The 72,089-nt window shown below is 36.9% G+C and overlaps 4 protein-coding genes across 4 annotated transcripts; 2 read left to right on the top strand and 2 right to left on the bottom strand.

Moving 5' to 3' along the window:
- Positions 1 to 16,744: 16,744 nt before the first annotated feature.
- On the bottom strand, positions 16,745 to 19,442 carry LOC104102319 (peroxisomal membrane protein 11A). The gene is made up of 2 exons (XM_009610002.4): positions 18,544 to 19,442; positions 16,745 to 17,002 (listed from the first exon to the last, which is right to left on the bottom strand). The coding sequence occupies exon 1, from the start codon at positions 19,282 to 19,284 to the stop codon at positions 18,565 to 18,567; it is 720 nt and encodes a 239-aa protein (XP_009608297.1). The 5' UTR covers positions 19,285 to 19,442; the 3' UTR covers positions 16,745 to 17,002; positions 18,544 to 18,564.
- A 6,600-nt stretch (positions 19,443 to 26,042) lies between these two features.
- Positions 26,043 to 26,702, top strand: LOC138910502 (uncharacterized). The gene is made up of 2 exons (XM_070201744.1): positions 26,043 to 26,147; positions 26,208 to 26,702. Exons 1-2 carry the CDS (start codon positions 26,043 to 26,045, stop codon positions 26,700 to 26,702), a joined length of 600 nt encoding a protein of 199 aa, XP_070057845.1.
- Positions 26,703 to 40,931: 14,229 nt separating this feature from the next.
- On the top strand, positions 40,932 to 47,196 carry LOC104102318 (uncharacterized). Its single transcript, XM_009610001.4, has 4 exons — positions 40,932 to 41,423; positions 45,841 to 45,982; positions 46,063 to 46,204; positions 46,591 to 47,196. The coding sequence occupies exons 1-4, from the start codon at positions 41,051 to 41,053 to the stop codon at positions 46,924 to 46,926; spliced, it is 993 nt and encodes a 330-aa protein (XP_009608296.1). The 5' UTR covers positions 40,932 to 41,050; the 3' UTR covers positions 46,927 to 47,196.
- Positions 47,197 to 67,688: 20,492 nt separating this feature from the next.
- On the bottom strand, positions 67,689 to 70,479 carry LOC104091065 (protein BRASSINAZOLE-RESISTANT 1). The gene is made up of 2 exons (XM_009596319.4): positions 69,858 to 70,479; positions 67,689 to 68,810 (listed from the first exon to the last, which is right to left on the bottom strand). The coding sequence occupies exons 1-2, from the start codon at positions 70,146 to 70,148 to the stop codon at positions 68,118 to 68,120; spliced, it is 984 nt and encodes a 327-aa protein (XP_009594614.1). The 5' UTR covers positions 70,149 to 70,479; the 3' UTR covers positions 67,689 to 68,117.
- Positions 70,480 to 72,089: the final 1,610 nt, after the last annotated feature.

Genomic DNA, 72,089 nt, shown 5'->3' with positions numbered 1-72,089 from the left:
GAGCGAGTCCACATAATCATTAAAGGACTCAATTATGATCGTAAAATTTTGTATGAATCAGGAGCTACAGGCTGATACTTCATTTCCACTAGTGGTAGAAATTGCCAAGATATTAGAACGTGTTCGGGGTGAGGAGAAAGGAAACTAAGGAGACCAAGACGTCTCGAGGTTCTGGGGGATTCAGTGGATTCTACTATGCGAGTATAAATCATTATGGCGGGGGCTCGGGCAGTCAGCTAGCCCAGTTCGCACATCGGATTAATCGAGGTGCTCCAGTAAGTTCTTTTAATGCACCACTGACATAAGTGTCCTACAATGGTTATTCTAGTTATCTGACACAGACTCAGTATTAGCAGCCAAACTCGCAAATGGGTTGTTATGAATGCGGTGATACTAGGCACATCATGAGAAAATTATCCCAGACTTGGGAGAGACATATTTCATCAAAGTACTCAGGCTACGTGCCCCATTGTAGTTACTACACCACCCACACGACCAGTTAGGGGTGGAGGACAGGCGGGTGGAAGGCATCCTAGAGGTGGAGGCCCAGCCGTTGATACAATTATTTTATGGTATGGCGGAGGTTGATACATCAGATGGTGTAGTTACAGGCGCGACCTCGATTTAATATAAAGGAATAATTTCCTTAACTTGATTTGGTTCTGAGTATCGAGACGAGTCCTCCTATTGTGCTCTATTTATGAGTGAGCTTCGTAATTCTATAATCTACTTATGTGTTTACTCATGTTAGGAGATTTTATGGAGATAACTACACCTATCATTCCATGTTGGTCACTAATAAGAGTTGTGAGGCTAAAGGTGGCTTTCTATTACTCATATCAATAAGTTTTGATGTAATTTCTGGATAATTAATTATAAATTGTGAATTATATGCCCTACCGGTGTGGGGTTCATTATGTGTTGTGATTTTGTGTAACCGAAATTATTTAAAAGGAGAAAATGAAAATTTTCGATTGGCACGATGTGCATATTACTTGTGATTCAAAACTGAGAACGAGATCCTCGCATTTTAATATAAAATGATATGTTTAAACCGGGCTATGAACGGCGGTGGAAGTTATATAAGGACGATATCCTTGTGATAAAAATCCTTGTGTTTAAATCCTCCCTTGTGAAATTAAATTTGTACTATAGTACTAATAGGGAGTCATGTCTGCTAGGCTTATTTTAAAATATTTTTATGAAATTCTCTGTGCATACTTGCCAAATTCGTGTTGTAATATTGAGTTGTAACCTACGAGGTAGGTGCCCGCCCAGGTGGAATTAAATATGACTCGTTAATTCGGGTAAACAATTATGAGGTCTTCATGCCTCGCATCTCATTATTAGTATTGTAAAAATTTGAAATGAGATTTTTGTTAACATGAAGTTAATTGACGATTCTGTAATTGATTATGCACAACTATTAAGACCAGATTGACGCAGAAGGGTGTTCCGTTCAGATGGTCAGACGAGTGTGAGTTGAGCTTTCAGAAGCTCAAAACCGCTTTGACTACGGCGCCAGTATTGGTATTACCCACAGGTTCAGGATCGTATACGGTATATTGTGACGCATCTCATATTGGGCTTGGTGCAGTATTAATGCAAAATGGCAAGGTAATTGCATATGCGTCGCGGCAGTTGAAAGTTCACGAGAATAATTATCATGTTCATGACTTAAAATTGGCAACCATTGTTCATGCGCTAAAGATTTGGAGGCATTACCTCTACGGTGTCTCGTGTGAGGTATTTACCGATCATCGTAGCCTTCAGTATCTGTTCAAACAAAAAGATCTTAATTTGAGGCAGTTTGAGTGGAAAGGCTGTGAGTATGGGCAGTCTTGCGTATATTCCGGTTAGTGAGAGGCCATTAGCTGCAGATGTTCAGACTTTGGCTAATCAGTTCGTGAGGTTAGATATTTCAAACCCCAGTCGGGTTCTATCTTGCACAGCCGCTCGATCTTCTTTATATGAGTGCATCAGAGAGAGGCAGTATGATGATCCACATTTACTTGTCCTTAAGGACATGGTGCGGCACGGTGATGCCAAACAGGTTGTTGTGGGGGAAGATAGAGTTCTGCGAATGTAGGGCCATATTTGTGTGCCTAATGTGGATGGGTTTCATGAGTTAATTCTTGAAGAGGCACATATTTCCAAGTATTCTATTCATCCAGGTACCGCTAAAATGTATCAAGATTTGCGGCAACATTATTGGTGGAGGAGAATGAAAAAGGATATAGTTGCACATGTAGCTCGGTGTCTGAATTGTCGGCAAGTTAAGTACGAGCATCAGAGACCTGGTGGTTTGCTTCAGAAGTTAGAAATTCCTGAGTGGGAGTGGGAGCGTATCACTATGGATTTTATTGTTGAGCTCCCACGGACTCAGAGAAAATTTGACGCAGTTTGGGTCATTGTGGACAGGTTGACCAAGTCAACACATTTCATTCCAGTGGCAGTTACCTATTCTTTAGAGAGGTTAGCTGAAATTTACATTCGTGAGATTGTCTGCCTTCATGGTGTGCCCGTGTCTATTATTTCAGATCGAGGTACGCAGTTTACCTCACATTTCTGGAGGGCTATACAGTGTGAGTTAGGCACGCGGGTGGAGTTGAGTACAGCATTTCATCCACAGACAGACGGACAGTCAGAGCGCACTATTCAGATACTGGAAGATATGTTTCGCGCTTGTGTTATAGACTTTGGAGGTTCTTGGGATCATTTCTTACCATTTGCGGAGTTTACTTATAATAATAGCAACCAGTCGAGCATTCAGATGGCTCCATATGAGGCATTATATGGAAGGTGATGTCGATCGCCAGTTGGTTAGTTTGAACCGGGAGAGGCTCGGTTGTTGGGTACCGATTTGGTACAAGATGCCTTGGATAAGGTCAAGATTATTCAGGATCGACTTCGCACTGCTCAGAATAGGCAAAAGAGTTATGCCGACCGTAAAGTTTGTGATATTGCATTCATGGTTGGAGAACGAATATTGCTCCGGGTTTCACCTATGAAAGGTGTAATCAGGTACTTCTTTCTAACTCCGTTCGAGGACGAATATTTGTTTTAGAGGTGGAGAATGTGATGACCCAAAATATCATCTTTAAATTTAATAAGTAATTTTGTATTCTAAGACCTCGAAAAGTACCATTTATCATTCCTCGACTTGCGTGCGCAGTCCGTAAAATTTTCCAAAAATGTTTTTATGTGAAAAATGGATTAAAATGTGAAATAGAGCTTTAAAACTCAACTAAGTTGACTTTAGTCAACATTTTGAGTAAACGGACCCGGATCAGTGTTTTGACAATTCCGGTAGGTCCGTATCATGATTTGGGACTTGGGCGTATGCCCGAAATCGAATTTCGAGGCCCCTAGCTCGAGATATGGAATTTTGATGAAAAATTAAAAGCTTGAAAGCTTAATGAGTTTTAAGAAATTTCTGATGTTGGATTTATTGACCTCGGGTCCGTATTTTAGTTCTGGAGCCCGGTATAGGTCCACTATAATATTTATGATGCGTCTGCCGAATTTGGTGAGAATCGGAGTTGATTTGACATGATTCGGACGTCCGGTTGAAAAAATATAAGTTTTAAAGTTTTCTTGAAAACTTCCATTGATTTGGTGTCTGATTCGTAGTTTTAGGTGTTATTTTGGCGATTTGATCGCGCGAGCAAGTTCGTATGATGTTTTAGGACTTGGGTGCATGTTTGGTTTGGAGCCCCGGGGGCTCGGGTTGATTTTGGGTGGTTAACGGACCATTTTTGGACTTTGGAAAAACTACAGAAATCTGCTTCTGGTATCCTTCTTCGCGTTCGCGAGAGGTGGCTCGCATTCACGAAGAATAAACTGGAGGAGGTAAAATTTACTCTTCGTGTTCATGAAGAGGGGGACGCGTTCACGAAGGGAAGAGGGCAGTGTTCATCGCGAACGCATGGAAGCGTTCGCATTCGCGTAGAAGGCGAGGCATGGCCGGGCACCAAGCGTTAAAGCTTCACGTTCGCGTAGGGTGTATCGCGTTCGCGAAGGCCAAATTTGGCAAGGCTTCGCGTTCGCGAAGAGTAAAGTTTTGGCAGCACAAAAATGTGCTTCGCGAACGCGAGGCACTGACCGCGTTCGCGGAGGATAAAAATCCCAGAAACAGAACTTAAGTTCTCGAAATGGGGTTTCGACCCATTTTCAATTCTTTCCCATTTTTGAGCTCGGGTAAGGCGATTTTTGGGCGAATTTCACGGGAAAACATTGGGGTAAGTGTTCCTTATCCTATATTGATTATATTTCATGATTTCATACTCATTTATATCATGAATCCGTGAATTTATGGAAGAAAAATCAGATTTTTATAAAATCTTCCAAAAATGAAGATTTAAGATTTGAAGGTCCATTTGATATCGGAATTGGACAAATTTGATATGTCTGAACTCGTATCAGAACGGGTGTTCGGATTTTGTAAGTTTTTTCGGGATTTGAGATGTGGGTCCCACTGTCGAATATTTTAATAAATTTTGGTTTTTTATCCGGAAAATTTATAAATTCATATGGAATTAATTCCTATGATTCGTATTGAATATATCGAATTGTTTTTGAATAGATTTGAAGCTTTGGGAGGTAAATTTAAAAGGAAAAGTTGTGGTTGAATAATTGATTGGAATTTGCAAAGCGAGGTAAGTGTCGGGTTTAACCTTGACTTGAGAGAATAGAACCCTTAAATTGTTTGTTATGTGAATTGCATGTAAACGACGTATAGGCGAGGTGACGAGTGTCTATACGTCGTCAAATTAATTGTTTGCCTGCTTACTTGAAAATTCATAAATTGTTTTTAATCATAAATTAATTATTATAGTAATTGTTTCTCTCTTATTCTTTGCAAATATAAATTCTTGAATTCCTGCATTAATTGTTACATGCTATTTGAATTATGTGCCTTAATTGTTATTTGACATTTAGCATAATATATATTAAACTGCCTATTTGCTCCCTGATTTTCATAATAATTTGCTATTTGTCATTGGTTGCTTCATAATTAAACTATAATTATTGTATGCTTGTTGTCTTGTAATTTTATATTAATTGTTACATTTATTGGAAAAATTTCTTCTATAAGAATTGATAAAAAGTTAATATTGGAGGATCGGGTTGCACGCCGCAACAGACTTATTAAAAGTCAATATTGGAGGATCGGGTTGCACGCCGCAACAAACTTATTAAAAGTCAATATTGGAGGATCGGGTTGCACGCTGCAACAGACTTATTAAAAGTCAATATTGGAGGATCGGGTTGCACGCCGCAATAGACTTGTTAAAAAGTTAATATTAGAGGATCGGATTGCACACCGCAACAGACTTGATTAAAATGAATATATTAGAGGAGCGGGTTGCACGCCGCAACAAAACTGAATGTGGATATATTATGAGAGCGGGTTTCACGTTGCAACAGAAATAATAGAAATGATAATTGGTTATGACTGCTAAGTTGCCTTCAATTATTATAAATGAATTACCTGATTTATTCCTATTATTGTTGTTGTTACTAATATTGCGTACAGGTTAATGTAAGTGACCGCCTTAGCCTCGTCACTACTTCGTCGAGGTTAGGCTCAGCACTTACTAGTATATGGGGTCGGTTGTACTGATACTACACTCTGCACTTCTTGTGCAGATTTTGGAGTTTGTCCCAGCGGCGTATCATAGACTTACTCGAATTTCAGCTATCAGAGGAGACTTGAGGTATAACTGCATGGCGTTCGCAGTTCTGAAGTCCCCGTCTATCGTACTTTAGCTGTGTGTTTATTTCCAGACAGCTTTATTTTATTCAGACCTTTATTTGTATTTATTCTAGAAGCTTGTGCACTTATGACACCAATTCTGGGATGGTATTTAGACCCCGTTATTATTATGGATTATTTCAAAATTATTTCCGTATTTGCTTCCTTGTTATTAATAAATTTAAAAATTATTTTAAAAATAATAATGTTATTCTAACGTTGGCTTGCCTAGCAAGTGAAATATTAGGCGCCATCACGGTCCGGAGGTGGGAATTTCGGGTCGTGACATATTCAGCTCAATGTTGGTGAGATTTTCATCAATGAAATGAGGGAGTATCGGATTCAGAATGGTCCATCATTGATATTCCTATCTCTTATCACTGAGTTGTGCCAACTTGCTAGGGTTCAGGAGGATCCGGGAGACAACTGGATAGATCTGGGAAAGCCTATTAATCCATTGAAGAAAAGAGGAGAGGGTGTCGCCTCAAAAGCAAAAAGAGAAAGTTGGGATCTTCTTCTCAGATCGACCAGGGTAGCCAGCCATCACCTTTTGCAGGAGGACCATTTGCTATGCTTTCTGAGGAAATGCGGCTGATTTGCAACCTAGTAGTTGGCCTTCCACAGGGACCTGGGGAGACATCTGAGGTACCCTCTGTATGCATTTCAAAGAAAGAATTTGAAAAGCATTTTGATGATCAGAAGAAGCAGGAGGATCACCTTAAGAAGCTGGAGAAGGCATATACTGATTTGGCTACGGCGCACGGTACTTTGAGCACTTCTCATGACAAACTGGCAAATGCATACACCACGATGAAGAAAAGGGAAAAGAAGAGAGATAAATTCTTCACCCGCATGTGGAAGGGTGTGAAGGGTTTGTGGAAAGTTCTAAAGCCTCCAAAGCCAGTGCCATCGACCGAGCCGGAAGATGATGATGATGCTCTAGTTCATTGGTCCGAAGAAGAAGAAGAGGAGGAGGATGCGACTAAGTCTGACAGCGAGGAGAGCACTTGATGCAGTATTCAGGGAGCACTTTCCACCATTTTACTCTATTTTGTTTAGTTGCATTGGGGACATTGCAACATTTCTAGTTAGGGGTGGCTTCTTGTATAATTGTGGATATGGTAGATTGATATTTTATTTTCATGTGATGTTATTTTGTTTTCATGTGATGTGTTATATTAGTATGTTTACTAGCTTCTTGAATTTTTGTTTTTATATATAGTAAGTTTTATTGACTTGATGTTTATTAGCCTCTTGATTTTTTTTAAATAGTATATTTTATTTTGGTGGCGATATCCTTGCTTTTCTTTTTACCACGGTTCATTTTCCGAGGATGCCAATTTTATTTTTGAATCGGGTAATTTTTGGTAAATTTTTGTATCGACTTTTCCCGATGATGGATAGCTAGGCGACTTTCTTAAGGGAATTAGTCTTGTAGTATAGATATAGTTTTTGTTAATTTAGGAAGAATAAGTGGTATGAGTTGGGGTTTGTGCCCATTGTCGAATTTGTGTCTTCCTTGGTACCAACGTGATTTAAACCTCGGCATATGAATTCTTGATCTTTAAAAAAAATGATTGAAGTAAAGATCATTGTCATGACTTTTAGACTCAATTTTTGGCTCTTTGATTCACTAAATAGTTTCTTAGGCTATATGTGACTTCTTTGAGTTCATTGGTTTCAATTGGATTTTGGATTTGTATTCCGCTTGAGTTTTCATGTGCCATGTGTGGTGAGGTTTATTGTGAGTTCTTTTGCATTATTTTTAGTCTAGAACTTTCCCGGAATGTGCTTCAAGGCTAAATCCTAGACTAACTTGGGTTGAAAAATGATGTTAGGCATTCCTTGGACCGCTATTGTGCCTTAAATTTCCTACCCTTGTATATTTTTCCTAGTCAACCCCTTTTGAGCCTTTAAACTTTTTCGTTGGCAACCATGTTACAAGCTTTAACCCTTCATTCTTTATTGATTTATCTTTTGGCATCCTCCCTCCCTAAGTACTTTGAAAATATAAACATAGGCTAAAAGCCTAAGTTTGGGGGTGAAGGTTGGAAAAGTTGTGATGTGGAAGTTGCTTAAAAGGTGAAAGGTAATAATTTAAAAAAAGAGAGAAAAGGAGTAATATTTGAGAAAAGAGAAGGAAAAATAAGGAATTGTGAATAAATGAAAGACTAGGTGATGAAATAAAAAACGAAGAAAGGGTGGAAAAGTTCTTGAAGAAAGTGTATTTTGATTGTTGAAAAATTGTAGTGCTTAGGGAGTTTTTGAGTCACTCTAACCAAAATTGTGCTCTACCTTAATCAAAAGCCTAAACTACAACCCTTTAAGTCCTAATTGATTTTGAACCAAGTTTGTCTACATTAGTGGATAAATACATGAAGGGCAAGCCTATGGTACTACTTGTGTACATTTGAACATTTTTGTGAGAGAGAGTCAATTTTTTTTCCATTTGATATCCCATTTATGTTTTGAATTGCAATTTATGAGTGTGGGATTCTCTCATAAGTATGAGGGCACATGAGATGTGAGTTGTGAATTTAATCCCATTTTTAATTGGGAGGAATGAACGAGGGAAGTTAATTGTGATAGAGATGCAAATATTGAAGTTTTAGTGTGATGACTTGATTGCTACTTTGAGTTACATAGTGTTTGAGCACTTGATTTTTTTTTTTTTGGTATTTCATATGCTTTGGATTAATTTTTGGTATCAATCGAAGTCATGTGTTTGTGCTTATAGTAGACCTTTTCGACTTGGCATGATATTGATGTACTATTGAGTTAAATACTTGGAAGAAGATTTTGTCGCTTTCATTGCTTGAGGACAAGCAATAGTTTAGGTTTGGGGGTTTGAAAAGTTGGTATTTTACCAACTTATCTCATCTTTAAGCGTAGATTTGTGCTATGTTTGATTGATAAAATCGTGTGTTTAATGTCGTTTACTTCTATTTTATAGGTTCTATGTGATTTAGAAGTGATCATGAAGAAACCAAGTGAAAACGAGTCAAAAAGAAGTTGAAAAGAAGAAAATCTGGAAAATAGCCTCACATGTCGCAATTGCGACATAAATGTGGGAAATGCGAAGATAGCAGCAATGCAAAGTCCACCCAGTCAAGCAGTGTTCGCAAATGCGAAATAAGGGTCGCAAATGTGAAGTCAAACCAGACGGTCAACCTTTGCAAATGCGAAGTCTTTATCGCAAATGCGATAGTCAACAGGAAAGTCATAGTTCGCAAATGCGAACATAGCTTCGCAAATGCGAAGATCGCGCTTCAGTTCTTGGTACTTATGTAATTTCACTTATTTTGGCCCCAAACCCTTTAATACATGACGTATCTCATTTGTAAAACATCTTTGGCATATCTTTGACACATCTTGACAAGAGAACACAAGTTTTGAAGCTAGAGTTCTTGCACACACACTTGGGTCTGAAGAATTGAAGTTTTTGGTTGAGAATTTCTTACCCATTTATGTTTATTTCTTCATTTTCTTGCTTTGTATTGTATATCTAAGTGTGTAGTAATTTTTTTAACACTTGAATCTTGTTTATGGGAATATTCAAATTTAAAGTGTGGATTAAATATCTTGTTATGCTTATGTATTGAACGATTTTTATTTATTATGAAGTGAGTTATTATTTCTTTAATTATTCTTGTTCTTTAATGTTACCAAAGGGATTAGCTAACCCTAGGACTCGCCCATTTACTTCGAATTAATTTGAGGAAAGATAATTTGGGATTGAAAAAGATTAATTAACAAGAACTTGAGGCTTTAACCCTCACTTTATAGATTCCACCTAGGGATAGGATTGAACTACTTGTAGCCATATTCGGGTGTGCTTAATCTCTTAATTGTTTTAGGAATAATTCAATTATGAAGTCTTGCTAGTCTTTGGAAGAAGCTAATATAGAATTATTACCCGAGGCTAATTAACATAAACTCGTTCATATTTGTAAAATCGTGAAATACATTGGATCGTTACTTGAGTGTAATTCCACGTGCATCCATACTTGTAGCCATTGATCATTTTACTTGCTTCCTAGGTCAGTTTACATTTTCGCAATTAGTTATAAATATTTTCTCAACCATTTCTAAGTGTTTGTCTTAGCATAATAAGTGATAATTCTCTTACACGCCTAATCGCCTACATATTATTTTCTGTGGGATTCGACCCCGACTCATAATTGGGTAAATTATATTGCATGCGACCGTGTCCATTTACTTTTTAGTAGTGGATTTGTACGTCATCATTACTCTGCCCCATATCTGTTTACTTCTTATTATAATTGTCTTATTGAACCACTAGTAAGTGTCGATGTCGACCCCTCGTCACCACTTCTCTGGGGTTAGGCTAGATACTTACTGGGTACGCGTTGATTTACATACTCATGCTACACTTGCTACACATTTTTGTGCAGGTACGTATATGTCTGGTGGTCTTTTGGGCGCAGAGACATGGATGTTGCGGGGAATCTACCGTGAGCTGTATTTCATGTTATGATCCACAGTGTGCAGAGTCTTCATCAGAGCTATTTATATTATCCTGTCTAATTTGTATTCCAGATAGATGTTGTATTTTATTACATTTCTTAGTTGATGCTCATGCATTTGTGACACCGGATTTTGGGAGTTCCTAAGGGTGGTTTATCATTGTAATTCGCGTAAATCTTATTATTTACCCTGTAAGTTTTATTTCATACTAATTAATTATATGAGAATTTTTATTTCAAAATACTAAAATGAGTAATTAGTTTAATCATTCACCATTGGCTTGTCTAACGGCGGTGTTAGACGCCATCACGATCTTTAGTGGATTTTGGGTCGTGACAGTATTCTTAAGTTGTCCCAAAGGTCGAATCCACCATGAAAGCACCAAATCATAGCTCCAAAATACCCTCTCATCTGACCTTGTACTTATAGGCCCAAATTTCTGGGTTTTGGATGCGGCCCTGGATGCTTTGCATCCCCACTTCACTCCTCTTCGAAGCCCGGACACGGACGCGGACCTGGACGCTATGGCAGTACTTCACTGCCAGCCTTTGGTAATGTGATCATACCTTTTTGTAGGAGCGTCCAAATGACAAACAGTTTGAAGCGTTAGAAACTAGACTTGAAGATCTTTCATTTGATAAGTTGTCCATTATATAACTCTTTGTATATATGTAGATACTCTTGTTCAAATTTACCTCTTGTGCGTACTCATTTGGAACATTAGTCTCTCATGTAATTTCTAATTTGAATTAGACTTAGGGTTCTCCTTAGACCCCACATCGCTTATAATATGACTCGTACACTTATTATCATATCCAATTAATATCCATCATATTAATAGTCCTCATTTGCACATAAAATAATGTAATTAGCACACATCAACTTTCTTAATAGCGCTTTAGTACTTCGAAATTTTTCGGAGTGCTACAATAACTCAACTAAATCAATTATAACACGCAACATTATCAATCCAATTAATGAGAAGATTTATCAGATGCTAAATACAAAAAAATAGAGCATTCTTCAGAGTTTCAGTCTCTCTCTTTTTCGTGATATAGTTCAAGGTTTTTTTCTAATATTGTTCCAGGTTCTGCTCGGAATTGATACAAGTATCTACAGAAATATTTTGAAATTCGGTTTTCTAGATGGTAAGTTTAACAGTGCTAATTAGTCATTCTGGCAAGTGGAACATTTAGAATTGTTATGTCGATTATTCGATTTGGTTATGGGATATTGATAAAGGAGTATGCGTCGTATAATAATTTGGTTGCTTCAATTTCGAAGCAACTTGGCATAGATTTGAGCTCCAAGTCAATTAAAATTGAATACAAAGTGGAAAAAAATTACACGCCTATGAAAATACACAATGACATGGGTTATATGGTGTATGTAAAGTTGAAAAATAAGAACAGAGAATTCGGAATGTATCCATTTGTGTATAACTACATTGGATAAAGATATTATAGATGGAGGAACTTTATTTCAAAGAGACCTAATGCAACTTGACGCAACCGATGGGGTGAATAAATTTGATATAGTTGATACACTTGCACTTGCATCTTTAAACTCAGGTGAACCAATTGAGGTTTTCGAACCGAAAAGGGATTTGATTATTTCAAATACTAATCATAAAGAGGTGATGGTTGGACAAGTATTTAAGGATAAGGCCACATTGAAGGCGGTGATGGAGCACTACGCAATTGCTGAAAGGTTTCAATTCTGTATTGATAGGTCAAATGCTATCAGGTTTGAGTGTTATTACTTACAACCTCTTCACCTATATGTTGTATTCAACTTTATGTATATGTATTTGTAATAGTTTTATAGTGTATTCATGGAAGCATATTATTATACAGCATATATTATGTTGTATTCATAATATATGCTTTCTTTCATAATATGTTTCTGTAATATGCAATATATGAATACATCATGTATTTATGTCGGATACAACCTATAATAGTAACCTACTGCCTGCATATTTCATAAGAAACCTAGTGCTTGTATTCTGTTGTATCTAACAGTTGTATTCAATATATTCAAGTTTATTTTGAATTCACAGTATTTTATTTATTCCTAATACATGGTATTAGTACTGTATTAAGTATATTTCATGGTTGTAATCGTTGATTTTATATTTGTATTGAGAGTATATTACTGTATTTCACAAATAATGTTATTCACTTTTTATATTCTGTTCAATAAATACCTGTTTGAATTCAATGTATTTCAAATATTTTTTTTCTTGTATTCATGTATAATGGATGTAATCCATGTATTCAATGGCAGATACATGTTTTGTATAAAATATCCAAAACTAATATTTTTCCGTTTAATGTAGGTTGTACCATCGACTGAACACTTGCACATGGTGAATGATGAAGGAAGGCATTACACCATTTGCCTCCTAAAGAAAAATTGCAGTTGTGGCAGGTTTCAAGTTGACGAGTTACCATGCCCACATGCTTGGGCTGTCTTGAAAAGTAAGTTCCTAATGTCGGAAGATTACTGCTCAGACTATTACAAACCAAAGTCTGTTGTAATGACATACGAGGTACCCGTCTATCCTCTACCTGACTGAAGTGAATCGAATATACCAGCACATATATCAGAGGAAGTTGTCTTACCACCCAAATGGAAAAGACCTCCCAGGAGGCCGAAGAAGAAGCACAATAAGCCGTTAAGTGAATTGCTTCAAAAGAAAAATCAACATTCGTGTAGTATATATGGGCAGGGTGGACATAATAAGCGTACTTGTAGAAATGCTCTACGTAGGAATTAGTTGGTGTTCTGATTTTAATTCGTGCAATCACTGTTTTTTGATTTGTTCAAGTTATACATTCAATATTGATTTCTTGGTGTATTGGATTGTTACTGGATGAATTTTTTAAGTTTAGATTACTAAATTGAATGTTGCTATGGTTAGTGGTATCTTAAAAAAATGATGTGTGTGTGTGTATGTGTGTGTATATATATATATATATATATATATATATATATATATATATATATATATATATATATATATATATGTATGTGTGTGTGTGTGTGTGTGTGTGTGTATGTGTGTGTGTGTGTGTGTGTGTGTGTTATAATTCGATTTAAAATGAGGATAGCTGGACATGTATAAATATAATACAGAAGTGTATAAAAAATTTGAATACATATGTAATTTAATTCAAAATACCTTTGAATACATAACACAACTATGTACATGATTATACTAATACATAAATACAGCAGAATACAAATAGAAAATAAAATAGAATATAATAATTGAATCTAGTTAAGTTTGAAATATAGAATAGACACAACCAGAAAAATAGTAAAACAACCACTGAATTAAACTCAATATAGCAGTAATATGTATTAGCAGCAGAATACATAATGCAACTATGTACATGATCATACTAATACATAAATACAGCAGAATGCATGTATTAACAGCATAACTTACATACTATTAATATAACTTTTGAATACATAATACAACTATGTACATGATTATACTAATACATATTACTGCTATATTGAGTTTAATTCAGTATTGTTTTCACTATTTTTCTAGTTGAATTCTGAATACATGTATTAACAGTATAACTTACATATTATTAACATAACTACGTTTTATTACATTATTGACAGAACTTTTGAAAAAATATTAAAGTTAAAAATGAGTATTGAATCATGAGAATTTAAATACATAGGCATATAAAAAAATAAATTGAAAGTATTCCGAGTGACAGTTGCATTAGGACAAAAAGACATTCATGTATTCAAAATCAAAAAGGTTGCATAAAACCATGATCAATTCAGCAATAAGCTGAAAATACAATTTGTATAACAGAAAACTATTCTAAAACTATCTTCACAGAAGTATCTGATTCTGTGATTTGCCTAACAATTTTTGCGGGTGCTTCATTGTCGCTTATCGCATCAGCGTCTAACTTTCGCATAGCATAGTCCCAAAGGAGGGCACCATATCTTTGACGGAGTAAATTAACATCAAAGGTTATTTGTGGAACCAATTCACAAGTGCTCAAATACTCTGCATATGCTGCGACATACAAACCACAATCTTGCTAATACATTTGAGAAGGGAATTGAATGCCTCCTTACCCCATGGGTAATCACAATATCTCCCGCTCTCGACCAAATCAAAATGTAGTCTTGGAATGGTGGTGCAGTTCTTCTCAGTGGATAATATGAATATATGTATGAAATACAATACATCTATTTTAATGGCATCTCCATCGTTGTCAAAACCCCAATTCTTGTCATCAAAGCATTTCAACAAATCTTTCTTCTTGACATTTTTTGCACCGCCAAAGTATGTATCCAGAATCATGTTAGACATCTTTGTGTTAAACTCAAAATCGTTAGCGTCACTAACACAATTGAGACCAGTAACTACCACAAACTCCCTGATTAAAAAGCATAATGTTGTACCATTCACATGTATTAAAAATGAATCAATAGGACTTTCTTCCAGCTGCATAACCATGAAGCACCTGAAAAACTGATGTTGAACCTCACAGTGCTTCATATCAAGGAATCCTGCAAAACAAGTAGTACCAAATAGTTTGTACTGATATGGAGTAAGCTTTTATTTGAGGTCGGAGATTATGTCGGTGTTAGTATAGGAACCGATATGCGGCGATAAAATAGGCGGGTGTTTAACAAAGAGTTTTATTTCCTGCATACAAAAAACAACTAAAAAGCTAAAATATATGGTTGAAAATACAGATGAATACAGTTAGGTTGAATACATAACTCATTCATGAATACAATATAGTACACTGATAATTACAACAAAAACTGTGAGTTATGGCAATAACTGTTGTTTTAAATACAGATGGATACAGTTAGGTTGAAAATACAGATGAATACAGTTAGATTGAATGCATAACTAATTGATGAATAATATCAAAATGATAAAACTAACAGTGTATTTAAAATTATTGTATGAACTCAAATACATATAAATACATCAAAATACAACAGTCAAAAATTATTGTACAAAATAAAAATCGGTGTATGCCATTATCGAATACATCTAAATACATCTAAATACAAGAAGAGAAAATCACTGTACAAACTAAAAATCAATGTAAGCGGACTTGAATACATATAAATACATCTACAATTACCTTGTCGTTCTGTGTTTCCGAGCTACTTCCTTTAGCAACCTCTTTTCCCTTGCTCCCAGAAGCATCATCCATAAGTATACTTCTCTTTTCCACATCAGGAAGTGTTGATTTTTTCGAAGATTTCTCATCTTGACCTTGTTTCATAGGGTCATTGCGTATTTTTATTCCCTTTCGGCTTCAATGATTGCTGATGAACCTGCAAATACAGGTTCCTCTTAAGTGATTTGCAAATCGAAAGATGACCCTTCGAAATTCAGTGCTTTAGTGGGTATACCGCGGGTAACCCTCTTCGGAGTTGTTGAATCAGCCATTGAAGAGGAAATTTAAAGTATTCTGCAGAAAACCTAACAATGGTGAATATTTTTAAAAAAAATATTGAAGAGAAAAAGAAGAAGCTTTAACCGGCCAAAAATCCAAAAATTTTAACACTTACCACAACTTTTTGGAGGAAAAAGAAGTTGAAAATTGAGAGAGACAATGGCGTTGTGAGAGAACTATAAAGCTTGGGGAAGACAATGGAGAGAATCGTGGTTCAACAATGGGAAAACAAACTTGATGTGAGAGAGAGATCGTGGAGAGAGAAATGAGATATATTGTGCAGTGATTTTGGGAGAGAATAACTGAAAGAATGAGAGAGAAAAATATTAGACAGCGTATTTAATGCCTTAACGGTAGTGTATACTATAAATACATATTTTGCTATAAAAAATAAAAGGTAGGTATAGAAAATCATATTTTAAAAAGGTTTTTATTTATAATAAATAAGGTGTAAACATTTGCTATAGAAGGTAAAATTTCCAAAGTTTTATGGTGGTTAGTTGTGTGAGGCCTCTTTTTATCCCACAAATTTATGGACTCATATCTTACACTTTTGGGTCCACAAAATTGTGAGACAAAAAAGAAGCCTCGCACAACTAGTATCAATTATGTGAGACACAAAATAAAATGACCTCCTGTGAATGACTAATGCATTCAATCACGAATGAAGAGCAACGATTCTCAACGAAGAACGACTTCCCGTGATACTTGAGCAAATTAGAGTGACTTTTTCGTTAAACAGATAGATCAGCGGCTTTTGGTGCATTAAAGAAAAAGTTAAGTGCATATCCATAAAGTTAAGTGCATATCCTAAAGAAGATCATTTTGCAAAGTTGTGTCGTAGCAACCAACAACCCAGAAAGGATGCTTCCTATTTTACTGCTAAATTGCTAATACAGTATTCAAATCAGACTAAATCTTTGAGTATAGGCCCTAATAGAGAAGTAAGAGCTTCTCCGTAAACGTCAACACATCTACAGATCAAGTAATCAACTTGGCGCGAAGCCTAAATTTTCAGGTTCACACAAGGTTAAAAGAAGTGCAGTAATTAAATTCTGATCTAAGATCAAATCACATTAGGGATACAAGAATCGAAACAGTTCAACGCCATCTGAGTGCAAATATTCATCATTTCGAAGTCAATGCTATGTTAAGAACAAAGGAAAAATAGTATACACATAATTGGTATGTTTCAAGTGATAAATCAAGCCTCAAATTTGCTCTTGCAAAGATTGCCAACAGTTGCAGGCTGCAACTCCCTTTTGACATTCCTTATTTGTTAATGTTCCTGCACCAGTAGATACTCTAAATTTAGCTTTAAAAAAGTCAATTTGAGATTTGACCAGCATCCATCACAGTGGGAATAATGAGGCTTCTCTAAGACTCATCAAATATCACATACAGCTGGTGTAGGATCCAAAGATTGTACCTATTCTTGATATGATAATTCATATGCTTGCAGGGTCAAAAGACTTGAGAAAGAAGAAGCATCTCCAATTTGTTAGTGGAAAGCTTTTTGCAAATACATGAGAAATTCTAGAGACACTTTCAGGTCATGAATTACTCATTAGAAAAAAAAAATCAGAAATTGGTTTTGCTTGAAAGAAGCTGTGAGACAATTTTTCAAAATAAACTTAATGGAAACACAACTTCAAAAAAACAACAACTATGCATCAATCCAAACCAAACGAGTAGGGGGAATATGACTCCTTTATATCCATTCTGCTCCACCAAGGCCTATTTCATTCCACTGCTTAATAATTCATCCTTTAGGACCTTTTTTATAGGTATACCCTACCAATAGTTATTCTTCTCTTCTTCATCATTTGGAGTTTCCTGTCTTAGTTTTAGTGTTTTTTTTTTTTTTAATTTCTTTGGCCAAGCTTGCTTTCAGGATACAACTGAAATCTTTTGATTAAGTAGGATACAATTGAAACTTGGTAGTCCAAAAACGAGTTCAGAATCAATATATATATATATATATATATATATATATATATATATATCACACATATATATATATATATATATACACATATATACATATAGAAAGCTTAGAGAATAACTAATTTGAACCGGGAAAAAGGTATATCAAGCACAAACTTTACGCTGGGGTTGTTTGGTACAATGGTGGGATATCCCAAGGGATTGGTTATCCCACCTTCTATATGGGATAACTAATCCCACCATTTTAGTGTAAAAGGTATCCCGCTATTAGCTAATACTCCAAACCAAACATGGAATAAAGTTAATCCCAAACTTTATCCCGGAATTATGATCCTTATCCCATGTACCAAACAACCCTAAGAGCAAGAAGAAATGCTCAAGTAGTAGCAAATGCTCTCAATGATTAAATTCCATAAATTTTCTAACGCAGAGGAAGAAATTTTAACTGCATCAGTGACCAATTCCCACAGACAAAACTCCCCTAGAACCAACATTGGTAACCAACAAAAGGGCATAACTCAGCTGAAAATCTAGATTGTATTAGTGTAAACAACAGTATAAGCAAACTTGCCAAACTAAGTACAAGAAGTAGCTAGCAGCTGAAATGGAAAAACTTAAAGAACTATCAAAAGCCAGAAGCTTTCATTATCCAAGAAAATAATCATGAATATCAAAGTACTTAATTTTCTTTGGTACATCGCATCTCTTGTATTTAGAGAATTTCTATCTGTAATAAAATAACATGACATCTCTTGTATACCTCCAAATTCCCTTCTTATTTAGAGGGAAACAGATCGCATTTCTTTTATAAAAAACGAATCTTTATTTCGAACTAATCCTAAAACAACATGAATTTCCAGTTAATGGAGCCACAAACCATACCTCCAAATCCAGCAATTTCAATCAGCAAGAAATCCAATTCTTATGTGTGCTAATGAGAGCTGACAAAAGCCCAGCTGATGACAACAACAGCGGCCCAGAAATCAGCCCTTTACCATCTCTAATATCAGCCAAAGCCATTAATCCATCAGCAAAATCTTGAATTACTGATAACCTCTTCATTAACTTCTTCATTCTCAGTTTCCTTATTTTTTCCTCTTCCTCATTATACCCAATTCCCCTAATTATCGAAACCTCAATAGTCGAAACCAAACACGCCTCATCTTCACTAATCTTCTTTAATTCCTTAACCTTCAAACTAACACTTCCAATATAACCAATAAACTCACACCAAGCACTAATCTTCTGTAAATTACTCAAATATTTCTTATCAATTAACCCTGCTTTACCTAACCAAACAAATTGCTCAACAAAATAGTACAATCCTTCGCCCCCGTAAGCTAAAATCGAGAGAATTAATTCTTCTTTTGAACTGATATTAGCTGAACGGAGTGCGTTAACGTCTTGTACGAATTTCCCCAAGCGAAATGCTTTACGGCTAACACCGACGCTTGATTCGAAGGATTTTAAACGGCGAGATAACGGAAGGGATTCGGGGATAACGGAGGCGGCGATGATGACTTTGGAAGCGTAACGGGAGATTTTGAGTAATTTGTCAACGCCGTCACGTTTGGAGAGGTAAGCTTCTAGATGGATCAGGAAATCTCTGTTTTTGGGTTCCATTGAGATCGGAATCGGAGAGGCCGAGGATTTTTTGGGATCGGTGAATTGGGGAATTTTGCCGGGAAAGTGTTGAACGGGTCATGCCCAGTGACCCATAACTATATCCACGCCCATTGTTACGTCAGTGCTGACTGCTGACCTAATTTTTGTAGCTTTGAATTGCGTGCCAATTATCCTGATGAGTTGTTAATTTAAAGGAAAAGTCTATTTTATTAGTAGATGGCACGTGCATTGGATCTTCATTTTAGTTATATGATGATTCTCCAACGAATGATTTTTCCAATTTCGAATGCGAATTTTGGTCTTCAATTTTTTGTTGTATGTATTCTTTACACGACTCAATAAATATATATATTTATATTTTAAAAAAATTACTATTTGTGACTATATTTGAATTTATAGTAAATTCACAAATAGTACTGAAATAAAAGATTAATTATTTTGAATTGAAACAACAACAACAATTCAGTATAATCCCACTAGTGGAGTCTGGGGAAGTTAGTGTGTACGCAGACCTTACCCCTACCCTGGGGTAGAGAGGCTGTTTCCGATAGACTCTCGACTCCCTCCCTCCAAGAACACCCCACCTTGCTCTTGGGTGACTCGAACTCACAACTCTTGGTTGGAAGTGGAAGGTGCTCACCACTAGAGCAACCTCTTGGTTTGAACTGAAACAAGAGCATAACAAGTTCTCAGATCTTAGTTGGTTAGAGTGCTCACTTAGTAAGTAGAGGTCTTGAGTTTGACTTTCAATAAGAGCATTTTATTTTTTTGTATTTCTGTATTTCGCTTTGGTTGTATTTGTTCGCAACGAACATCAGGTTGTATTCGTACAAGCTGGTAATAATTGAACAATAGTTATAGAGACTAGAGAGTAATTAGACAAACTATATTTATGTACGATAATTAGGGTCTAAATTTTAATGCTTTATGAAAAGAATTCGTCTGCGCGCACTCAGTGGGCGTTTGGACATAAGAATTGTAAAATTCCAAAAAAAAAAAGTGAAATATTTTTTCAAGTGAAAATGGTATTTGAAAATTTGTGTTTGGACATGAATATAATTTTGGGTTGTTTTTGAAGTTTTGTGAATGATTTGTGTGAAAATTTTGAAAAATAGATTTTTGGAGCTTTTCAAATTTTCGAAAAATTTCAAAATTCATCTTCAAGTGAAAACTGAAAATTTTATGACCAAATACTAATTTCGAAAAAAAATAAAAATTCTTCTGTCCAAACGGGCTCTCAGTTCCTTTGTGTTGCTTCAAGAGAACAATACTAGTCATCTACCTCAAGAAAGCAGGGAGCAAAAGTAAAGGTAGCACATTAATGAATGGGATTTTTACTTTCCTATACACTATTTGAAACCTTATTACCCTCTCTACTCAAGTTTCAATTTAATTACATGGTCATATACAATTTACCAATTATATTCAAATAAGTTTTAAATTAGTATTCCTTTATATTAGGAATTGAATAAGGAGTATCAGTTATTTTCTTATCCCTTTATACTTGCCCACTCTCTCTCTCTCTTCGTCTCTTTACTCTCCTTCTCTGTTTTTTTCCCCAATTTTCTTTCATTTGATGTTCTCTGTTTTTTTATGCTTTCTTGTTGTATAGAGTTTTAATGGAATTCATCAACGGATTTCAATCGTTTTAACTTAGCAATTTTCTTTCATGTTGCACAATTGGTGTTCAAATTGAAATTGTAAATCAATAAATTTTGAAGGTATTTGACTCTCCACCATTGACAGCCATTAAAAAACTTTGAAGTTTTGAAATCGAATTTGGATTTTCAAACATCATTATTTGTTTGGATTGGGTGTTGTCGCAAACAATTAGAAATATTGTTTGGAGTTTATATCTCAATTTTGAGGGGATTTTGGTGAAGATTAGACTTGATTTTGGCTGAATTTTAGATTGAAACTCGTCGAAGAAGAAGAAGAAGAAGAACGCATGGCATACATTGTTCTTACGAAATTGTAGTAAAGTTGTATTATAATTGTATGTAAATTGTATTCTATTTTAGTTATTTTTTTTTTTGAATGTTGTATGAAAGTAGGAAAATAGTTGTATAATGTATGAATCATTGTATAAAATTTATATTTAAGTTATCAATACTATCTTTTTACATAAAGTTGTTGATTTGTATTAAAATTATATTAAGAGAGTAATTTTTTTTTGGAATTTTAGAGAGGAAGAAGCACACACCACAGACAAAATATATACAAATCATATACAAAATATATACAAAAGATATATTGTATAAAAATTATATTTAAGTTGTATGATATTGTAGTTGTATTTAACTGGGTAGAAATAATATATGAAAGTTGTAGATAAGTTGTAAATAAATTGTATAATATATAATTAGTTGTATAAAAAAAATTACTATGTATGTTATTGTAGATATTCAAATTTGCATTAAATTTGTACGAAAATTGTTTTTAATTTGTATGTTGATATACCATATATTGTTCTTAAAGAAAGAGATTTTATGTGTTAGTTTGAAGATAAATATGCAATGAAATTTAGATTCAGTAGAAGTTCTCTTTTAGATTGTGCTGATTAATAATACTGAAACCTGATCGATCAAAGAAAGATGCAAATGTATTAGACAAGTAACTATCTAGAAGGTACCCCAACTTGAGATTCCACGAGGCTCTAAAAGAGAGGAAGGAGGAGTTACGTCTTGAGCTGCACCTGTCACAAGCAAAAGATGACGCCAATTGCAAGCAATACAGAATCATTGAACATCTTATTGATGTAACACAAAATATCATTAATGTGCAAGCTAAAAAATCTGTTGCACTCGACGTGCAACCTTACATTAGAACTGGATAAAGCTTTATGTGTTGCTAACCCCTCAACTTTACTCTCTGCCCAGTTTTAATAAAAGGAGACAGTTTGATTTTTAAAAAAATTGCCAAAACATAAAACCAAGACCCAAAAAAAGAAAGATGACAACTTCAGCAATATCTCATGGCTTTGACGAATATATCACGAAATAATTATCAAATAGAAATCCCTAAATATAAGTTCGATATGGAGAGAATAGGGGAGAGATGAGAGAAAAAAGGAAAAAGGTATAACTAAATCCCTTGATTGAAGGCACTAATAATGGATTGGGAGCCTTTTAAGGTGGAATGTATATAATTTATAATTAATCCTTGTTTAGGACGGGTGATATACAAAACAAGAACAATATTTGTAAATAAGTTTCAGATATTATATAAGAACGAAAAAATCCCTTAATGAATTACTCTATTCATTAAAAAAATCCACTTGCCCCAAAATAACCCGAACCAATAGAGAAATTTCAATTAATTAGGCCTTTCGTTACAATCATATATTACCCCAAGGGCACCATATCCTTATTGTTGGCCCAAGTGAAGTTTTGTTTTGATGATTGACAAAGGAACTCAAGCATGAACCAGGTCCATCCACAGTGTACACAGACACGGGCAGATTCGAGCATAACGGATGCACGTGTGGGAGATAAGCTTAACTTGTTATATATCGAAAAGGTTGCATAATTGATAAGGAGAAGGACTCCTTACTCGAAGAGAACTTCCAAGATAAGGGAGGAGTTAGAAGTTGAAGATAACTAGAACTCTTCCACCAAGGAAGAGTAGCATTAGAACTCTAGTTATTTCCCATTCTACTCTAGAACTCTTCCACCAAGGAAGAGTAGCATTAGAACTCTAGTTATTTCCCATTCTACTAACTCTATATATTGCAGGATGTTCTCATTTTACATACACGCACAAACATTGAAGTTAAACGTGAGTTGAAAAAAAATAGCAAGGAATTTTGCAAACAATTCTTGTGTGATTCAAGTGTGCGAACCTGAAGGTACATGAACCAGATAGAAGAACCAGTTCCAAGCATCTGTCTTTTATACTGGTTCAATTGTAATAGGTGTTTTCAAGTTGTACCTTTCAACTTTATCTAAAAGCAATTGTATTAGGTATTCTGAGTATTCAAGTTAGAATTAACTTAAAATTGTCGCAACAGTTAGAGGTTGGCTGCCACAACGGGATTAGAGTTAATCCTTAGGTTTACAAAGAGTTTTGTAAATGCTGTTTTGGCTCAGTGATTTAATGAAGTGTTGGAAAAAATTATTACACCCTATATTTTCGTACGTAAAACTTCATCGTGAGCAAACTAATGTAGGACCAAAAATGAGATCATCTTTAAAAATATATAAATTAAGTTAATCATGTTACCTCGGAGGTTAAAAATATTGAAGATCATGAACAACAAGTACAAAGAGGGTTGGAAGGTTCAGAAGCTAAAGGAATTAAAGAAAATAATATTTTGTCAAAAGTCGACAAGTTGGGAATGTTATAACATGTACTTTTGGGGTGAGACCAGGGTATTTAACATGATAAAGAGGTTATGTTATTAGTTATGTTAGTCGTATAATAGTCGTGTGTTATGTTTTGAAATCAAGCGAGTGGTGGAACAAAAGTTGATAAAAGTCATCACAAGTTACGTTCATAAGTTTTACTGAAACTTTGAGTCAAATGTAACCGCGACTTTCTCCTAATATACTTAGAGTTATGAGGTGTTCTACCCATCAAATTAAAGATATATTAGTCTATTTTCTAACTCATTAAATATTTTGTCAATACGATATCAGAGTAGAGAGATATGGGTGTTTTTGCAAGACTGTGCAGACTGTCACCTACTTGCTTAAACGAGAATCCAAAAATGGGCCAGTTCGGGTCGTCCAAAGAGGCATTTTTAAAGGCCTATCTCCTTCATATATTAGACTAATAATATGGCATAATAACCAGACATAAGCTCTGCAAAAATCCTCCCAAAAATTTTCCACAAACCCTAATTGATTTTCTCTCCCTTTCACATTCTAATTGGAGGTAAAAAATTAGAGTTTGAAGAACTAAGATAGGAGCTGAGTTATCCAACAAATAAGGTAAGTTTACTTCTCTCTTTCATCCATTTTTTTCTACTTTAAATGCATAGTAAGTCGTTCTATATTTGTAAGAACTCACGGGACGGTGATCGAAAGCCGTGAGTTCGAGTTATTCACTTGTAGCGGACTGTTTTGTATTGTTGTTGGGATGCGTGTTTTACTATTATTTTGTGGAGTTTTGGAGAAAGAAGGGTGTGTAGAAACACCATATAAATGCAGGTTGGTGGGCTGGTTGTTCGTCGTAATATTTTTGGGTTATTTGACACAACTACGGTGATCGTTTTGTGTATGAAGAGATTGGGGTATGTTGGGCTGTTTTGTAATATTTTGTAGTGTATATAAGGTTGGAAAATAATCTATATATGTTGTTATTGTTGTTTTTTGGTGTTGTTGGCGTTATCTTGAATTTGGAGGAAATAAGGTTGTGATAAGGTATGTTAAGGCTAAACCTTTCCTTCATTTTGGCATGATCTCGTAACTACATGTGTTTGATAATGAGGCATAAAGAGAAGTTCATACTCCCGAATTTATATACATTATCCTAGTCTCATAAGTTACAGTATTCTCCCTTATCGGGACTTTATATTCAATTGAGTATTGTCTTCTTCTAGTCAAGAGAGCAGATAGTCTATATATATACAATATTACAGTATGTTTACCACCATCGAGCTATAATCGGTGGACATGCACCTATTGGGCAACTTCTGATCAGATGGTAAGTTATATACCAAGCCTACTGTGGTCGAGCGCCTATGAGCGAGCCTAGGATGCCGAGATATAGAGCCTAGTATGGCCGAGCGCCTATGAGCGAGCCTACTATGGTCGAGCAGTTACACGTACCGAGCCTTATAGGGCCGAACATTTATTTTACTTACTATATTGAAGGAGTTGAGTCAGTATCAACAGGTAAGTATATCTCCAGATCATCTTTGACTCCCAGTTACTTTCAGTTATTATATTATCAGTTCAGTTTCAGCTTTCAATTATGTTTTTGCCTTACATACTCGGTATATTATTTCATACTGACGTCTCTTTTCTAGGGACATTGCGTTTCATGCGTGCAGTTTCAGATAGACAGACAGGTAGACCTCCTCAGTAGGTTTTTCTCGAATTAAGCCTAATCGGTAAGCTCCACGTCCTTCGGAGTTTCCTGGTCTAGGGTTTTGTGTACATCTTCTGTATGTATGTATATATGTTATGGGTAGGTCAGGGCCCTGTTCTGATCACAATACATCCATCAGTAGAGGCTTGTAGACATATCCTGTCAGCTAGTGCAATATGTTGGGCTTGTAGACTTGGTATGTATAATTTGTTGGTTTGTCAGTTATAGTAGTCATGACGGCCTTGTCGGCTCAGCTTTATATTGATGTTTAGTCAACGCTAGTTTCCGTTTAGTTTTATATTTTGCTTCGTAAAATGTCTTTCAATGTGGCCCCATGGCCAAATTATGACATTATATGTTCAGAGTCCCTTAGTCGCAAGTTTGTACGCTAGGTTAGGTGAGGCACCGGGTGCCGGTCTCGCCCTCCCAGGTTCGGGGCGTGATAAAACTCCTACTGAGTAGTAGATCGTGATTTTTTTTATCTTTTGAGCCGGGTGTTTTCCACGTAAAAATACTTATGTTCTTTACTTTCCGCATTTACTATTTCCGCAACAGTAGTATAAGGAACACTTAGAAGAACCAGGTCCTTCTATAATCAGTACAACGCGAAAATTGGACACCACACAAATCATCCCCTCTTGTGTTGCATTGAAGTATAAAACATCAATTGGGATCAGAGCAGGTTATCCTTAAAGAGGCTAATACCTTAGGAGAAGATCGAGATGAGTGCACCACCTGGAAACTGGGAAGGGCAATCCACTGCTAGTCCACCACTCTTTAATGGCCAGTACTATTCTTGGTGGAAAAATAGGATGAGAGATAACATTGTAAGATAGGACTATGATCTATGGGACATTGTCACCGATGGTCCACTGGCTACCTTAAAGATAAATGATGAAGGAGTGGAGGTGCCAAAGACAAGAGCGGATTGCACTACTGAGGACTTGAAGAAATGGGAAAAGAATGCTAAAGCCAAGAAATGGCTTGTTTGTGGACTTGGTCCATATGAGTACAGCAGAATCCAAAGTTGTACCACTGCTAAAGAAATCTGGGACACTCTGCAAGTGGCTCATGAAGGAACACCTCAGGTGAAGAGATCCATAGGAACTCTACTGTATTCTCAATATGAGAACTTTACTACGAAGGAAGGAGAAATTATTCAAGAGATGTACACAAGGTTCACTACATTGACAAATGAAATAAAGTCTCTTGAAAGGATTATTCCTGAAGAAGATAGAGTTGAGAAGATATTGACAAGGGTTCTGCCTATTACTTGGGAGAGCAAAATGACTGTCATTCAGGAATCAAAGAACATTTTCACTCTCCCACTAGATGAATTAATTGGAAATCTTACTGCCTATGAACTTAGGAGACAACCATGAAAATGGATGTACTTAAGAAGGAAAGGATCCTGACACTCAGAATCACTGAAGGTTCTGATCTAGAAGATGAAAATATGTCTATGATCACCAAGGACTTCAAGAAGTACTCGAGGAGAGGAAAGGGTCCTTCACGAAGTGGAAGCTATAGTAAATCAAAATTTCCTGAGAAGCAAACCAATGATGGATGCTACAAGTGTGGAAAGACTAATCACCACATCAAGAATTATCCTCAATGGGAAATTGAATGGAAGAAGGAAAGAGTTGAACAAAGAAACAAGAAGAAGGAACATGTTCAGCCCAAGAAAAGCAAAGGATCAACCAAGGCTATGGTCGCTGCTTGGGGAGAAAGCTCAGATGATGATGATAGGGATGAACAAGCACTTATGGCCATTGGAGAATCTGATGAATAAACTGAGATAAGTGTAATTCATCTCAAAGACAAGATTAAATTATTGTCTAAAGAAAGATTATTTGAGTTACTTCTAGAACTAATTGATGAATCTGAGGATGTAAACAATGAAAAGGAACAGTTGTCTAAAGAATGTATGATTTTGAAGGCTAAGTGCAAAAAACTGGAACTTAGGGTTAGTGAGACTGTAAGTGAAAATACTGTATTGAAGAACTAGGTTCATGCACTTTATTCAACTGTTCTAGAACTTAGATCTAAAACTGAAATTAGGAATAGGTAAAAAGACTGTTGATCACACACAACTCACTCTAGAAGAAAATGTAGGGAAAATGAAAGATGAGTTGTATAAAAGGGATGAGCAGGTGAGAATCCTAAAGGAGGATCTAAGCAAGGTCAAGCATGAGCTAGGCAGAACTTGTAAATGGAACAGGTCTTCCGATGCACTTTCATGGCTACACGAACACCATAGTAGCAACAAAAGAGGACTTGGCTTTGGGAACCTCGCACCTAAATGGGATCCCAAAAGCAAGTACCTCACACTTCTTGAGAACAAGATTTGCACACACTGTGGCAAAATAGGTCACTATAAAAGTGAATGCACTGCAAAAGAAAAGGCTAGGCAAAAGAACAAAGAATTTGTTCAAGGGAAGAATAGGCTACCGAGTTGGGCTAAAAAGAATTTGATTCATCATTTTGCCTAGAGAAAAGGACCCAAACTAGTTTGGGTTCCTAAGACTAACCCCTGATTTCCTTTTGCAGGTCCAAGTGAAGGGGAGCAGTCAAATATGGTACATAGATAGTGGCTTTTCAAAGCACATGACAGGAAACAAGAACCAGTTCCTTTCACTTGAGGACCTTAAAGGAGGTAATGTCTCCTTTGGAAATGGGAAGAAATGTGAGATCATTGGGGTTGCAAAGGTAGGTAAGACTGATTCTCACTCTATTGAGAAGGTCTACTTGATAGATGGACTGAAGTACAGTCTAATAAGTGCACCACAATTGTGTGATATAGGTAACATAGTAGCATTCACATCTACCAAATGCTTTGTGATTAATCTTACCACTGGCAAGATAGTTTTGCACGAAAAAAGAGTGAACAACATATATGTTGTAGATCTGTCCATACTTGTAGAAAATGAACTCACTTGCTTAAGTATGTTGGATAATTATCCCCTCCTTTGGCACAAGAGACTTAGACATGCCAGTCTAAGTCAACTAAACAAACTAGTCTCTAAGGATTTGATTATAGGACTGCCTAACATTAAGTTCAAGGAGGATAAAATTTGTGAGGCTTGTGCAAGGAGGAAGCAGGTAAGATCCTCTTTTAAAAGCAAGAAAGTGGTAAGCACCACCAGGACAATGGAACTGGTCCATATGGATCTTTGTGGACCAATAAGAACATTAAACAGAGGTGGTAAGAGATATATGATGGTGCTTGTTGATGATTATTCTAGGTTTACTTGGACATTATTTTTTACATCTAAAGATGAAGCATTCAACATGTTTACTTCTTTTGTTAGAAAAACTCAGAAACAACTAGGTAATCAACTTGCATCAATTAAGTCTGATTATGGTACTGAATTTGAGAATGCTAAATTTGCTGAATTTTGTGATAAGCATAGCATAGATCATAAAGTTTTTGCTCCTAGGACTCCACAACAAAATGGAGTAGTTGAAAGAAAGAATAGGACACTTTAAGATATAGCTAGGATTATGCTTCTTTCTAGTAAACTGCCCCATAGTTTCTGGGCAGAAGCTGTGAACACTGCATGTTACATCATAAACAGGTGCATGACTAGACCTCTTGTAGAGAAGACTCCTTGTGAGTTACTTAAAGGGAGAAATCCAAACATATCCCATCTTAGGGCATTTGGATGCAAGTGCTTTGTGCAAAATAATGGTAAAGACTCCCTACGTAAGTTTGATCCCAGAAGTGATGAGGGGGGTATTCTTGGGATATTGTTCACATAGTAAAGATTATAAGATTTATAACAAAAGAACTATGAGTGTAGAAGAAAGTGTACATGTGATTTTTGATAAAACTAACATTCTTTCTGAGAGGCAGGAACATGATGATGAAGCAGTTGGGCTGGTGAGAAATTCAAATGAAACCACAGCACAGACTGAAGCTGCACCAGAAGTAGGAACAGGTGATGGAACATGTCCTTCTACCCAGGGCAGCTTGACAGGGAGAACTGAACAAAGAGGAAGTGATCCTCAAACCTCAAGGGAACCTGTCCATGAACCTGTTCCTCAACAACAAAATATTGAAGGAACATCTAAGGGAAACCAACTGGATGTGAAACCTTACAAGTATCAAAGTTCTCATCCCATTGAGAACATAATCACGGATCCAACCTCTGGAATCAAAACCAGATCTTCTTTGAAGAATCTTTGTGCTTTTGATGCTTTTTTTTATCTCTGATTGAACCTAAAAATATTGTTAAGGCTTTGTAGGATGTAGACTGGGTGAATGCAATGCAAGATTAAATCAACCAATTTGAGAGAAGTCAAGTTTGGCATTTGGTATCAAAACCCACGGACAGATCAGTAATTGGCACAAAGTGGGTCTTCAGAAACAAACTTGATAAAGATGGAACAATTACAAGGAACAAGGCAAGATTGGTGGTTCAAGGATATAGTCAAGAGGAGGGCATAGACTATGATGAGACTTTTTCTCTAGTTGCAAGATTGGAGGCAATTAGACTCCTTATAGCTTTTGCTGCTTATATGGAATTCACTCGCCATCAGATGGATGTCAAGAGTGCCTTCCTCAATGGTTATCTAAAGGAAGAAGTGTTTGTCAAGCAACCCCCGGGCTTTGAAAGCAAGGAATGTCCTGATCACGTGTACAAGCTTGACAAGGCACTTTATGGGCTCAAACAGGCTCCAAGAGCATGGTATGAAAGATTATCAAAATTCTTGCTTGAGCATGGATACAAGAGAGGTAAAATTGAAAATACTTTATTATTGAAAGAAAAAGGTAAAGATCTCCTGGTAGTTCAGATATATGTTGATGATATAATCTTTGGAGCAACTACTGATAAGTTAAGTAAAGAATTTGCTAAACTAATGGGGAGTGAATTTGAAATGAGTATGATGGGTGAGCTTAATTTCCTTTTAGGCTTACAAATTAAACAAAATTAAAATGGAATTATGATCCATCAGCAGAAGTATGTGAAAGAGTTGCTTAAAAGGTTTAAAATGGAAGATTCCAAAGAAATTGACATTCCTATAGCAACAACTACAAAATTGGATATAGATGAACCTAGTTCATCTGTTGATCAGAAGTTGTATAGGGGAATGATTAGCTCTTTGTTGTATCTCACTGCTAGCAGGCCTGATATTATTTTTAGTGTAGGCATTTGTGCTAGATTTCAGGCAAGTCCAAAGGAGTCTCACTTGACTACTGTCAAGGGGATCTTGAGATACCTAAAAGGCACCACTAACCTTTGTCTATGGTATCCAAAAGGTAGTAATTTCAACTTAGTGGGATATGATGATGCTGATTATACAGGTTTTCTTGTGGATAGAAAGAGCATCTCAGGTATGGCACATTTTCTTGGCTCATGTCTTGTGTCTTGGGCCACCAAAAAGTAAAATTTTGTGGCCTTATCTACTGGTGAAGTTGAGTATGTTGTTGTTACCTCATGTTGTTCTCAATTGTTATCGATCAAACAGCAATTAATGGATTTTATAATTGATGTAGGTTGTATCCCCATCTTTTGTGATAACACCAGTGCAATTAGTATGACTAAAAACCCGATTCATCACAAGAGAACAAAGCACATAGATGTTAGGCATCATTTTTTAAGGGACAATTATGAAAAAGGTTTGATCACTGTAGAATTTTGTGCTACTGACAAGCAAATAGCTGACATCTTCACAAAATCTCTAAGTAGAGATCACTTTGAAAGGAACAGGTTAGAATTAGGGATGATTAAGATCACCTAAAAGGAACCAACTCTAACTCAAAAAATTAGTTAGAAAAATTATGAATTTTTGTAAATAATTAGATTAGATTTTGCTCAGTCTCATACTTTTATCAGTATACTCTTATGCCATGTGCTAAAATGACTCATTAATCTCTAATGATATTATCTCTATTTTCTTGAAAAATTCAGACTTACACAAGAGATTTCTCAATGAAAACCTGGTTCATCAAGATTACTTGGTACGTATTCTCCACTCTGCATATTTTGAAATAACTATATTTGAATTATGATCAAGAGGAAAGTCCCAGTCAATCCTAAACTCCTTGACCTTATCAATTACGAAATGAACCAATTTCATTCAAACAAGAGTCCAAAATGCAATAAGTGCCTAGATTCTAGGGACACTCTTCAACGTCTTTTCAAACTATATTTCAGTTTGATTAGACTTCTGAAAAGGTTGTCGTTAGCCAATTAAACACCCACTTCTTAAATTGATTAGGCCTTGGTGTTTCTTCACTTTTAATTCTCAAGCCGTCAAAATTCTCTCCATCTTCTCACATCTTCCAAACACACTCAAACTCATTTTTTTCTTATCTAAGCACAGAAATGGCTAACCCTTCTAAGAATCCCTCATCACCACCCAGGGAAATCACACTCACACCATCAATCACACCTTCAACCACGCCCACCTCTAAGAAAAGCATAGTCAAGATGATTGCTCGCAAGGTTTTTGCGGGAAGAGAACAAATCAAGAAAATTAATGAAAAATTGAAAGCAAGTCGAGAGGAAAAACCCCAAAAATCTGACGAATCGTTCAAATCTGCTACTGGGGGGAGAGATACTGTTTTGTCTGAAAGAGAACAGGTAACTTCTTCTGGCCCAAATATTACTACTGAAATCATCTTTGAGGTCGCTAAAAATTTGGAGAATAGATTCATTTTGGTGGGAACTGTAGTTGGGGTTGAGATGTCTGAATCTAAAAAATATGTGGTAAAGATAAAATGAGAAAAGAAAAGGAGAGTAAGGGTATTCAAGGTGTTGTGAGGGGTATGGTAAAAGGAGTGGCTGAAGGTTCACCCACTGCTACTAGTCTAACTGAAGAAACATAACAGGTAACTTCTGGCCCAAATATTACTACTGAAATCATCTTTGAGGTCGCTGAAAATTTGGAGAATAGATTCATTTTGGTAGGAACTGTGGCTGGGGTTGAGACGTCTGAATTTGAAAAATATGTGGTAAAGATAAAACGAGAAAAGAAAAAGAGAGTAAGGGTATCCAAGGTGTTGTAAGGGGTATGGTAAAAGGAGTGGCTGAAGGTTCACCCACTGCTACTAGTCTGACTGAAGAAACAGGAAAAATGGTAGTGTGGAGTGAGGAATACGCTGGAGAAGAAGATAGTGTAAAAGAAAAGGGGGGAAGTGGGCATGGAGAAGGTGTTGAGGGGTTGGTTCGATTAGGGAAGGATGTTCAAGAACTTGTTCCATTTGACCAGGAAACCCTCGCAGACCTTCTGAAAAGGGTGTCTGACAGTTACAATCCCAAAAAGAAAAGGAGTTCAGGAGTCAAGGTTCCTGGCACTGCTAGGGCAAACAAGAAGAGAAAGGTTGCCTCTTCTATCCCTGTAGAGATTCCTCCTACAAGAGGAAGAGCTACAAGTAGTCAGAAGAAGCAGAGTGAGGCTGAACTGGAAAAAGCCTTAGAAGAAAGTAAGAGAAAAGCTGCTGCTAAAGGAAAAAGAAAGGTGGTTGAGCCTGTTGAGGTTGTTGAAAAATACTAGATGGACCTGGTCCTTCGGGATGAAGAGGAGACAGAGGAAATGGAGGTTGTGACTCCAAAGGCAAAGGAAGCCAAGACTTCCACAAAAAAGTCTGTTTCAAGACTTCGAGTTTGTGAACAAAGTTGTGTTGCCTAGGCAGGAAAGGAGGTACATTGCAACATTCATGGACCTGGTCCTTATGGAATGTTTGGACAGTGGGAGGTAAATTAATTGGCCTGGTTTCATTATCCAGTTTCTTGATAGGGTTCTAAATGGCACTAAAACTCACGCCATACCTTATGGCTTTATTCTCATGGTTGTACTTACACACTTCAAGGTATCCATCAAGAAATGGGAAGTTGGTGCAAGCAAGGGTCATTTTGGGGGAAACTGTCACGACCCAATTTTCCCTCCGTGTGACGTCATGACGGCACCTAGTCTCTACAACTAGGTAAGCCTAACATTTTTGCGGATACTGAAATAAAAATATAAATTTAACCAACTATTCAAAAATACACAATAATCCCAAAATCCGGAACATCGTGAATCACAAACTACAGAAGGAAAATCTAGTGTCTCTATACATCAAAGTCTAACAAAGGAAAAATACAGAAGATAATGGACATGAGAAAGAGTAGAAGGGGACTTTGAGGTTTGGGACGCGATAGATATACCTTGAAGTCTCCAAAGTGGTCCCGGCTCACTGATAGTGCAGCTGATAAGGAGCACCTGGATATGCACACGAAAAACATAGGCAGAAGAGTAGCATGAGTACACCACAATCGGTACCCAGTAAGTGCCAAGCCTAACCTCGGTCAAGTAGTGATGAGGCCAGGTCAGGGCCCTACTGGTATATATATAATAAAACAATATAGAATGAAATACCGCAGTAAAATAAAGATTGAAATTTAACAAGAATGAAATCATAGAAGACAATAGTTCAGTACACAAAGATAACAATAGGGGATCTCTCGAGATACCGTCTCGTAGTCCCAAACGTAAATGTGCAGTACAAGGGGATCTCCCGGAATACCATTCCGTAGTCCCAAAGTAAATATGCAGTACATGGGATCTCCCAGAATACCGTTCCGTAGTCCCAAAGTAAATATGCAGTACATGGGGATCCCCCGAAATACCATTCTGTAGTCCCAAAGTAAATATGCAGTACAAGGGGATCTCCCGGAATGTCGTTCCGTAGTCCCAAAGTAAATATGCAGCGCAAATAATAGAAATACAACTACATCGCGAAATCTTATAATTTAGACTAAGCACCAGTCAAGGAAAAGGCAGGAAATTCACTAAGCATGTTGCACAGAGTTCACATAAGCAATAAAGACATGTAGACATGTTGTATTAGACTAAACAGGATAGCTACACATATTAGAATAACTCAATTAAAAGGAAAATAAGTTATTGCTCAGTAAGAAAATCGGGTTTTTTCACAACTAGCCCGTGTACGTGCTCGTCACCTCATGTAAACGGCGCTCATATATCAAAAACAGTACAAATCCTACAGGGAGTTCCCCCACACAAAGTTAGACAAGCCACTTACCTCGAGCCAAGCTCAATCAATCGGTCACAATGCCTTTCCCACGAATATCCGGCTCTGAATGGTCCAAATCTAGCCAAAAATAATTACATATCATAAATACAACTATAATAGACTAATCTAATTAATGAAATCAATATTTTAACAAAAATTCTGAAATTCGCCCTAAAATATCGACCCGGGCCCACATCTCGAAATCGAGTAAAAGTCACAAAATATGAACACCTATTCACTCATGAGTTCACTCGTACTAAAATTATCCAAATTCGATGCCTAAATCCTAATCAAAACTCAGAAATTCGGTTAGGGAACTTTTCCCCCATTTCCCCAACTTTTCAACCCAAATCCGAAATTAAATGAAGAAAACAACTATAGATTAATAAAATACAACCAAAAATGAGTAAGAAATTGTTACCCCAAAGATCTCTCTGTAAATCCCTCAAAGAATCGCCAATTTCCGAGCTCCCAAATCCAAAAATGGAGAAATGAATCAAACCCTCGAAACTCTCTCTTTTCTGCCAGCGAACCCGCTCATGCGACCTCATCATCGCACATGCGGCACCGCACCTGCGGGAAAAGCATCGCAGGTGCGAAAGTCACTTATGAAGGCTGGGTCCGTATCTACGGCAATGGGGCCGCACCTGCGTGAGCGCGCCTACGGATACCTGCCCGCTTCTGCGGTCCTTCGCCGCATCTGCGATTCCCCTCTTGCATTTGCGGGCATCGTAGATGCGGAACTAACCTCGCACTTGCGATCCCAGCCTGAGCTTCCCAAATCCACTTCTGCGCTTGCTTCTTCGCATTTGCGAGCCCGCACCTGCAGTATCCCCACCGCAGGTGCGAAAACACCAGATGTCTGAAACTTCAGCAATGGCCTAAGTCCAAATTTCAACCCATTAAGCATTCGAAACACACCCGAGGCCCCCGGGACCTCAACCAAATATATCAACAAGTCCTAAAACACCATACGAACTTAGTCGAGTCCTCAAACCACATCAAACAATGCTAAAATCATGAATCACCCTCAAATTCAAACTTAAAGAACTTGAAACTTTCAAACTTCTACAACCGGCGCCGAAACCTATCAAACCACGTCCGAATGGCCTTAAATTTTGCACACAAGTCATATTCACCTTACGGACCTACTCTAACTTTCGGAATCGGAATCGGAATCCGACCCTAATATCAAAAAGTCTACTACCGATCAAAATCTCCAAAAAATTCGATTTTCGCCATTTCAAGCCTAAATAAGCTACGGACCTCTAAAACACAATCCGGACATGCCCCTAAGTCCAAAATTACCTAACTGAGCTAACGGAACCGACAGAATTTCATTCTGGAGTCGTCTTCACACAGTTCCGACTACGGTCCAAATCCTAAGGCTTAAACATACATTTAGGGACTAAGTATCCCAAAACACTCCAAAAACCAAAACGAAACCTCCCGATAAGTCACAATAGTAGAAATAGATATGGGAGAAGCAGTAAATAGGGGATCGGGGCTATTACTCTCAAAACGACCGGCCGAGTCGTTACAAAAATACTATAACTGCTTGTGACTATGAAGTCCAAACCACTCCCAAAGAACCTGGTTCATCCAAAAAAGTACCAGTGAATATCAAAGTGCGAGCTTTGGGGTAAGAAAGTGGGGCTAAAGATGTTAAAATTGATAGGGTGAAGAAGAGGTTAGCAGAAGTGGAGATTGAGAGAGATGCTCTCAGAGCTGAGCTGGCAAAAGAAAAGAAGAAGAATGATGGCATTCTTCAGGATATGCTGAAACTACTTCAAGCCAAAAATCAAGAACCTGGTCCTTCCCAGCCTTTAGCCTTCCTAGCCCAGTATAGATCAACCAGTGACCCAGTTCGGGATTTTTTTTGTTTCTTTTACTTATGATCCAGTGTTTTTATTTCTTTTTATGGTTGTGGATAACTAAGTATCAATGATAATCGACTGTTTTTGTGCTCTAACTATTTGTTGATGCTTCTTAGATGGCTAATATCATTAGATTGGTAAATGATACTTGACTCCATGATTGTATTTGAAGTAGCCCCAGTGGCCATGACTAATTTCTATTAAAATCTGGTTATCTAATGAGTATAATTATGCACCTTTTTGATGATGCCAAAAGGGGAAGATAGGTTTGTGCCTTTTACTTTGGACTGCGATATTTATAACCTAATGAACCTGGTCCTTGATGATTAGTGTCTTTAAAATGAAAAGTGTTCTAACATTGTATTGATGTTGAGCTAAGTTGACACAGGGCCTATGCTTATGAAAAGCACAGAGTTTGTCATCATCAAAAAGGGGAAATTTGTTGGCCCAAGTAAAGTTTTATTTTGATGATTGACAAAGGAACTCAAGCATGAACTAGGTCCATCCACAGTGTACACAGACACGGGCAGATTCAAGCATAAGGGATGCACGTGAGGAAGATAAGCTTAACTTGTTATATCTGATATCTCCTGATCGAAAAGTTTGCATAATTGATAAGGAGAAGGACTCCTTACTCGAAGAGAACTTATCCAAGATAAGGGAGGAGTTAGAAGTTGAAGATAACTAGAACTCTTCCACCAAGGAAGAGTAGCATTAGAACTCTAGTTATTTCTCATTCTACTAACTCTATATATTGCAGGATGTTCTCATTTTACATACACGCACAAACGTTGAAGTTAAACGTGAGTTGAGAGCAAAATAGCAAGGCATTTTGCAAATAATTCTTGTGTGATTTAAGTGTTCGAACCTGAAGCTACATGAACCAAATAGAATAACCAGTTCCAAGCGTCTGTCTTTTATACTGGTTCAATTATAGTAGGTATTTTCAAGTTGTACCTTTCAGCTTTATCTAGACGCAATTGTATTAGGTATTCTGAGTATTCAAGTTAGAGTTAGCTTGAAATTGTCGCAACAGTTAGAGGCTGGCTGCCAAAACGGGATTAGAGTTAATCCTTAGGTTTACAAAGAGTTTTGTAAATGTTGTTTTGGCTCAGTGATTTAGTGAAGTGTTGGAAAAAATTCTACTGAGTAGTAGGTTATAATTTTTTCACCTTTTGAGCCGTGTGTTTTTCACGTAAAAATATTTGTGTTCTTTACTTTTCGCATTTACTATTTCCGCAACAGTAGTATAAGGAACACTTAGAAAAACCTTACTACTATTTTTGTTTCTTTTACTTTGATTATCATTACTATTTTGTTGCCGATACTTTTTTTCTTTAGTATTTTTATCATAATATTTTTTTTTACTCTTGTACTTTTCAAACATATTTTGAAAATGCTTTTATTGAGGCGAAGGTCTATTAGAAACAATCTCTCTATCACACACAAGGTAGGGATACCCACCTTCTCCATACTCCACTTATGGAATTACACTTGATACGTTGAGTTGGCACAACGTAGGTTGGTCTAGACATATCTTTCTCTATCAGTGCTCATTGTTTGAGTAGAAAAAAGATTGTTGTGATTTTTAAAAAGTATTAAGAATGGATTAATTACATGAATCTCCTACCTGGCTCGAAAAGACTAAGGCCTACGCCCTAATAGGAGAGGCAAAGATACCATAGTGTGCCAAGTGGCAACATAATAAAAAGTCACTTGACAATTTTAGGACAAAGTTAGTTATGTTAGGTAAAAATTAGTTTCCTTTTGAATTTAAATTTTAAAAAATAAAATTATGCATTATTTATTATTAATAGTTAGTTACTCTTTTTGAGTTTGAATTTAAATATAGAAGAAAAGTCTAATTTGAATTTGAAATAATTACAACTTAGTAAAAAAATATAAAAATCAAAACTTTATATTGAAAATAAAATAGAAGAAAAGTCTAATTGCTTATCCTATATAATCTATCTATATATAATAGAAGAAGCAATTAAAGACACCATAGTAAGCTAAGTCACAACATAAGAAAAAAAAACTTCGCAATTTTAGGACAAAGTTAGTTAGGTTAGGTAATAGTTAGTTTCTTTTTGAATTTATATTTTAATAAAATTAAATTATGCAATATTTATCATAAAGTCTAATTCTTATTCCATATCTATCTATATATAATAGGAGAGGCGAAGACACCATAGTATGCCAAGTGGCAACATAATAAAAAGTCACTTGGCAATTTTAGGACAAATTTAATTAAGTTAGGTAAAAATTAGTTTCTTTTTGAATTTAAATTTTAAAAAATCTTCTATATATAATAGGAGAGGCAAAGACACCATAGTATGTCAAGTGGCAACATAATAAAAAGCCACTTTGTAATTTTAGGACAAAATTAGTTAGGTTAGGTAAAAATTAGTTTCTTTTTGAATTTAAATTTTGAAAAATGAAATTATGCATTATTTATTATTAATAGTTAGTTACTCTTTTTGAGTTTGAATTTAAATATACAAGAAAAGTCTAATTTGAATTTGAAATAATTACAAGCAACATAGTAAAAAAATATAAAAATCAAAAATTTATATTGAAAATAAAATAGAAGAAAAGTCTAATTGCTTATCCCATATAATCTATCTATATATAATAGGAGAATCAATTAAAGACACCATAGTAAGCTAAGTTGCAACATAAGAAAAAAACAACTTCTCAATTTTAGGACAAAGTTAGTTAGGTTAGGTAATAGTTAGTTTTTTTTTGAGTTTATATTTTAATAAAATTAAATTATGTATTATTTATCATAAAGTCTAATTCTTATTTCATATAATATAGAAAAAAATTCTAAAAATATTGATATATTTTATACAAAATAATAAAAGAACATATATTATGGACGAAGTAAAAAATATAAAAATTAAAACTTTATACTGAAAATAAAATAGAAGAAAAGTATAATTGCTTATACTATATAATGTAAAAAAATCCAAATATTGATACATTTTATACAAAATAATAATAATAAAATATATATTTTAGACGAAGTAAGAAATATATATTATCTATGTTATATTAAAGGAGGTATCTATATATTATATATTATATTATCTATACATAATAAAAGGAGAGGCAAAGATATCATATTAAATCAAGTGACAGCAAAATAAAAAATCACTTAGAAATTTTAGGACAAAAAAATTGTTTTCGTAAGATTAAGCCAAATATCAAGATACTTCAAAATATTCTCCGCGCAACGCGCGGGTATAAATACTAGTAATGATAATAAAGAGATGGTGGAGCAGATAAGGTGCTCTAATCTAGAACCATATTCTCCCAATGAGAAAAATCGTTTAACTGACTACTAATCTTGTACCCCAATTCTCGACCTTCATGCTCTCCTGTATAGGGTCATATGCTTGAGGTGGATCATTGAGTTGAAAGGACCCAAAGGTGACCCAAGTTATTGAGTTTAACTGGATCACATGCTTGAGTGAAGGCCCGGCCCATGTCCACTTTGAGAGTTTTTAGCCCAATATTGACTGGGTAAACAACGACTACATAGCCGTTGCACCCAAAAATTTGGTCCCCAATTTAAGTCCTTTTTGTGGTGGTGGGCTTTGGATTCTTTTCCGTAACGTCTTTTAACCAACTCCCACTTTTGAAACCAATTGAATGTGACTCTTTGCCTGAATAAGACAACAGACTTTCCAACTGCCTGCTGCTAGTTTCTTCTTTCCAAACTCCGTTAATTTGAAATTCCAGTTTTACCCTCCCTCTCAAATTATCTTTTTGTTGTTTTATTTGTCAAGAATATAACTGATTTTATTTTGAATAGATTTCATCAAATGGAAATATACTAATTTCAACATAAAACACTAACAAAAAATGAAGTGCAATACAGATTTACAACTGTATTCCATCATGATTAAAATGATGGCCTAAGAAGCAAATTTGAGCTTTATTTTACATACTCCAATCAAAGGTGCATCCAGAATTTGAATAATAAGGGATCCAGCTTTAAGTTATTTATCATTGCACTCACTGTACGATTAAATTACAAGTTCAAAGTAATACTTGTTGAGATTTTAGTAAGTTTTTACATATAAATTCATACTCCGAGTCGAAAGTTATAGGTTTAGTTGAACCCGTAGGCGAAATGCTAAATTTTTACCTGACTTGCAATATTACTAATTCAACAACAACAACAACAAAGTCAGTGTAATCCTACAAATAGGTTATGAGAAAAATAATTTGTATGCAGACCTTACCCCAATCTTTAAGAAGACAGAGAGATTGTTTCCAGTAATGCAATATTACTAATTTGAATCTAGTAATTTCATAATGGTTTTTACTCAATTAAATTCATTTCTTCCTCGGATATAAAAAAAAAATGATAAGACAAAAGCAAACTACTAACTTACCTCTAAAGTTAACAATATAATAGTATAAATAAACAATTTTCATACAAAAAGCGAGCATTCCATTTTTAATGTTTTCCTTTTTCTTTCCTAATCCTTAGAAATAAATTTTAAGAAAAAAAATGCATTTGAAAATTTGAAATACTATAGAAGTACTAATAATGGCAAAATCGAGACATCACCAAAATTTAACATTTCCGTCAAAAGTCCAAAACGGTAGAGAGCAACCGACACGTCAACAGTATCACCGAACGTAAAGTCCAAACAGTTTTCGTTTTAAAACGTCCAAAAAAGACCCCGTCCGTTTATCAGTCGTTTTCTTCGTTTCTCTCTAATTGTCTCTCTTTACACTCCACTCTCCCACCATTTCCATATTCTCCATTTTTCACACTCCATCTCTAAGCCTTGAATCTCACTATTCCAAAATGTCGTCTTCACCGGAGCTCCGGTCACCGGCGAAAACTAACGGTGATACGAGGAAAATACTTGGGCCGGGCGGAAACCGGGTCAGAGATTTAGAAGAGCAGAAGAGGAAAAAGGAAGGAGTAAAAAAACCCGAGAGGCCTAAGAAGTCAACAGTTTCACAGACAGTTGTGCGGGTGCGGAGCAATGGGTCAGTTGATAGTTCTTCCTCGGAGTCATCAACTATAAAAGCTGTGAATTCAAAGAGAGGAGTTGAAAGGAATGGTGTGAAAAAACCCGCTAAAGTTGTTGCTCAAGGAGTTGAAGCAGCTGAGGCTTTGGCCCCTTTGGTTCTAGTTCCGCTTAAGCGTTGCGATTGGATAACACCTAACTCGGGTAAATTTTAATATTTAACCCCGTTTCTGCTATTCCATTTTTCTTTGTGTATGTCATTATGTGTGTGAGAGAAGTGAAAAGTTGTCTGCTTTACGTATTTTCGAGTTGAAATTTAATGAATTTTGTTCAGTTGCAACGTGCGAAACTAAGTTACAAGTTTATAAGTTTATAGTGATAATTACATAGCAGGATAGCTCGAAGTTTAATGAGGATCGTTTGCTGGTTGGTTTTTATTCATAGTGCTTCAATGTAAGAAATTGGATCGCGTAAATTAGCAAGTAGGGATAAGTGGGAGATTTAGAACAAGGCGAATCATTGAGCAATGATTTCGACTATTAGGAATATACCAAGTAAGCAGCGCAAACCTTGAGATATACATTAAGGTTGGGGAGAAATGTCAATTAAGTTTGGTGATTTTATCAAAAAGAGACTAATTTACCCAACATTTTCTATTTATCCACACCCAAATCGAAAATTAAAGAACTTTCTCATGACTAAGAAAGTTATAGAACAAGGAAGTTGCACCAAAGTTGCAGAATTTGGTGCAACATGTCCGCAATAGATGTAGATGATAGTTTGGCTATTGTTGATTTTATTAGCTCATTGCATAGTTTGTAATGGCCTTTTTCTTTTGGTTGTAACTTCTCCCAGCATTCTCTTTATGCTGATTTAACAATGAAAGTTACTCTTTACCTATTAAAAAAAGATAAGGAAGTTACAGAACATCAACTCTAATCGTTAGGATTTTATCTATATAGGTAATACCGTAATAGTGACTGATCTAAATGAGGAGAAAAAGGCTTGATCCTTGTAATGAAGTGAAGATGCAATATCCTTTGCAAGCTCAAGTGTTGTGAGTATCAAAAAGTAAGCAAGTCTAAGGACAGTTGACCTTGAACTTCTGCTATAAATTTTCTTCCATGAGGCTGTTCCACGTGAGTTGATGCACTGTGACCACAGACGTTGGAGGAGCAAGGCAAAGACCCTGCAGTTTTCCCTCCTCCACACTAGGGTATTAATGACTCTAATTGCCAACCCGTAGCTCTTTGGCAGAGGGATGCCTTTATAATGCTATAAAAATGGATTAAGTTCTTAAAACAATGATCAAAGCAAGAGCGGAGTGCGAGGAAAAGGCTTTTGCTTTGAAACTTTTACAATCCCACATTATGTATGGGCTGCAATATCCTTATATGGTCTTTGGATATACTCATCACTTGAGCTAGTTTTTGCTTTTGAGTTAGGCCCAAGGTCAATTTTCTTTATATGTATTAGTGGCAGACCCATCGTAATCTTGGGATTTCTAATGTTTGACTACCTATGCTATGTCACTTCATGCTCTAGATGTCCAGACTTGGGCGGGTCCCGTACAAGTAGGTGCTAGAATCCCTCATAGGTTAAGTACTGGGCAATCTTTACTGCTTGACCTATCTTTTAGGGTTGAGTTAGGACAAGGTTCCTTTTCTTACAGAAATATTGTGACCTTAGCTAAAATAAAAAGTTTGGCCTCTCGTACTCTAACGTAGGGAGCACAATCTTTTGGAAATCATATTTCCCTTTTCCTTTTAGAAGGAAAATAGTGTGGCATCCGACTCTTGGTAGACACAAATATAGTTGATAAATCCATGTTCTGTTTTTAATCTTTTGTTTTTGGTTTTTGGTAGATAGGTTATAGTAGTGTTGCTTGTTAGTTGATTTCATCTTCTAGCCTTGGCTGATGGTTTTTGGATTCAAGCATCAACAATTCCGAGGTTATCTACTTTGACGACCCTCTACTTTCTTATATTTGCAAATATCTCCTTCTAACTTTTCTACTATAAAAGGCATTAACTATAAATGTTCTTGCTCACTGATAGTGATGAAGAACAAATAGAAGCTGAAAATGGATGAGAACATGGGCGTTACCTACAAATATAATTCTACGGGCTATACTGATAATGCTAAGTTGAGATTTGGCAGACGCAGATCACTAAATGATGCTTCTCTACCTCCGACATTGAGGTTAGGGGTTCGAATCACCAGGACAGAAAAGTGAGAAAATGGTGTTGTTGACTCACGGGTAAAAGGGGGTTTTGGGGGTCGGTTTGCCATATTAAAAAATATAAAATTAGATGGTCGAGGAAGTTTGTGTATGACATGGTCATGACTCAGAAGGTTTAGTATTATTTCCATATTAGAGGTCAATGTGCTTCACCATTAATAAGCATTTCGAAGGGGTTTTGGGGGTCGGTTTGCCATATCAAAATATATAGAATCAGATGGTCGAGGAAGTTTGTGTATGACATGGTCATGACTCAGAAGGTTTACTGTTATTTCCAGATTAGAGGTCAACGTGCTTCACCATTAATAGGCATTTCAGAGTGACATATGTATTATCTGTCAATGCTAATTTTGCAATTTGGCAATAGAATCATGTTGCTAGAAGAATTTATTTGGAAAAAGGAACTTTTCGCAACAAACATTTCATATCTTTCCAAAAGTTCCGAATCACGTTTTGACTTTGGAAGTTTTGGTTATGCATGGAAAATCCAGGGAATCGACATCCCCCAAACCATTAGACTTCCGGAGAAGAGGAGTCCGATCGCCATTAAAACCCTTCTCGGAAACCGAGGAAATATCCTACCCAATTCCGATACCGGGTAGGATTCACCAGCCGCTAGACATAGCACATAAGACAACAGTAGTATGAATGGGACAGAAACTATTCGACCTCTTTCAGGAAAGGGCCTTACACACGGGGACACTGGCTGATCCCGCCGAGAGGAGCAAAGGAAGGTCTCTTTCGCCTACGAGCATAAGAAAGGAGTCTCGTACAAAGAGTTGGAAAGAAGGCTTTTACCTTATTTTAGGTGGGTTAGTGCGTATCTATTCGGGCGGAGGCGAACAATGAAAAGACAAAAAGGAACGAATGATGCCAACCAACTCGACAAAGACATTCAGATATGAAAAAGATAAAGAAAGACGTGTTAAGCTTGTGTTTTCCCAGCCGACTCGCACACGACCGTCTTTTTTTCGATTGAAGAGTCGGACTCCCTGACATTGCCTTTGCATCGCAAGGAGGAAGAAGGGTCTATGCCGAAAGATAAAAGGGTGCTGCATGTATAAGTCCAAAAGAGCTATGATGACTCTCGAAATGGAATTGGAAGAGCAAGACGGGCTAGGGCTGGCACATTAACATGATATTCAATTTGTGATAACGATGGCAGATAATAATCTTACTTGTCCCCAACGCTAAAGTACCGGGCATTTTCAGGGACTAGCCCGCTTCCACTTTTTTTTTTTTTCGAAAAGACAAGGAGGATTAAGAAGGCCATCATTAAGGAAAACAAGGCAATAGCTTCGGTTAAAGCAAATCCCAAAATAGCATAACCTAATAATTGTTTTGCCAATGAATGATTTCTCGCAATAGAATTAAGGTATGTCAAATTTCCCTAAATTCCTTTTCACTTTATATAACAGAAGTTGAAGGAATGTTTTTCATATCGGCCAATACCAATTAGTTAGGATTAGTTTTGGTACTATTACCTTGTCAAACAAAAAAGGATTGAGTTTTAGTATGTTTACTTTAAGTGCACGTCTTTCTAAGAGTCTTTTAATCCTCTTAGAGGTTTTTACGCTAGTAGAAAATATAGAAATTTTTTGGCACTTCTTATTTTTATGGTGTATAATTTAATATTAAGATGAGCTTAAATGGAGCGACATGGACTATGATGATTCATATAGCCAACCCCAACTTGCTTAAACTGTGGCACAATTGTTGTTGTTGTTGTTGTTTAGTCTGAAAAGGACATCAAGGGATGCGCTTCGCTCATGGCAAGGCATGGGGCCAAGCAAACCATCAAAGAACAGATCAGACATTATTCGTTTCGGTTAATGAGAACCTTACATGGATTGAAATTGTATATTACTAGAAGTGTACCTATCTATATATTGGAACTCTCTTGTAGATAGACAGCCCAACCTAAGGTGGTAGTGAATCTAGTGAGACATTAAGGATTTTTTAGTAGTTTTAAGACGCTTAATATGAGTTGTCTTGGCCATAATTTGTGCATGTAGGTAATTGGAAACAATTTCTTCTCTCGTTCGTTTTTCTTACTATGTGATAGATCTTATCTGCAAATATTTTTTTTGGCAAGACCTTCCAATTGAATAATGATTGTAGCTATTAATTGGTCTATTTAGATTCACATATTTCCTCTGCAAGCAAGCAGTGGAAGCTTAATGGAGCTAATTAGTGAATACTTGAAGTTGTCCAACTTTCTGAAATGGAGAATGACTAAAACAGTTAAGACTGCAAAACTACTGTATCATGTCCTCTAGTTTTGTCGAGACGCTATTGCAGTAATTCTTAAGGAGATTATTTTGTTGGACCAAATAACCAACCAGCAGTAACCTAATTCTGTTATTCTCTGTTTTGCAGAACCCCTGTATATTTCTTTCCATGATGAAGAATATGGAAACCCAGTTTATGATGATACAAAGCTATATGAACTACTTGCCCTGTCACAAGCATTGGCAGAAATGACCTGGCCTGCAATCCTTAATAAGAGACATATATTCAGGTTCACCATTAAAGATCATCTCTCCAAGCTTCAAAAGTAAATGTCCATATGTGTGAAATAGCTTATATTGCATCTTTCAGGAAGATGTTTGACAACTTTGATCCATCATCTCTTGCAAATGTTAATGAGAAAAAGTTGCGGTCACTAACAGAAAGTGGAAAATCATTGCTATCTGAACCTAAGATACGTGCAATTGTAGAGAACGCAAAGCATTTCCAGAAGGTAAAGAGAACTTTTACCATATACCTTTAGATCTGGAATGGCAAAACTGATCTTGAACACCTCTGCTCTTTCAAATATAAAGGTTTTTTGGCCTGCTTCTCAACTCCCATAGCGGGGTGAAATCTATGTGAACGGATTCATGATTTAACGTATATGTAACTTCATTCAAGTGATTATTATTTTATGTATTTAGAAGGAATAACAAGTCAACTTTTACTATATAGTCCAAAAACACACCAAGAGTAAATGAAACTTTAGTGGTGTAAATTTTTCACTAAAACAAATAATAAAATATCTTTGTATGAACATGTCAACTATTCCTCGATCCGTTGCCTATCTGGTGCTTACTCACTGGTGCTGCTGTCAAATATCTTCCTGTCTTGCAGATTCAGCAGGAGTTTGGTTCCTTCAGCAACTACTGCTGGCGATTTGTAAATCACAAACCAATAAAAAGTGGATTTCGCTACGCGCGTCAAGTACCGGCTAAAACACCAAAATCAGAACTTATGAGTAAGGACTTGATGAAAAGAGGCTTTCTTTGCGTGGGACCAACAGTTGTGTATTCATTCATGCAAGTTGCGGGTATAGTTAATGATCATCTCATTACATGCTTCAGATACAATGAATGTAACAACAATAATGTCAAACAGCAGTCACAAACCAAGTTAGTAAAGATAGACATACAAGGGGACCCTGCTGAGAACACTCAATTTGTTATATGAGTCATGGCCATTTGAGTTTGACATAGCTGATATCCTCTGTGGATTTGTATTACTAATATTCTTGACATACATTTAACACAGGAGTCTAGTTACATGAGTGTTAGTGTGATTTATAGTCTTTCCAGCTTTGCCAAGTGTGTATTTAGAAACTTTCTCTAACTTTTGTATTTTTCATTTATGAAGGGATTGAAGGTTGTATTTGTATCTATACTACTATGATGTCTGCTTATTTCCAAGATTTGATGATACTAGTAAATATTTCTTCATAAAGCTTCCCATTTTTGCTCAGCCATTTATTTTCAGAGAATTGCAATAAGCTTGGGGCAGATTGGCCCTCATGTCTATCTCGCGCATGCATTTTCCACAGGGGCAAGTGCATAGATAACATTCTCAAGGATGCTATTTAGATATTAGTCGTACTACTTATTTTGTCCTGAAATTTTAAACCAAAAATCTTAACTTCAGGACACTTTTGTCCCAAAAAATTGAACTAAAAAATTAAAATTCAAGATATACTGGCTAATTCCTAGCAGCCCGTTAGAATGGCTACCTGATGTCATTTCTATGAAAAACTCACCATGTTTTACTTTCGGCTCAATTCTTGTGCGCATGAGCCCAACTTCTTTACTAACTTTACTAACTTTTTAGTTTTTACTAGCTCACCGAAAAGATAATTATTTATAAAGTGGACAAAAATATTTAATTTTAACCAATGAGGCCTTCAGAGATATTATTCACTTTTTCCCCAACATTACTACCCCTTATGCTGTCAATTAAATCCATCAACTTTGCATTGATATATATATATACTAATCTTAGGGTACGCGTTTTGTGCGTGTACCTATATCAATAAATATATAATTTTTAAAAGTACATAAATATTTTTAAAATTATTGACGGAGCTAGCTTAATGAGATTAACATTCGTTATTTTTAGGAATTTATAATTTTTAATATTTATTCAATAACTCAAATAAATTATTTAATAATATTTATGTAATTTTTAAAAAATATATATTTATTGATATAGGTACGTGCAAATGATAGAAGATACAAATTATTTTTGATCTTTTTTCCTATTCGAACAATATATTATTCTCTTTGTCAATTTGTGTAATATTTAAAAATTATATTTAATAATTAAAATATATATATAGTTAGGTACCAAATCTCTTACTTTTAGTAGTATATATTATTACAATTACAAGTTCCCCAATATAAGAAGAATGAATGTGAAATATATTTCTATTGAAATTGCCGTCGAATATACAAAGAAAAGAATTTTCCCAAATAATTTATACTTTAAAGTCCTTAATATTAGGACATTTTACATAATTCAAATAAGGAAAGATTTAATAATACAATAACAACAACAACAACAACAACCCAGTATAATCTCATTAGTGGGGTCTGGGGAGGGTAGTGTGTACGCAGACCTTACCCCTACCCTGGGTAGAGAGGTTGTTTCCGATAGACCATCGGCTCCCTCTCTCCAAGAACTCTCACCTTGCTCTTGGGAAGTCCTATATATATTAGGATAATAACTAAATTACAATTTTGTCTAATGAAAAATTTATTTTTAAAAGTTAAAAAAGGCGAACAACATTCGCGAACGGTTTTCGTACTTTTAATATATATATATATATATATATATATATATATATATATATATATATATATATATATAAAAAATTGATGTTGTTTGAAAACTGTTTGACATAACCACATGTTTGAGAATATTGTCTGTCCTATCTTGATATTGCTAAATAGGGGCAAAAGGGCAAAATATATAGGAGCAAGCAAGACATGTGGAAAAAAACCGCGTATGAGAAAAATAATGATAAGGCAACTGTAGGAGAACATGTGTTATACAGTAATACAGAACCCCACATTCAGACATCAAGTCGTGGTCTTGTACATTAAATCGGTTAAGCAACCATTTGTTTAATCTTTTCTTCTTTGTCTGTCCTAATGTTGATAACAAACGTGTGCATGAACATGCCATGATTTTTAGATAGTAGTTTACTAATGGGGCCATAGAGGAGAACAAAGAAAATTCAAAGAATTTTGATTTGATAGTCAAAGACTTCAAACTTATTGACATCCATCTTGTTATAGACAATCATTACGGAGAGACGATGGTATGGTCTAAGGAGCCGGAACCAAAATAATGAGTTTTTGGATTCAAGACATAAAAATAGATGGAAAATAAATTTAGTGACCAAAATACATATACCGCATTTTTCAAGGGTGTTATACCTTAAAGATCGTTTGTCCGTTAAGGTATAGCGCCTTTTAAAAGGGCGTTATATGTGAATATGAAAAAATAGGTAAGTATAGCGCTGTTTATTAAGACGTTATAGTATAGCGCCTTAATAAATTGCGCTATACCTACATAATAAATCGTCCCCTTCCCTTCCCCACCAAACCAGACCCCCCCCTCCCTCCAAAAACAATTAAAAAAACGGTCGATCTCCCCATTAACGATCAAAAAAATCTTGAGTGGACCCCACTCGTCCCACAAAAAGTAAAGATCTTCGGTCCCACATCCTAGCTAAGACGTTTTCTCGTTGTGGGTTGCTCGTTTCGGCTCTAAATCGCCAAATCTTCAACTTTCCTAAAACCTTAAATCGAGGTATTCCGACTTAGTTTTTGTTGAAACTCGTATAAAAACTACATATTAGTTGTTTTTAATGTGTTGTATGTTGTTTTGCGACTATTTTGCGATTTAACTCTTTTGTTATTTTTATCTGGACTATGATATCAGTGTGCTAAAAATTAATAAAAATAGAGAAATTATTATTAGTTGTTAAAAAAAATATTAATAAGTTACTTTTTACTATGGTATATGTATTTTCGTGAATGTTTTGTGATTAAATTTATTTGTTCTTTTTATCTGGTTTAGATTATTTATTTGCTTAAAGACTAGTAAAATAGATAAATTGTTACTTTAGTTTCCTCTAGCGGTATCTTGTGGCCTAATGTAGTGCTTATATTTGTAATGTAGTGCCCTTTTAGTATAGTAAAATGTAGTGCCCTTTAGCATAGTATCCTTGTAGTTATTGAAATTAATCATTTAAGTATCTATTATACTCAAAAATACGTCAAAATAGCTTATAGTTCAAACACAAACTCTGTCTAATTCTTAGTTAACGATCGTAAGAAAATAACATGAGAAAACAATAAAAATTCAGGATATCTTGGTGCTATTGGGCCTCAAATATCGAGCTCAGAACCCATATGTGAATATTTAATAATTAAATATTATATAATTATGAAAATAAATTATTTAATTTTATTATAGTCAAAAATAAGTGAGTCATAAACAAAAGTATATAATAATAAAACTAATATATAAATTAATAAAACTACTAACATATAAATAATAAACTAACATTTAAAATAACAGACACGTTGAGTGATAAATCGAGAAAAGTTTTTCATCATGAGCACAAGAATTCAGGATATCTTGGTGCTACTAGGCCTCAAATATCTAGCCCGGAACCCGTATGTAAATATTTAATAATTAAATCTTGTATAATTATGAAAATAAATTATTTAATTTTATTATAGTCAAAAATAAGTTAGTCATAAACAAAAATATATAATAATAAAACTAACATATAAATTAATAAAACTACTAACATATAAATAATAAACTAACATTTAAAATAACAGACATGTTGAGTGATAAATCGAGAAAATTTTCTCATCATGAACACAAGAATTCGGGATATCTTGGTGCTACTGGGTGCTCAAGAATCGAGAAAATAACAAACATTGTCACGACCCAAAATCCATAAAGGTCGTAATGGCGTCGGACTCCACTGTCAGGCAAGCCAACAATAAATACTTAATTAGGTTCTCATTTTATTACTTTTGAAATCATATTTTCCTTCAATTAAATAGCACAAGATGGAGTTTACAAAGTAAATAATAATATTTTCAACAATTTCAATATAAGACAACCCATAATCACCCCAAAACCCGATGTCACAAGTTCATGAGCATCAACTAGGAAGATAAAATAACATACAACACCTCTCCAGAATACAAATTAGACAAGAAAATACATAAGAAACTTTGAAGGGGACTCTGCTGGTTGAGGATCGTAAATGGGAATACAGCTCACCTAAGTCTCCGCATTTAACCACACCTCTGTGCCCGGGACGCTGCTAGTCATATATGCACCTTTACAAAAATGTGCAGCAAGTATAGTATGAGTACGTACATCAACGTGTACCCAGTAAGTATCCCGCCTAATTCCGAAGAAGTAGTGACGAGGGGTCGACTTCGACACTTACTAGTGGTCCAATAGTATCAGGTACTATAAAGAAGTGAATGAATATGAGTCAGAGTAAATAAATGAAACAAACAAGTATAAAATACGTAGTACAATTTTCCTCTTTACAATTTACTCAAACTCTCAACTAGCAAGTTCCCTCCATAACCGGAGCATATATATATATATATATATATATATATATATATATAGTGGATTTCATCAAAGAGGTTGTCATAATCCAAATCAGGGAAAAACCCTCAGATACATTGGCTTCTTGCCAAACGTTACGCACGATTCCATGAGGATAATATATATCTAGAAAATGCCGAGGCGTACGACCCGATCCAACATAAAAGTAAATTGTGCGCTGCCGAGGGTCGAACGACGCGAACCATAGATGCATCTATTAACCTGCCGAGGTGAACGACCCGCTCCCATGAGAGTGTGGTACATAAATCCTGCCGAGGCGAACGGCCCGATCCCATAGGAGTGGTAGAAGGAACTACCCCGCTCGCGGATCATACGTGCGACGCAATCAAATATAAATTTAACATTAAAATCATATCGCTTTCTTGATTCTTTTCAAAATAAGGGAAATTCAGCTTGTAGCTTTTTAAGAAAATTACTCCGCTCGCAAAATATACATGCGATGCGGTTACACATAAATTTCTTAAACTATTATAGCATTACTCAATCCTTTTCGAAATTACGAAGTTCAAATGAAACCTTTTAAATCTTAAGTTCTTTAATTTCAACTCCTTTCAAAATATTTAATAAGCAGACTAAATCTCGCTCCTTCTCAAGAAAAACAATAAACATAAATCAATAACAATATCAACAAGGCATGATGTGAGCCTAAAACTACCCGGGCGTAGGCATAGCTAGTAGTTATGTACGGACTCTCGTCACCTCGTGCGTACGTGGCCCCACAAATAGAAGCACACAATAATTTAGTTCAGCTATTGGGTTAATTTCCCCTTACAAGGTTAGAAAGGAGACTTATCTCGCTCCGTAGTTCCATAACCGGCTTCCGATCCCTTTAAACAACTCGAATCGATGCAAAACACCCCAAAACTAGCCAATAATGATGTACCCAAATACTCAATATAATCAAAGTTATAACAATTTCTAACCCCGATCGAAAAGTCGGATTCCAAAAATATTCGAAGATAACTTTACCCATAATCTCAAGAACTCAAATTCGCATACCATAGATCACGTCGTAAGTTAGTCGATGTAAATCCAAGAAGAGATTATCTTTGAGATGATAAGAAGTTAATCCTATTGGTCTTAAACGATACAAGGGTGTATAAGAGTGGTTAACAAATATTAAAAGTTAAACGAATCAAGGATGTTGTAACCCGTATTTTCGGGTAATACTAGAGGTGATTAACTGTCCCAAGAGGTCTTGTTTTAATGTATTTGAATCATATAATATCCGCATCATAAGTCTTGAAGTCAAGCGAGTTATGAAACAAAAGTCGATAAAAGTTGTCGCAACTTAGGTTTATAATTTTACTTAAACTTTAGGTCAAATGTTACTGTATTTTTCTCCCAATGTGCTTGGAATTATGGGGTGATCTACCTATCAAATTGAAGATCTATGAGTCTAGTTTCCAACGCATTAAACCGTTCGTTGATACGATCTCGGAATAGAGAGATATTCGCGTTTTCGCGAGAGTGCGCCAAGCTGCTCTCTATGGGGCCCACAAAGGCGGTTTAAGACATATGGACATATATAAGATACCTCAACCCCGTTTTAAGTCATTATTTTTCAGTATATTCAGACCTTATAACCCTAAAAACAGTCTCTCAAGGTTCTCTCATGATCCAAGACCCAAACAAAGGGCAAACAACACAAATCAAATATCGGGAATCCCGTGGCGCTAGTAAGTTTCTTGTTCTTCTTGTTGTTGCTGATTTTTGTGTTGTTCCAGCTCGTGTGGGAGGTTGTTTTAAGTGTTTTATGTCCTGTAAATACACCTTCAAGTTTTTAATATCAATCCTAGGTGATTTCAAGTCTTCTAAAGTAATTCTAGTGCCGAAAAACCCGAATTAATTGCTAGTTTCGCTTCCTTGTTCTTGTGACAGAATTGAAGGGATATTTCGTGGAAAATTAAGGTCAAATTGGAGTTGTTCTTTCTGTTTAAAGGTAAGGAACCTCTTACTCTATATATATTTAAGATTATCCAAGTTGCAGCTAAGTCGTTGAAGCTAGAACTTGTGAAATATATATCGAAAAGCTTGGTAGTAATGTTGTTGGTTGGTGGACTGTTTTGGAGGCTCAATATGATTATTAATGATGTTGTTTGGGCTGTTTGGTGATTGTATTGACTTGTGGGAAGTCATATAAATAGGGGAGGTGTTGTCCGTTTCATCGTAAAATAGGTTGTGGTCGATACATAATAGTTACGACGCTTAAACGATAATGATAGTGTCATTTGTCTTATTGTAGACTAAGGAGTCGTGATATTTGCATAGCTTGAGGTTGGGCAGTATATACAAGGTATGTGAGGCTATCCCCTTCATTCTTTTGCACGACTCCGATTGTACATAATGTAATGAACGAGCTCCCAAAGATACTCTACTCTTAGAAGCTAGCAGTACTTACATTGCTGCCCTTCTTATGAAACGATTGGTATTGATGTTACTTCTCTTATTCTTATATTATCAATGTTGTTGGTAGTTCCTGATTCTTATAAGTTTCTTGATGAAGAGTTAATCCTAATAACGTGTACGAAGGATACCGACCTTACGTCACTCCGAAAGGTTCAAAATGTGATTCCAATGAGTCCAGCATGCATCATATATATGTATCTATTTTACTCTACCGAGCCGCGCTATAGTTGGCCGGGTATGGCACCTATTGTGCAACCACTGATCAGTTGGGTTTTACCGAGCTCCACGTGGCCGGGTACGATTCTACCGAGCCCTATGATGGCCGGGTACGTTTTACCGAGCCTATTATGGCCGGGTACGATATGATGATGGTGATGCCCACAAAGGCGTATGTTTTAAAAGTTTATGTATATATATGTATGTATCATGTATTTCATGTCAGTAGCCCTCAGAGGTACCCAGATGTCACAGGTTGTATATTCTCTATCCATGTTTACATTACTGTTCTTACTTATGCTTTCTTGCCTCACATACTCAGTACTTTATTCGTACTGACGTCCTTTTTATTTGTGGACGCTGCATGTCGTGCTGCAGGTCCTGATAGACAGGTAGACGTAGCTCCCCCACCACAGTAGGCTGTCCAGTTCAGCGGTTATTGGCGAGATCCCTTCTCCGGACTTGCCGTGGTCTTGGTATGCATTTTTGTTATAGACCTTATGGGTATGTCGGGGCCCTGTTCCGGCAATGTTGTAGCACTTATGTTCTTTTAGAGGCTCATAGACAGGTGTCGACTTATGTATGGTTTAGAATGCCTTTTCGGCTGATTTTTGTTGTATAGTCTTTCATGGCATCATGATAGCTCGTACCTTATATATAGTTTCTTGACAGTCTTGTCGTCCCATGTTATGTATGTTCATGACATTATCTTTCATTGTTGGATGTTCATGATCCATGTCTACTATTTATATTGATCTTGTCGGCCCTTAAAGATAATAAGGAAGGTTAGATAAAATGTACGTTGGTGCTCGGCAAGTATGGCCCGGGTGCTAGTCATGACCCTCCAGTTGGGTCGTGACAAACTTGGTATCAGAGCAAGTCTGTCCTAGGGGTTGTCTATGAGCCGTGTCTAGTAGAGTTTTGATTATGGATGTGTAGCGCGCCACATTTATAATCAGGAGGCTACGTGACATCTAGGGTTGTTACCTTCTTCCTGAATCTAGATCGTGCGTAGAGTTGAGTAGTAAGTGTTCATATCTAATATTCACCTTGTTTTCTTTCAGCGATGCCTTCGACTAGGAAGCAAGCGATTAGTAAACGGCTTGATACAGCTGTGGGAGAGGGTAACATTCAGGTGCCTCCAGCCAGAGCAGGCCAAAGTGAGGCTCAGAGTGAGATGCCGTCTCATACCTCTCTGTCTCCTCCCGAGGATATTAGGAGGCACCCAGTACATCCAGTTCCTCCGTCTGGCACTACAGACCATGATATGCGCAGTGCGGTGCAATTGTTGACTAGCTTGGTAGCTGCTCAGGCTCAGAGGCAGAATACCGGTGCTGCTGATAAACCGGTTAGTGCGAGAGTTCGTGATTTTATTAATCTAGACCCTCCAGTGTTTACCGGATCAGACCCCAAGGAGGACCCACAAATATTTATTGATCAGATTCATCGTACATTGCGGGTTATGCATGCTAGTGATACGGAGGCAGTAGAGTTGGCTTCTTATCGGTTACGGGATTTAGCGGTTTTCTGGTATGATAGTTGGGAGAGATCTAGGGGTCCGAACGCTCCTCCAGCCGTGTGGAAGGAATTTTCTGAGGCCTTTCTTCGTCACTACTTGCCAGTTGAGATACGACGAGCTAGAGCTGATAAGTTCTTGAACCTTCGACAGGGTAATATGAGTGTACGAGAGTATAGTATACAGTTTGATTCTTTAGCAAGGTATGCTCCCCATATGGTGTCAGAGATGAGTGATAGGGTGCATCTGTTCGTGAACGGGTTGGGACCACATCTGATAAATGAGTGCACAACAGCCTCCTTGGTAGAGGGCATGGATATTTCCCGTATTCAGGCTTATGCCCAGACCCTAGAGGATCGTAAGCGCCAGCAAAGGGCAGATAGGGAGCAGGATAGGGGCCAGCATAAGAGGGCAAGATTTGCAGGGTATTCTGATGAGTTCAGAGGCAGTATCAAGCCCCAATCTTCGAGGAGTTCGGCGCCACCTGTAGCTAGTGCTCCTCCACAGTTTCAGAGGCCTCGGTATGATCAATTTACCTATTCTGGTTCAGGTCAGAGTTCGAGGGCATCAGGCTCACAATTTCATAGAGATACTAGTCAGACGAGAACCCCAATACCTCGTTGTGATCAGTGCGGCAAGGCCCACTTTGGACTGTGCCGTCGAGGTTCCGATGCGTGCTATTCTTGTGGACAGCGTGGCCATATGATGCGGGATTGTCCTAACAGAGGAGGTGGTGGTATGGCTCAACTGACTGGATCTGTGTCTGGTTCTTCCTCATCAGTTCGACCTCCAGCACAAGGTTTTCAATAGTCGACAGGTCGTGGTAGAGGTAGAGGTTCAGTGCCGAGTTCGAGTGGTGCTCAAAATTGAACCTATGCTCTAATAGGTCGACAAGATCTCGAGTCACCTCCGGATGTTGTTACAGGTATATTGTCTGTGTTTTCTTATGATGTATATGCGCTAATTGATCCAGGATCTACCTTATCATATGTTACACCCTTTGTGGCTAATAAGTTTGGCATTGAACCTGAATTGATAAGTAAACCACTTGCGGTATCCACTCCGATAGGAGATTCTGTGATTGCTAGAAGGGTTTATAAAGGTTGCACTGTGATGATTTGTAGTCGTCAAACCTCGGCAAATTTATTTGAGTTAGAAATGGTTGATTTCGATGTGATAATGGGAATGGACTGGTTGGCCTCATGCTATGCAAATGTTGACTGTCGTACGAAGATGGTTAGGTTTCAGTTTCCTTGTGAACCCGCCATTGAATGGAAGGGGAACATTGCTACGCCGAAAGGTAGGTTTATTTCCTATCTTAAGGCAAGGAAGATGATCTCAAAAGGTTACATTTATCATCTTGTTCGCGTTAGGGATGCGGAGGCGAAGCCGCCTACTCTACAATTAATCCCCGTGGTCAATGAATTTCCAGATATTTTCCCAGATGAACTCCCAGGCCTTCCTCCTGAAAGGGAGATTGAGTTTAGCATTGATGCATTGCCTGACACTCAACCGATCTCTATCCCTCCATACAGGATGGCCCCGGCAGAGTTGCGAGAGTTGAAGGCACAGTTGAAGGACTTGCTGGATAAGGGTTTCATTAGGCCTAGCACTTCACCTTGGGGTGCGCCAGTCTTGTTCGTGCGGAAGAAAGATGGGTCGTTAAGGATGTGTATCGATTATCGACAGTTGAATAAGTTTACAATAAAGAACAAGTATCCACTTCCAAGAATTGATGACCTGTTTGACCAACTCCAGGGTGCCAAGTATTTCTCCAAGATTGACTTGCGTTCAGGGTATCATCAGGTGAGGGTTAAGGAGAAGGATATTCCAAAGACGGCCTTCCGGACAAGATATGGGCATTTTGAGTTCTTGGTGATGTCGTTCGGGCTAACAAATGCCCCAGCAGCTTTTATGGATCTCATGAATAGTGTATTCAGGCCCTATCTTGATGTGTTCGTGATCGTATTCATTGATGACATTCTGGTGTATTCTCGTTCGGAGGCGGAACATGCGGGCCACTTGCGGATAGTATTACAGACCCTTCAGGATCATAAGTTATATGCTAAGCTCTCTAAATGTGAATTCTGGCTGAACTCAGTAGCATTCCTTGGCCATGTGATATCTGATGAGGGTATTAGTGTCGACACTCAGAAGATCGATGCAGTGAAGAATTGGCCGAGACCTACAACACCGTCAGAAGTCCGCAGCTTCCTGGGGCTAGCAGGATATTATAGGCGGTTTGTAGAAGGGTTTTCCTCTATATCAGCACCATTGACTAAGTTAACACAGAAAGCTACCAAGTTCCAGTGGTCTGATGCTTGTGAACATAGTTTTCAGGAGCTAAAGAATCGATTGACATCCGCGCCAGTGCTCACTCTCCCAGAAGGAACAGAAGGTTATGTGGTATATTGTGATGCCTCAGGTATAGGTTTGGGGTGCGTATTGATGCAACGTGGGAAGGTGATTGCTTATGCATCAAGACAATTGAAGAAGCATGAAAAGAATTACCCGACTCATGATTTGGAATTGGCTGCAGTAATATATGCTTTGAAGATATGGCGGCACTACTTATACGGCGTCCATGTTGACATCTACACAGATCACAAGAGTTTACAATACATCTTCAAGCAGAAGGAGTTGAATTTGAGGCAGCGTAGGTGGCTTGAATTACTGAAAGACTACGATGTCGAGATATTGTACCATCCCGGTAAAGCTAATGTTGTGGCAGACGCTCTCAGCCGTAAGTCAATGGGAAGCTTAATACATATTGAGGCAGGTAGACAAGGGTTGACCAAAGAGCTTCACCAGCTGGCCAATATGAGAATCAGATTGTTGGACTCTGATGACGGAGGTGTTACTGTACAGAATACAGCAGAATCATCTTTGGTAGCCGAGGTAAAAGCACGGCAATATGAAGATCCTACCTTAGTAAGATTGAGAGAGGGAATTCAGCAGTGTAAGATTACAGCTTTCAAGATCGGAGGAGATGGGACACTGAGATACCAGGGCCGATTATGTGTACCTAGTGTGGCAGGGTTGCGAGAGAAGATTATGATTGAGATTCACCAGTCCCGATATTCTATCCATCCTGGCTCGACAAAGATGTATCATGACGTTAAGGAGCAGTATTGGTGGGATAACATGAAGAAGTCTATTGCAGAATTTGTAGCCCAGTGTCCTAATTGTCAACAAGTAAAGATCGAGCATCAGAAACCTAGTGGATTGATTCAGAATATAGAGATTCCGACCTGGAAATGGGAGGTGATTAATATGGACTTCATTATTGGATTACCTCGCTCTTATCATAAGTTTGACTCCATCTGGGTGATAGTTGATCGACTTACAAAATCTGCCCATTTTCTGCCAGTTAAGACAACTTACACGGCTGAAGATTATGCGAAGTTGTATATCAAGGAGATTGTTAGGCTTCATGGTGTGCCGGTATCTATTATATCAGACCGAGGAGCTCAATTTACGGCTAACTTTTGGAGGTCTTTTCAGAAGGGTTTAGGCACACAAGTAAATCTCAGCACTGCATTCCATCCGCAGACTGACGGACAGGCTGAACGTACCATCCAGACGCTTGAAGATATGCTACGAGCATGTGTTCTAGATTTCAAGGGGAATTGGGATGACCATCTGGCACTTATAGAATTTGCCTACAATAATAGCTACCATTCCAGTATTAAAATGGCCCCGTATGAGGCACTGTACGGGAGGAGATGTAGATCACCAGTTGGATGGTTCGAAGTCGGTGAGACAGAATTATATGGGCCAGATTTGATTCACCAAGCCATTGAGAAGGTGAAAGTGATACAAGAGCGACTGAGGACGGCACAAAGCAGGCAAAAGTTTTATTCCGACGTCCAACGTCGTGATCTGGAATTTGAGGTTGGTGATTGGGTTTTCCTGAAGATCTCGCCGATGAAGGGTGTTATGCGTTTTGGGAAGAAGGGTAAGTTGAGTCCGCGGTATATTGGGCCGTACAAAATTCTTTGACGAATTGGACAGGTTGCTTACGAGTTAGAATTGCCATCTGAATTGGAATTTGTCCACCCGGTATTCCATGTATCTATGTTGAGGAAATGTATTGGAGACCCTTCTCGGGTCGTCCCTATCAAAGATGTACAAGTTACAAAGGATCTATCATATGATGAAGTGCCAGTGGCTATATTAGATCGACAAGTCCGCAAGCTGAGAACAAAGGATGTAGCTTCCGTGAAAGTATTATGGAGGAACAAGAATATAGAAGAAATGACATGGGAAGCAGAAGAGGAGATGAAGTCTAAATACCCTTACCTATTCCAGAGTGAAGATAACGAGGATGCCGGGGGAAAGAAGGACGCATTATAAGGTGAAACGGCTCTATGAGGTAAGCAATAGCTTGTGAATACTCTTTTTTTTAATACAAAATGGTGATATGCAGATAATGTACATATCCATAATGCTTTGTATAGTCTTGTAAGGCCATAGGTTGGGTTTAACTGCTTGCAAGTTTGGCTAGTGTCCATTTTATGGGGGAAACTCAGCCGGAAATCTCCGTCGGAATCCACGATGAGTTAGACACCCCATAAACCCTTACATTCGAGGACGAATGTTCCTAAGGGGGAGAGGGTGTTACAACCCAAATTCGCATACCATAGATCACGTCGTAAGTTAGTCGATGTAAATCCAAGAAGAGATTATCTTTGAGATGATAAGAAGTTAATCCTATTGGTCTTAAACGATACAAGGGTGTATAAGAGTGTTTAACAAATATTAGAAGTTAAACGAATCAAGGATGTTGTAAACCGTATTTTCGGGTAACACTAGAGGTGATTAACTGTCCCAAGAGGTCTTGTTTTAATGTATTTGAATCATATAATATCCGCATCATAAGTCTTGAAGTCAAGCGAGTTATGAAACAAAAGTCGATAAAAGTTGTCGCAACTTAGGTTTATAATTTTACTTAAACTTTAGGTCAAATGTTACTGTATTTTTCTCCCAATGTGCTTGGAATTATGGGGTGATCTACCTATCAAATTGAAGATCTATGAGTCTAGTTTCCAACGTATTAAACCGTTCATTGATACGATCTCGGAATAGAGAGATATTCGCGTTTTTGCGAGAGTGCGCCAAGCTGCTCTCTATGGGGCCCACAAAGGCGGTTTAAGACATATGGACATATATAAGATACCTAAACCCCGTTTTAAGTCATTATTTTTCAGTATATTCAGACCTTATAACCCTAAAAACAGTCTCTCAAGGTTCTCTCATGATCCAAGACACAAACAAAGGGCAAACAACACAAATCAAATGTCGGGAATCCCGTGGCGCTAGTAAGTTTCTTGTTCTTCTTGTTATTGCTGATTTTTGTGTTGTTTCAGCTCATGTGGGGGGTTGTTTTAAGTGTTTTATGTCCTGTAAATATACCTTCAAGTTTTTAATATCAACCCTAGGTGATTTCAAGTCTTCTAAAGTAATTCTAGTGCCGAAAAACCCGAATTAATTGCTAGTTTCGCTTCCTTGTTCTTGTGGCAGAATTGAAGGGATATTTCGTGGAAAATTAAGGTCAAATTGGAGTTGTTCTTTCTGTTTAAAGGTAAGGAACCTCTTACTCTATATATATTTAAGATTATCCAAGTTGCAGCTAAGTCGTTGAAGCTAGAACTTGTGAAATATATATCGAAAAGCTTGGTAGTAATGTTGTTGGTTGGTGGACTGTTTTGGAGGCTCAATATGATTATTAATGATGTTGTTTGGGCTGTTTGGTGATTGTATTGACTTGTGGGAAGTCATATAAATAGGGGAGGTGCTGTCCGTTTCATCGTAAAATAGGTTGTGGTCGATACATAATAGTTACGACGCTTAAACGATAATGATAGTGTCATTTGTCTTATTGTAGACTAAGGAGTCGTGATATTTGCATAGCTTGAGGTTGGGCAGTATATACAAGGTATGTGAGGCTATCCCCTTCATTCTTTTGCACGACTCCGATTGTACATAATGTAATGAACGAGCTCCCAAAGATACTCTACTCTTAGAAGCTAGCAGTACTTACATTGCTGCCCTTCTTATGAAACGATTGGTATTGATGTTACTTCTCTTATTCTTATATTATCAATGTTGTTGGTAGTTCCTGATTCTTATAAGTTTCTTGATGAAGAGTTAATCCTAATAACGTGTACGAAGGATACCGACCTTACGTCACTCCGAAAGGTTCAAAATGTGATTCCAATGAGTCCAGCATGCATCATATATATGTATCTATTTTACTCTACCGAGCCGCGCTATAGTTGGCCGGGTATGGCACCTATTGTGCAACCACTGATCAGTTGGGTTTTACCGAGCTCCACGTGGCCGGGTACGATTCTACCGAGCCCTATGATGGCCGGGTACGTTTTACCGAGCCTATTATGGCCGGGTACGATATGATGATGGTGATGCCCACAAAGGCGTATGTTTTAAAAGTTTATGTATATATATGTATGTATCATGTATTTCATGTCAGTAGCCCTCAGAGGTACCCAGATGTCACAGGTTGTATATTCTCTATCCATGTTTACATTACTGTTCTTACTTATGCTTTCTTGCCTCACATACTCAGTACTTTATTCGTACTGACGTCCTTTTTATTTGTGGACGCTGCATGTCGTGCTGCAGGTCCTGATAGACAGGTAGACGTAGCTCCCCCACCACAGTAGGCTGTCCAGTTCAGCGGTTATTGGCGAGATCCCTTCTCCGGACTTGCCGTGGTCTTGGTATGCATTTTTGTTATAGACCTTATGGGTATGTCGGGGCCCTGTTCCGGCAATGTTGTAGCACTTATGTTCTTTTAGAGGCTCATAGACAGGTGTCGACTTATGTATGGTTTAGAATGCCTTTTCGGCTGATTTTTGTTGTATAGTCTTTCATGGCATCATGATAGCTCGTACCTTATATATAGTTTCTTGACAGTCTTGTCATCCCATGTTATGTATGTTCATGACATTATCTTTCATTGTTGGATGTTCATGATCCATGTCTACTATTTATATTGATCTTGTCGGCCCTTAAAGATAATAAGGAAGGTTAGATAAAATGTACGTTGGTGCTCGGCAAGTATGGCCCGGGTGCTAGTCATGACCCTCCAGTTGGGTCGTGACATCCATGCCCAATTTCGTGGTAAAAATCTAGGTTTTCTACCAAAATCTCACAATTTCTACTAATTTGCATGTCTAAATTCATATATAAACCATGTATTTAACTTGCAATAGGTGGGAATTAACTTACTTCCAAGTTGTTAGGTGAATGCTCCTCTCAAGAAGCTCTAACGATCGTCTAAGAATGAAGAAATGAGCAAAAATGCTCAAATCCCCGCTTAAAACACTCACTGTCCGGCGATCATCGCCCCCGCAGCTTCACACCCGCGACAAAGTCCTTCGCGCCTGCGGTGGATTTCTCGCACCTGCGGCATTGCACCCGCGGCAAAATTCTTCGCGCCTGCGGTTTCGTGCCTGCGATGGATTTTTCGCACCTGCGGCTTCGCACCCGCGGCCCTTTTTGCGCAGGTGCGATCACACCAGTTATCAGATGCCTCAACTCTTCTTCAAATTTCAAATTCGATCTATTAACCACCCGGAATCTGTCCGAGTCAGTCAGGACCTTAACCGATTATACCAACACGTCCCAAAATACATTACAAACTTAGTCGAGCCTTCAAATCACTTCAAACAACGTCGAATTCATGAATCGCATCCCATTCCAAGCCTAATGAACTTTAGAATTTCAAACTTCTACATTCGATACCGAAACCTATCAAACCACGTCCAATTGGCCTCAAATTTTGCACACAAGTCATCTTTGATATTACGGACCTACTCCAACTTTCGAAATTGAATTCCGACCCCGATATCAAAAAGTTCACTCCCAGTCAAACTTCTCAAAATTATCCAAATTTCCAACTTTCGCCAAATGATCTACGGACCTCCAAATACTTCCGGTCACGCTCCCAATACCGGAATTACCATACGGAGCTATTCCCAGACTCAAAATTCCAAACGGACATTGATAACATTGAAATGCACTTCAACCCAAATTTGTGAAATTCTTCCAAAATACTAACCTCCACAATAGGTGCTGAAACGCTCCCGGGGTATCCAGAACCCAATCCGAACATACGCCCAAGTCCGAAATCATCATACGAACCTGTTGTAACCTTCAAATCCCAATTCGGAGGTTGTTCACTCGAAAATATAATCTTAGTCAATTCTTCCAATTTAAATCTTTCGAAATGAGAATTTGTTTTCCAATTCAACTCTGAACTTCCCGAAATTCAATCCCGACCACGCGTACAAGTCACAATACCTGAAGTAAAGCTGCTCGTGGCCTCAAACCGCCAAATGCCACACTAGAGCTCAAAACGACCGGTCGGGTCGTTACAGACATGTTGAGTGATATCTTGGTCTCGGGGTTAAAGTGTTGCAGTGCGGCTATGTACCTGGGTAAAAATGTAAATGACTTATCCAAGTTACCATAAACAATTTCAAACGCACGTTTGCGCACGAGAAATGCCTTTCTTTTGGTAATGGTGCACCCATATTCCTGGTGGACGGATATAATACACTCTTTGATCTTGTATTTTATGGACGCTTCAATGTGTGGAATCAAGACAAGAGAAATCAAGTCAACATCCAAGTTGAAGTGATTCCCACTGAATGTGTCCATTTCACAATTGTGGGTGCCAATGTATTTACCCACAACCCATATATTTGTTTTCTCCTTCTTCGCACGCAACATCCAATTACAACTCGTAAACCATCTACGGCAAACAACCTTGTATACATCCGGAGTTGACTCACATACCGTCATCTCACGACACGCTTTTACGCTGTACATTTTTACCGCCCTACTTAGGCGCGCTTTATCAGGAAAAAGCATGCCCTTTGACAACACCGTTGGTCTAGACTCATCCCACATTGATGTCTGAATTTCGTCAGTATCCCGTGTGAGGGCATCCACATCCGGCATACTTGGCAAATGATCAAGGTAGGGAATCTCCCTTGAATGAAACGGCATATGAGACTCGTACACTCTTAGTCTAATGGGGGGTGGAACATGATATTTCGTCAAATCAGGTCCAGCATTCTCTTCCTTCTCATTATCACCCCCATCAGGGAAGGGTGTGTCATCTCCGGACTCATCGACATTGTTGTCATAATCACTGTTCTCTTCCTGACTTTGTGCATCTGCCAGATCCTGATTAAATATGTCATCTTCGGGCAATTGAGTTAGGACAGGACATTCAAGTTGCTCGTTTTCACTGCACACCAACAAAATAATGAGTTATTCAAATTGACAAATACTTTACATATAGTTATATCACTTCACTTGACAAGAGGGGTTGCTCTGATGGTAAGCAACCTCCACTTCCAACCAAGAGGTTGTGAGTTCGAGTCACCCCAAGAGCAAGGTGGGGAGTTCTTGGAGGGAAGGATGCCGAGGGTCTATTGGAAACAGCCTCTCTACCTCATGGTAAGGGTAAGGTCTGCATACGCACTACCCTCCCCAAACCTCACTAGTGGGATTATATTGGGTTGTTGTTGTTATTGTTGTTGCTGTTGTTGTTGTATATCACTTCACTTACAAATCGCAATGTGTTGACATCCCATGATGGATATCATCCTATTGGTGATGACTCCCGGATGGACCACCATGATCCAACACACCAGAACTACGCATATTCTAACTGGGCTTTGGTTCTTAACTTGTAAAATTTATATCTAGTCGGTACCCACTGTGGAATATATGAGCGTTAATATAAATTCAATACAGCAAAAAAAAAATATCGTAACACAAAGTAAAATTAAAGTTTACTACTCATCTCGTGGATCATGTAAAGTAAGAGAGAAATTATTTTCTCGCTTCTCATTCGCCGGTGGAGATAAGTTTAGATCATGTCAAACTCTTTCAGCCGGAACCTGTTCGGCTAAAACTGCTCCAAAATAACCACCCGATGACTGAGAGATATCCCTACTTTGCGCAACCTTATTATTGAGAACGTATTCATCCTTGACGTACATTTCCAACATTTTTATCAAAAGAAATTCCCGGTATTCTTTCGGAGTCCTCAAAAATCACTCAGAGTTTCATCATCCTCGATGTTAAACTCAGCATAACAAGCAACCCCTTGCGGAGTGACAGAATACGGATATCTTCCGGTTACTTTAAGGTTCACCGAACGTTTGCTCACACTCATTTTTTTTTTTTTACATAACAACGATATCAATATATCATACTCCATTATAAGTGGCAACTTAACATGACACTGTGGAGATTAACTATAGCTTACTAAGTTATTCGCCACCACAACCTCACCCCCTAAATATAATGAAACCCTAAATTTTTGCTCTTCAGACATTGTGACAAAATGCAAAACAACTTAACGAAGAAAAATTTAACAAGACTTGAGAATTTTTCTGAATGGATTTTTACAAAATCCTTAACGTATTTAAATAAGGCAATGCCCAATCCGGGGGTCGAATTTTTTGAGGTATATCGCCTTAAATAAGGGCGCTATACTCATTTGAATTATTTTTATGTCAGTTAAACGGAGAATAATTATTGATGGGCCCACAAAATATATATAGCGCCTTAATAAACGGCGTTATACTTACCCGTCTTTTCATATTCAAGTATAACGCTCTTTTAAAGGGCGCTACACCTTAACGGGCAAACGACCGTTAAGGTATAGCGCCCTTTAGAGTATTTGGACTCAAGACACAAAAATAAGTGGAAAAAAAACTTAGTGACCAAAATACATATAGCGCCCCTTTAAAGGGGCGCTATATATATTTTGGTCACTAAATTTTTTTCCACTTATTTTTGTGTCTTGAATCCAAATACTCATTATTTTGATTTCGGACTCTATAGTCTAATTGTCAACAAAGTGGAGATAAAAACTTTTTCAAAATTTTGTTGCAACTTCTTGTCATTTGACTGTCTTAGTGGGGTAGAGTTATCATAACTTATCAAGGCATGAGATAGAAAGAGATAACAAATAGCCGATAGAATAGTCGAAATGTACTCTAAGACACTACCGTTATCTCTTAGGGGACATCTGATATAACTAAAACGGTATAGACACGATTTGCATAGCCCTTCGCATCATGCTATAGGGCAACTAAAATAAGCAAAGACTTCTTTGTTAGGATCAGGAACCCGGGTAGTACAGAATTTAATCAAATAATGGTATAATGACAATAACAAAGACAATGGAAATTAGTAACGGCAATTAAAGCAGATAAAGAAGACATCAATTTAACGCGGTTCGGTCAAAGTGACATGCGTCTACAAGCGGAAAGGAACAATTTTACTATACGAATAAGAGTACAAAAGAGAGTACAAAATTAGAGTAAATTATCTAATTAATCCCAAATACCCTAAGAGAATAACATCACAAGATTACTCCGAAAAAGGGTTCACACAAGTGCTTCCCAACACTTAACTCTCATACAAAACATTTTAATAAATGAGGAAAGGGATAAACAAGAAATGAAAACAAGTCTTGTTGGTGTGTCTAAAATGAATTAATGGTCTTCCCTTTTATAGGTAAAAAAGTTTTCTTAGGTGTAAAAAAAAGAGATACAACTTGTGCAAATGATGTCCACCACACAATGCAATATTTTTAGGTCCCAAAGAATATTGCCAACAAAGTTACACTTTACAAAGATGTTTATGCTTATGTGAGATGGACTCCATTAGCCAAAATATTGGCCATATTACATTCTCCAATATAAGGGCAGCCCGGTGCACTAAGTTCCCGCTATGTGCGGGGCCCGGGGAACGGTCGAACCACAAGGGCCTATTGTACGCAGCATTATACTCTGCATTTCTGCAAGAGGCTATTTCTGCAGCTCAAACCCGTGACCTCCAGGTTACATAGCAGCAACTTTACCAGTTACGCCAAGGCTCTCCTCCCTTCAAATGAGAACAAAATATAAAACTCAGAAACAAAGACAAGGCCATAATGTTGTGGAGAAAACAGGTTGCGTATGGACCTTGATGAGCTTAGTAGTTTAATCTGGACATAAAAGCATCAAAGAGATGAAGAATAGTACATCAATTTGATTTCAAATTGAAGCTAGATCATAAAAGAAGAATCCAGTTGCACAGCAACAAACACATCTACTATAATCAAGAAAAAATTGTGGATAGTTCAGGTTTGTGGAGAGCTCCTGCTAGTCTACAACGACGAAAACGATTCTCAACCACAAGGAGATAGAAACCACCAACTACACCTAAAATGCTTGTGAAAAGACCCAAATAAACTTTAAGAGGCCTTCTCAGATTAAGAAAATAAAGATAAAAATGTTGTATAATAAGGTAAACAGCAACAGCAACAGCAACAGAGAAAATCAAATCCAACCTAAGATGCATTGCAATGCAAGATCTACTTTTGGCCAACTTCATCTCTGTAACAGAAATTGCAGATGATATATGAACATTCATTGGACTGCAGAGTGCTTCATCAGATAGCAAACCCGGATAATCTCAATCTGTATCCACGCGAAGCAATTCATTTTAGTCAAGAAAATCACATGCGACCGCTCCCACTTCCGAGAGTGAGCTCCAGATCATCTAAACCAACCTCATGAATCTTTTCTCCTTCCCATGCCGCCCTCACTGATACATTCTCAAAGTCAAACTCTATGCTCTTACCCTTATCGATGATCATATCATTAGAAGGAATTCTCTGAGCTGCAGGTTTAATAAGATTAAAAGTCGGAGAAGTAGGGACACCGTTGGTTGCATACTTTTGAAAGCTCATCCACTGGCCAGAATCAATAGTGGACGAATCAGATTCATCGCATTCTGGTATAGTGGCAGGAGTGAATCGCTGACCCCGAGTCGGGCTTGTCGGGGCTGAAGCAGCAAAGAAAGGGATATTTAAAGCAGACATTGATTCTCTGGCCAAAGTCTCCAAATTGAACGTCTGCTTAGGGAGTCTAGTAGGTGATGAAAGAGGTGGTGTTACAGGGGCGCTGTTTGATATTCGTAATGGAGGTAGTGACGAAGGAATGGAATTATGGAGAAATGCGAAAGGGTGTGATGACATGTTAGCATCGCCACGAGATGGACTTGGGAAAGACGAGGACGTTGGACTGGGTTGATAAGATGGAATTGGGCTAGCAAAGTATGAAGACGGAGGACTTGGATGTCGTGAAGAACTTGGCGTAATGTTGGCTGAAGTGCCTCCAATCTCCATTGGAGCTGGCCTGCTGCATCCCTGAAACATAGTAACAGAAAAAAAAAATCAATCAAATTAGCGAACATAAATGATTAAAGGCTAGCTAAGAAATTACTACTAACACTTGACATGTATGAAGAGATACTAATTCCCGGACACAATTGTACTCACCTAAATTGTTGTCTTATTTCTTTGAGTTCAAGACCAAGAATCACACAGTTAAGATAGATAAACAACAACAACAAAAAAAAAATATTCCAGTGTAATCTCACAAGTGAGGTCTGTCAAGGGTAGTGTGTAGGCAGACTTTACCGCTGCCTTTAAGAAGGCAGAGCGGTTGTTTCCTGTAGAAACTAAGCTCAGAAGGCATAAAGACAGAAGAAGTTCCATGAATGTGAGTTTCAAAAACCAATTTGCTGACACAGAAGGCTCTTCAATTTGCGATAAGAAGAAAATTTCATCACATTACAGCTTGGAATCTGGCAAAGTATTTCATAAGAAAGCACCTCAACCAAATGCATTAAATCCACCTTAGACTCTCAAAATAGAGGACCCTGCTTATCCATTTCTATATTAAGAGCACTTAATTCTCAAGGTAAATTCTTCCTTTTTTGCCCTCTTGTGTTTCAGAAACAATCTCCAATCTCTAACAAATTATTTTACAGGATCATACTAATTTCTTTAAACAGCCAATGTTTGAGAACATGAACAGATTACAATTATAAGAAAAACAAAGGAATTGAGCAAATCCAGCTGGGTAGCAACTTGAAATCCTAATTCCTAGCTAAGAATAAAAATGCATCAAAAAGGAAAGATTAAAACAGAAAATCAGTAGCTGCTCAAATTCAATTTCCCAGATCAGAAACCCTTTAAAACAGTCAAAAATCCACTAAAAATAGACTAAAAAGCCAATCTTGATCCTAATAAAGCAACCTCATTTTCCAAATCTATAGATCTAATCAAAATCCAAGCAAAAACCCACCACCCCATTAAGTCAAAGTAAGCAAAAACTAAGACAAACACAAAGAGAAAGCAAACAAAAGAGGAAAGTAAATTTTAAAAAAAAAATAAAAAAAAAAATGTAACCTTGCGATAAGTAGTGCCATCAGGTTCAACGATCCAACCAGCTTCAGCACAAAGAGCTTTAAGAACTTCATTATTATCACAGTGTTTAGGCAAATTATAATTCCCCTGTGCTCTTAATCCTGCATATATTTTAGCTGCTATTGCTCTTCTCCTCCTCTCTCTCCTCCTATTATTCTCTCTTTCTCTCCAAGATGGCTTCCTCCTCCCACTACTACTACTTCCCACGGCAGCTCCACCGCCTCCGCCACCGGCAGAAGATGTCGCCGGCGACCCTCCACCTTCCCACATCATTTTCCCTTAAAATTCTTGATTTTTTTTCCCCTCTCAAAATCAAGAAAATGGGCTCTTTTTTCTGTTTCTTTTGTGTGATATATAATTATGAATCAGGAGGAGAAATGGGGGCTGGTCCCAGGTGTTTATGTTCAGACAGCAGGTGGGTTTTGCATAGTGTGTGTGTGTGTGTGTGTTGTATAGGTACTTAGGCTGCCACCCTATAAAGCATTTTTTGGGGGACTACTACTCACGAGAAATACGCTCTCAAAGTTTTATAGAAGAATCTGAGTTGGTTTTCTACTCTTTTTCTCTCACTCTGTGTGTGTGTGTGTTTTGTTTGTGTATAGGCACTGCTTTATATATATAGCTTTTTCCATATATAATGATAGTAATATAATAATTGAGGAGATAAAGTTTGTTACCGGCTTGAGAAGACTCATGTGTAAGCGTTTACACTCTATACTCCAAAGCTTTTGACTACTCTTTTAGATTTTCTTTCTTAATTGATTAAGAGTCTTAGTTTTAACCGTTATTAAGATAGAGTTAAAATTCAATTTTTACACTAGAGATGGTGATAAAATGAAATCTAGCAATCTAATGAGGTAGGATGGTATACTTGCTCTTTTATTATTAGTTTTATCATAATAATTTTAATATTTAGAACCTATTTGGATTAGATGATTGTAAATAGTTGATAAGTTTGAAATGCTAAAAAGTATTTTTAAGTGCTGAAACTAATTTTTTTAAATAATTACATTTATGTGTTTAGATAGAAGTAATGAAATTGATAATAAGCAATTGATGTATTTGGTAAAAAAGGGTCGATAAGCTGTTCTTTTGGAAAAATAGCTAAAATAACCTTAATATTTTTACAAAAGATTATAAATTAAAATATATATATAAAGAAAAGGACGAACAACGAATATGGAACGAAGAGAAAGTTAGAAAATTTATTATTGGGAAAGTATTTTATGAATTAAAAAATATTATTAAAGATAAATTAGTAAAAGTCTTAGTCAATCTAAAAGTGCTTATAAGCTAATAAGTCATAAATATAGTATTAGTTTATTAGCACTTGGCTTATAAGTATTTTGGGTGTTTAACAAATGCGTAAATAAGTTAAAAAGTGTTTATAAGCCAGTTTGACCAGCTTATAAGCTTAGCCAAACATCATAAAAAAAAAAATTTACTTGTATAAACTGGCATATTAAATAAATTTTATTACACTGTAGGTGTGCATAAATATAAGTCGTTTAGGTTGAAGATTAAAGTAGTGATAATGATATTTTGAAATTTTGGGTATTGAAATCTCAACTTAAAACAAATCAGAGTAAATGGGTTTCAATATTACTTACACGTAAATGGACAATCACATATAATTGGAAGTAAAGATAAGAGTGTGTCTTCCTTTATTTATTGGCAATAAAATTTCTCAAAGATGTAGAGGTGGGATGAGTTATCAACGGAAGATGAAACAAAATAGAAATTTGAGAAATAGACCTTAGCATTAGAGACTTAGGAGTCGTTTGGTTTGAAGACAAGTTATGGTGAAATTAGTCCTATCGATATTAGTTATATTGGAATTAGTCATATCGAAATTAGTTATATTGGAATTAGTTATGCTGGGATTAATTATCATTGTATTATTTTCTATTGATTGTTTGGTGTGTTATATTAATGTGGGATTGTCAATTTTAGTGATTTATCCTAGGATTACTATTCTACTCTCTGACATATATAAGTTATTCCAGTACTATTTTTAATCCCGAAATAACTTATTTCAGGATTAGTAACCAAATAAAGGATAAGAAGATACTCTAAATTTTTATCCCAAGATTATTTTTACTTATCCATCATACCAAACAACTTCTTAAAAGTTAGAATGTTCCACATAATATCGAACAAGTAAATTAACTGAAATATAGTGGGCGTTTGGACATAAGAATTATTTAAAAAATG

Source organism: Nicotiana tomentosiformis, chromosome 4 (genome assembly GCF_000390325.3).
Source record: "Nicotiana tomentosiformis chromosome 4, ASM39032v3, whole genome shotgun sequence".
Classification (NCBI taxonomy): Eukaryota; Viridiplantae; Streptophyta; class Magnoliopsida; order Solanales; family Solanaceae; genus Nicotiana; species Nicotiana tomentosiformis.
The sequence above is the reverse complement of the archived record's forward strand: the minus strand, read 5'-3'. Positions and strand labels throughout refer to the sequence as shown.

Bases quoted from the DNA above. Each gene is read 5' to 3' on its own strand.
- LOC104091065 (XM_009596319.4), bottom strand. From the start codon at position 70,148: ATGATGTGGGAAGGTGGAGGGTCGCCGGCGACATCTTCTGCCGGTGGC. The intron at 68,811-69,857 runs GTTACATTTTTT...ACTATGTTTCAG, and splicing joins ATGGCACTACTTATCGCAAG to GGATGCAGCAGGCCAGCTCC.
- LOC104102319 (XM_009610002.4), bottom strand. From the start codon at position 19,284: ATGGAACCCAAAAACAGAGATTTCCTGATCCATCTAGAAGCTTACCTC.
- LOC104102318 (XM_009610001.4), top strand. From the start codon at position 41,051: ATGTCGTCTTCACCGGAGCTCCGGTCACCGGCGAAAACTAACGGTGAT. The intron at 41,424-45,840 runs GTAAATTTTAAT...TCTGTTTTGCAG, and splicing joins TTGGATAACACCTAACTCGG to AACCCCTGTATATTTCTTTC. The intron at 46,205-46,590 runs GTAAAGAGAACT...CCTGTCTTGCAG, and splicing joins ACGCAAAGCATTTCCAGAAG to ATTCAGCAGGAGTTTGGTTC.
- LOC138910502 (XM_070201744.1), top strand. From the start codon at position 26,043: ATGAGTGCACCACCTGGAAACTGGGAAGGGCAATCCACTGCTAGTCCA. The intron at 26,148-26,207 runs GTAAGATAGGAC...GCTACCTTAAAG, and splicing joins ATAGGATGAGAGATAACATT to ATAAATGATGAAGGAGTGGA.